Consider the following 72089-nt stretch of genomic DNA (forward strand, 5'->3'; position numbering starts at 1 on the left):
ATTAGGAATCTAAGATAAGGATGGAAAAGATATGATGGAACAGGGGAAGCTGTTTAATTTAATTTAATTCAAACAGCAAATCATCATCAGTAAGGAAGAACCCAAATACATGTCCTTAGTCTTTGAGGCTGTCTGTCCATCATATAGTCCCATACTGAGAAGTTCTACAGCTTACTGCACCAGAGCATGTGTATCGGGGGCTAGACAGTCTGTTCAACGCCTGACTGTGTAGGTCTGCTACAAATCTGTGTCAACTTCAGCTTCCTCATCTGTTCTTTTCCTTTTTAAGATCTATCTCACAAATACCTATTCAATGCCAAGCATCTGTAAATTCTGTACAAACATTGATTTGTTTAATCCCCATAACCACCCAGTGAGGTAGAAGGTATTCCAAACCCTGTTTCGCAGATGGGGAAATGCAGACCCGGGGAGATTAAGGAAGTTGCCCAAAGTCACACATCTGGAAAATGGTAGATTCAGGCTCTGAGCCCAAGTGACCAAGATTCAGGTCTGTGGTTAACTACTACTGCTAGTGTTGTCAACAAATTAATGAAAATGACTTTCAGTTGCCTGGCAAATAACAGATATGCAATAAATGATAAGGTTTGTGTGTTTGGGTGTGTGCAGAGTGGTGGTAGTGATAATTGTGCATTGAAAGTTGTGTATTAGCTCGACTTCCAAGGAGTGATGGGAAGTGGCATCTCAGATCAGTAGGTGGAGCTCTTTCCTCTGACTATAATTTTACCCCCCTCCCCAACCACTTTCCCCACCATTATGTTGTAAGATCAGATGTGTCAGATACTAAACTGAGTCTCCATCCATGCTTCATCATAAGAATTTTCCTCAAAATCTATAATATTAAACATTTCTGTATTTTATCAAACTGCATTTGCAAAAAATCTATACAGCGTCTATTAATGTTCATTTTGGTGCCTCTACTGGGTAGAATAAAGTTAACTTGTTAAAGTGAAAGTGAAGTCGCTCAGTCCATCCGTGCGATTTTCCAGGCGAGAATACTGGAGTGGGTTGCCATTCCCTTCTCCAGGGGATCTTCCCAACCCAGGGATTGAACTCCTGCATTGTAGGCAGACGCTTTACCATCTGAGCCACCAAGGAAGCCCATTGGCAGGTCAGTATAAACCCCTGATAGGGTTTCTGCCACAAGCCGTATGAGGTCACTGCGGAACGGCAGAGCAGGGCTCCTCACTTTCTTCACGCAGGGCATGTCATTCATTCACACAAGCACACGTAGAGTTAGTAAAGTACAGCAGAAAGCATGTTCACTAGGAGAACAAAGAACTAGAGCTCCAAGAACCCTCACCTTGTCCTGAAGGTGGACAGGTGGAAGGATGAGCTTCCAAGGACCTTGGAAGGATGAGCTTTCAAGATGAAAGGTTGCTTGTGAACCACAAAAGATGCTGGGGTTCCTGGCCTCTGGAGGAGAAGAGTCCAATCCAGGGCCAGTGACGAGGCTTGACTGCTTGAAGCTTTTGTGTAATAAAGTTTTATTAAAGTATAAAATAGATAGAGAAAGCTTCTGACACAGACATCAGAAGAGGGCAGAAAGAGTAAGTGAAGAAGATTTTTTGAGATAAACACAGATAAAATATATGCTGTGAATATAAGAGCTATCAAAATATTCAGCTTACATTGTCCTAATACTTTCTACTTCATTCAGTTCAAACTGTGTTCATAAAGATTTACAACAACTCTGAGTAAGGCGATTTTAGAATAATTATACCCATTTAGCAGATTAGAATAGTGAGTCCAGAGACATAAGATGAAGTTAAATGAATCAGGAAAAGTTATTATTGGGACATAGGATTTGGGGATATTTCTCTAGTGCTTTCTCCACTGTGATGTGTTGACTGTCACTGATGCTTCACTAGAAACCATCCTGCCCTTCTTTCCTTCTTTCCTCTCGTGCTATACTGAAACTCTGTGTAGCTAGGATAAAAGACAATATCACTCAGTGATAAAGAACACTAGATTTGAGTCCTGTTTCTACCACTCACCAGCCATGTGAGTTGGACAAATTGCTTACTCTCTCTGTGTTTTGGGTTTGTTCAATGCAGACACTGGTTGGATCCACCTTATTGAATTGTTGAGGGCAGTAAATATGATCCAGGAAAAGCATTTAAAGCAGTTTTCGGCCCTTAGAGAGCACATAACAATCATTAAGTATCCATATAAGCTACTTTCTCTCCCCCTCCCCCTTTACTTCCTCTCTTCACTTCCTCTCTTCATCTGACAAACACTTATGGATTACCTGTGTGGAACCACGGAGCTACTGAGGAAGACACCAGAAATGTGAGAGCCTGAATTGTTAGCAAGGCCTTCAGTTGCTAGCAGTTGCTACTAGCCATGGAAGAAATCCAGCACGGCCATCATCAGGAAGCTCAGAAAGGAGAAATCTACCGTCACTGATGTGTTTTATCTTCCCCAGGGCAAGCAGCCATTCCTTCATTCAACCAATGTTTATCGAGCATATACTACGTTCAGTGCACTGTCTTTAGTGCCATGGATAATAAAAACAAAGGAGAAAAAAAATAAATAAATAAATAAATAAAAATTAAAAAAATAAATAAATAAAATCAAAGGAGAATCGGACATGGATTTCAACCCCAAACAGCAAAACTTAATTCAGAAAACAAGAAAACAAACAAATGATGGAGGGCAGAGAATACATGCCATGGCTGCCAAAATTCTTTTAGGCAGAAGTTCATTCAAGCAGTTAGTACAACAGTCATTCAATATTTATTGAACACAAAGCACTTTGTGTGATACAATCTCATTTTTAAAACTTTATATGAGCATAAAAATTACCTAGAAAGAGAAGCTGAGTGAATGGGATGAGATTTTTTTCCCCTTCTTTTCTTTGTAATGGTATTATTGCAAAGAAAATATTTTAATTAAAGACTACAGTATTTTAATTGGAGAAAGTTCCACTGAAAAAAATTATCAAGTGCCTTGAACTTTTTACTAGAAAACCCAAATTGTCCTTCAGGAGAGGAAGGGTAGTGGAAAGAAAATGAATGGGGCAGTTAGGAGAGTTCCCTTGACCTTGAATAATTCACTTAACTTCTTAACAACTTCAGTTTGTTGTCTGCAGAATGAACATTATAATAATTTGCTTTGTAAAAATCACTTTGCTTTGATCACAGGAAGCTAAAAAGATACAGTTCTACAAATTCCACTGAAAGTGGGAGTCTATATAAACCAAAGTTATCGAGGGGATAATGCAGAAAAATGATGTTAAGACTTTTGCTATTGGTAAAACAGAGAGTATGACTCTGTGGAAGCATATCTAGTCATCAATACTACTCAGAATAAGCCCTTTGGGCTCTTATTTCTGATCCTTTCAGCACCTGGAACCATAGTTTGCATACAATAAAAATTCAGTTATTATCATTGATAGACTGGCTCAGAAATTTTAGTAATTTTCAGGAGCTTTGGCAAATACATTTTTATATTTCTATTTTATATATAAAAATATATTTAAATTTTATCCTAGTTTGAAATAACTGGTTCTTCACTCCATTCCTGTATCTGAGTAGTTATTAGGTATCACATTGGTCTCTACACTTTTCTTTTCCAACTACAGAACATGGTACGTTAAAAAGTACATAATACTAAACAGTCACAATTTTAAAAGCTGAAAGCAATGGCCTGAAAGCTAACTTTAACTTAACTTTGATTCTCTTCTCTCAAGTATATTACAATTTTTAACCAGCTTAGTGCATGAAACATAATTGAGAGCTCCTTACCTTGTTTGTTGGGCTTCCCAGTGGTGCTAGTGGTGAAGAAACTGCCTGCCTGCAGGAGATATAAAAGACACGGGTTTGATCCCTGTGTCAGGAAGATACCCTGAAGGAGGCCATGGGAACCCACTCCGGTATTCTTGCCTGGAGAATCCCATGGACAGAGGAGCCTGGCGGGCTACAGTCCTCAGTAAAGAGTCAGACATGACTGAAGTGACTTAGCATGCACACACGTACCTTGTTTGTTAAACTAACATGAATTTAAGTTCTTAGGGCAAGAACTTGAAGTTATACTTTTAGCAACCACTTAGGTTGCCAATGTTTTGTTGTTGTTCAGTTGCTCATTCATGTCTGACTCTGAGACCCCATGGCCTGCAGCATGTCAGACTTCCCCGTTGTTCACCATCAGTGTTTTGGGGATTCAGATAACACACAGTAACATTCCTATTTCTTTCTCTAACAAATAAAGCTAATAATTCAAATCATCTATTTAACTTGAAGAGATGTTGCGAGGATTCCATTTCAGCTGCTGTTAAACAATTTTGTATTACAAGATGGTGGAAGATTTAAGACCACCAAGTATGATGTGCATGCATGCTCAGTCATGTCTGACTCTTTGTGACCCCATGGACGGTGGCCCACCAGGTTCTTCTGTCCATGGAATTTTTCAGACAAAGAATTCTGGAGTTGGGTTGCATTTCTTACTCCAGAATATCTTCCTGATCCAGAGATCAAACCCTCACCTCCTGTGTGTCCTGCATTGGTAGGAGGATTCTTTACCACTGTGCCACCTGGAAAGCGTAAGTATGATAACCACTGATTAAAACTTCACCTCTGGGTTTCCTTATCAATTAGCTCTAGGGAAGAATTAAGAAAAATGTTCACAATCTCAACTTTCCTATGTCAGTGTTCTCTTTCTAATCTCCATTTACATACAAACCTAGAATATTTTTTATAGACTCCTCGCCCATTTCACATTGAGGTTAAGAGACTAGACAAGGAAAGGAAGGTAAGAGCCTGCTAGAGGGAAAAGTCTATAGAAATAGGCATTTGTTCCTAGACAGTACAGGAATAAAATAGAATATTAATGTGTTCCTTTAAGGAGTTTGAAATGCTTTGCTACATGTGCTAAATGTCATTGCTAACTCTCCTGTACAGTCTGCCTCCATAACCACAGGTGCAGAATAGGCGGATATGGAGGGTTGACTTAACTAGGCCATTGTATATAATATAAGGGTCTTGAGAATCTGTGGATTTTGGTATCCGTGGGGGTCCTAAAACCAGTCTCTCTCTAGGATACCTAGGGAGGACTGTACTTCAAAAAGACGAGCAGCATGTTAAAATTTCAGGACTTTGCTAGTAGAACAAAGCATTTATAAAGCAGAGGATGCTGATTTTACTTGGAAAACCTAAACTGTCTTGAAGTGATCCCTTTAAATTGTTTTGCTGTATTAACGGGGAAGTGGGGGTAGGGGTACTTCCAGACGTATTAATGGGGAACTGGTGGTAGGAGAGCTTCCAGATGTTCAAGCTGGTTTTAGAAAAGGCAGAGGAACCAGAGATCAAATTGCCAATATCTGCTGGATCGTAGAAAAAGCAAGAGAGTTCCAGAAAAACATCTATTTCTGCTTTATTGACTACACCAAAGCCTTCGACTGTGTGGATTGCAATAAACTGTGGAAAATTCTGAAAGAGGTGGGAATACCAGACCACCTGACCTGCCTCTTGAGAAACCTGTATGCAGGTCAGGAAGCAACAGTTAGAACTGGGCATGGAACGATAGACTGGTTCCAAATAGGAAAGGGAGTACATCAAGGCTGTATATTGTCACCCTGCTTATTTAACTTCTATGCAGAGTTCATCATGAGAAACGCTGGGCTGGAGGAAGCACAAGCTGGAATCGAGATTGCCAGGAGAAATATCAATAACCTCAGATATGCAGATGACACCACCCTTAGGGCAGAAAGTGAAGAAAAAGTAAAGAGCCTCTTGATGAAAGTGAAAGAGGAGAGTGAAAAAGTTGGCTTAAAGCTCAACATTCAGAAAGCGAAGATCATGGCATCTGGTCCCATCACTGATGGGGAGACAGTGGAAACAGTGTCAGACTTTATTTTTCTGGGCTCCAAAATCACTGCAGATGGTGACTGCAGCCATGAAATTAAAAGACACTTACTCCTTGGAAGGAAAGTTATGACCAACCTAGATAGCATATTAAAAAGCAGAGACATTACTTTGCCAACAAAGGTCCATCTGGTCAAGGCTATGGTTTTTCCAGTGGTCATGTATGGATGTGAGAGTTGGACTGTGAAGAAAGCTGAGTGCCAAAAAATTGATGCTTTTGAACTTTGGTGTTGGAGAAGACTCTTGAGAGTCCCTTGGACTGCAAGGAAATCCAACCAGTCCATCCTGAAGGAGATCAGTCCTGGGTGTTCATTGGAAGGACTGATGCTGAAGCTGAAACTCCAATACTTTGGTCACCTCATGCAAAGAGTTGACTCATTGGAAAAGACCCTGATGCTGGGAGGGATTGGGGGCAGGAGGAGAAGGGGATGACAAAGGATGAGATGGCTGGATGGCATCACCAACTTGATGGACATGAGTTTGAGTAAACTCCTGGAGTTGGTGATGGACAGGGAGGCCTGGCGTGCTGCGATTCATGGGGTCGCAAAGAGTCGGACACGACTGAGCGACTGAACTGAACTGGGGGTAGGGTTGGGACATATAAGCCTATCCAGCTTGAGCTGATGTTCCTGCTTATTAGGGCCAGTCTGGGGCTCTAAAGGAAAGAAGAAATTTGTTTCTTCTCCTTATCTTGTTAATATTCAACTCATAGTACAAATTCCACTCACAATCTTTCTAAGACTCCAGTATCACAGAGAGATAAACAGAGTAATGGAGAGCTCTGTGGTTAATTTCCTATACAAATAGTAGCAGGGAATCATTTTCATACATGAGCTTACATACGTCAAGGAAACAAGATGTAAATGTGGCAGAGTAAATATCAGTACGTGCATGCTCAATCACTTCAGTCATGTCTGACTCTTTGCCACCCTATGGAATGTAGTCCGCCAGGCTCCTCTGTTCATGGGATTCTCCAGATGAGAATACTGGAGTGGGTTGCTGTTCCTTCTCCAGGGGATCTTCCCAACCCAGGGATGGAACCCAAGTCTCCTGCAGATTCTTTACTGCTGAGCCACTGAGGAAGCTGATAAATATCAGTTACAGCAAGTAAATCTAGAAGTATTTTAGGAATCAGGATCAAAGCTCAGTACAACCTCCCTAAATCTGCAATATCTACCATTAAAGTTGAGTACACAGTAGGAGCACTTGATTTTTGTGAGACACAAGGAAATTCTTTAATGGCTTCCTTTACCATCCTGCCCCCACACCCTAATCCTCACCTTTTCCCTGTCAATAATAGGAGCTATCTATTTTACCAGTTTGCAGTGATCTTAGAGTTGCCCATGTTCATTACCAGCTCCAGTTAAAAACACCCTGCAAATAAAAAGTGTTATTATATTGCAAGATTGATTTACTACAGAGGCTTTCATTTTAGACTTCTTTATTTTTAAAAAATATATTCTAGATGATCCAGAGTGTATAGTTTTATGCCAACTTCTACAGGAAAGAAGGCTATAAAATAAGAGGGAAAAAAAATTGTCCAAAGTCACTCAAGCATTCTTGGTATATTTGGTGATCCCTGTTTAATTAAAGTACTGTGGTTGTGGAAGGAGATGATACAAACTTAAAATCCTTGAAAATGCTAGAAAATCTTAGCTATCAATGATGGTTAAGAATCAATATGTTCTTTTAGTTAGATGTTCACTAAGAGTTATCAGACATTTTTATGTGTGGTTGTCAATTTAAACACAAACATACAATTTTAAATAAAATACACAAAGGTGAAACCTTTATAAAAATAGTTCACTTTCTGAAAATTCAGCACTCTGACATCTTCAGTGTCTCAGAGTGCTCATGTTAAATTGTATTTGTAATTTATCAAATTGTCTGGATTCACATGGCCATTTCCATTTTCTACATTTGTTATATCATGATGATGGTTAGATAGCTCTTTTTGCTATTGTTGTTATTCAGTCTCTAAGTCATGCCTGGCTCTGCGACCTCAAGGACTGCAGCACGCCAGGTTCCTCTGCCCTCCACTGTCACTGAGAATTTGCTCAAATTCATGTCCATTAACCCATGTCTGCTGTGTCTCCTGAATTGCAGGGGAATTCTTTACCACTGGGCCATCAGGGAAGCCCCAGATAGCTCTTTGAAAGAAAGTGAGTGTTAGTCACTCCGTTGTGTCTGACTCTTTGTGACTCCATGGACTATAACCCACCAGGCTCCTCTGTCCATGGGATTCTCCTTAGACTATATTAAATGAATAGATGTGATTTTTTTTTTTTTTTTACAGAAACCCGAGTGAGCATATTGAATGAGTGGAATTTTAACAATACTACTGACCTAATGATGTGCCCTGCATGTTTTTTAATTTTCATTTTGAAATCCTTTACCATTAGCATGTTTATTTTTCCCTTTTTTCAGAAAAATCAACACAAAATTATATTGGTGTTTTTGGTTACTGGCATCCTGATTAATAGATTAAAAAGAATTCATTTGAATCAGTTCTAATGAGATGGATGAAACTGGAGCCCATTATACACAGTGAAGTAAGCCAGAAAGATAAAGACCATTACAGTATACTAACACATATATATGGAATTTAGAAAGATGGTAATGATAACCCTATATGCAAAACAGAAAAAGAGAACACAGATGTACAGAACAGACTTTTGGACTCTGTAGGAGAAGGCGAGGGTGGGATGCTTCCAGAGAACAGCATCGAAACACGTATATTATCTAGGGTGAAACAGATCACCAGCCTAGGTTGGATGCGTGAGACAAGTGCTCGGGCCTGGTGCACTGGGAAGACCCAGAGGGATCGGGTAGAGAGGGACACAGGAGGGGGGATTGGGATGGGGAATACATGTAAATCCATGGCTGATTCATGTCAACGTGTGACAAAAACCACTAGAATATTGTAAAGTAATTAACCTCCAACTAATAAAAATAAATGAAAAAAAAAAAAAAAACACTCCAGATCAGTGATATTTTTGTGTACTCACTTCAGTATTCTGGCCTGGAGAATTCCATGGACTGTATAGTCCATGGGGTCACAGAGTTGGACACAACTGAACAACTTTCATACGTGTACATATAAGCAAGAATACTGGAGTGAGTTGCCATGCCCTCCTCCAGGGGACCTTTCCAATGCAGGGATCAAACCCAGGTCTCCTGCATTGCAGGCAGATTCTTTACTGTCTGAGCCATCGGGGAAGCCCACGATGAGTGGAGTCTGTAGACTATCCCTTCTCCAGGGGATCTTCCCAACCCAGGAATCAAAGGAGGGACAATGAGGATTCTCAACCTCTGTCTGCCAGTAGCTAGTCGTGGAACTTTGAATGATTCTCCTAAACTGCCTGAAATATCAGATTTCTTGCAAATCAAAATAGGAAGATCAACAAAAGTGGCCTCCTTAGAACTTTCACAACCTATGGTTTTGTGACAATTAGGGTGTGAAAAAACACCCCTGCAACTTTCTATTTTAAAGTAGAATTCAGGGAGGAGCCAAGATGGCGGAGGAGTAGGACGGGGAGACCACTTTCTCTCCTACAAATTCATCAAAAGAATAACTGAATGCAGAGCAAACTTCACAAAACAACTTCTGATCGCTAGCTGAGGTCATCAGGCACCCAGAAAAGCAGACCATTGTCTTCGAAAGGAGGTAGGACAAAATATAAAAGATAAAAAGTGAGACAAAAGAGCTAAGGACGGAGACCCGTCCCGGGAAGGGAGTCTTAGGCGGCCTTGCTTGGGCTAGGGTCCGGGCCTGAGTGCCCTGAGGACAATTGGAGGGAGCTTCTGTGAGGTGCCAACTTGAACTGTGGGAGACCAAAAGAGAGAAAATTAACCGGCCGGAACACACTGCCGGCCGTTCGCAGAACAAAGGGACGGAGAAAGTCCCGAGAAGAGCTCGCAGGCTGCGGCCTGGCCCAGCCCCGCCGGAGGCAGGAGGCAGTGGGGAGGGGAAGGTCGCGGCGAGACACAGGGCACAGGCACCCGACCGGCGCGGGCGGGGACTGGGGCTGGGGACGCAGAGGGCGGAAGGCGCGCGCACCCGACTGGCGCCAGCGGAAACTGAGACTGGGTCCGCGGAAGGGAGTGAGTGCGCCACACCTGGGGATAGTGCGCCCATCAAGCCCCTCGCTGCCTGGACCGCTCTGACGGGGAAGGCACAGAGAGCAGGCACAGGTTTTCCTTCCGCGCTTTTGTGTAACACCCGAGGGCTGGAACCTAGCGCAGCGCGGAGCGCGCTCCATATAGAACAGCTGGGAGCCTGAGCAGCGCAGACGGAGAAAGCAGCGTCAGCCCCTCCCGGCAGCGCCAGCCCGTCCCCGCGGCGCAAGCCCGCCCTCACAGCGCCAGCCCCTCCCTGCAGCGCCAGCCCATCCCCGAAGCGTCAGCCCCTCCCCGCAGAGCGACGGAACTAGCTACCTGAATAAGAGTCCACCTCCGCCTGCCTGTGTCAGGGCGGAAATGAGGCTCTGAAGAGACCGGCAAACAGAAGTCAAATCAACAAAGGGAACCGCTTCAGAAGGGACTGGTGCAACAGATTAAAATCCCTGTAGAAAACACCGACTACACCGTAAGGGCCCTGTAGATATCGAGAAGTGTAAGCTGGAAGGAGGAGCTATCTGAAACTGAGCCGAACCCACACTGACTGCAACAGCTCCAGAGAAACTCCTAGATATATTTTTACTTTTTTTTTTCTAAGTAAGGAAAAAAAAAAAATTTTTTTTTTTCTTTTTATATTTTTTCTTTTTTATTTTTTCTCTTTTATTTTCCTTTAAAATTCCCTATTACTCCCCCATTACTCCTTAACTTTCATTTACATAGATTTTTATGATTTTTTTAATTAGGGGGAAAAAAAAATTTTTTTTTTCTTTCTTTCTTTTTTTTTGTTTTTTTTTCTTTTTTCTTCTTTTTTTTCTTTTTTCTTTCCGTTTTCTCTTTTATTTTCTATTTTTCTTTTTCTCTTATTTCTTTTAAAGTCCTCTAGTACTCCTCTACTACTCTTCATTTTCATTTTCACTACACTATAACCTTAAAGTAGAATTCAGTGAGAAGATGGATCGATTATGGTCAGGAGTCTGGTTTGTCATTAATAATGGCCTTAACCATCTGAGAGACTGAGCCAAATTAAACCCTTCCTGAAACAGGAGGAAGTATAAAGAAATAAAAGTTAGGTTTTAAAAAGCTGACTAATTTCTTGCAAGCCATTTATTAACCTTTCTGGGTCTGTGAAATATGAAAGTGGCTGACAAAATAACCTCTGGAATCTTCCTGCTCTAAATTTCAATGTTTCTGTATCATGTTACAAAATGTTTGGCCATTTCCATTTTCTAGATTTGCTATATCATTATGATAGTTAAATAGCTATTTTCTGCACTGAGCATTGAGAAGATTGATTATCTAGCAGTAGATAATTTCTGATCTATTTATCTGTAGCTTATCAGCATAATTAATATGGTGCAGGTGTTCATGGCCAGGATCACCAAAGCCAGGATCATTTCATTCATTTTTATTCATTGAGTTTCATTCAATAAATATTCACTGAGTTTTTCTGCCTTTGTAAATGATGACCAAATCTCTTGACTAAAACATATCCCACTTAAACACTTACCTTGTCTGTGCTTCTTTAACTGTAAAGTTGTGGCCTTGAATACTTCCCTCCATTCTAGAAGGACTTTGATGACTCATAGCATTTGTAAGGTGCATTGAGGTCCTTGGTGGAAGGTGCTCCGTCTGATGTACAGTGTAATTAACATTATGAGTTTACTAAAGAAACATAAGAGCCATTGTTAAAGAGCATGGCGGGGGTGGTAGGGGGGACTGCTGTCTTATTCTTTAGTCATAAGGCACCTCTGATGTGGAGGAAAGTAACAATTTATAATGGTTACTAAAAGTAACCTGGACATGAAAAGAGTTTGTTGTTTTTAAATTCAACATAGTCTTTTTACTAACTAGAAGAGCAGCCATGGCAGTGTACTCAACATGTTTTATTTTTGAACTGATAGGAAAAGCAATTAAGGACCATGCTCTAGAGGATGGGTTGGATTCTATGAATGCTAAAGAAGATAATAGTTATATGAACTAGGCAAGCTATTCTTTAAGGAGTTCAAGAGCTACAGAGCTGGGAAATTCCTGTTCCTTTGGTCAAGAATGGAGTGATGCTGCCTCTGCCATCTTTTTACATGCTTTGATTCTATAACACACACCAGCCATGTCAGAAGAAAGAATATCCATCCCAGGGATCTAAATCTGATTGTTTGGTAATGCCAAATGAAAGGTTTCCATTATTCCAACACCCTGTCTGGAGGACTGGGAAAGTCTGAGGGATCCAGAGAATGACCTTATGATAGGTCAAGACTGGCAGGATTATGTCCATGTAGGTACTTAGTAAAAATTCTTTAGGATGTTTTGGTGGTGCTAAAAATGGTGTTACTGCTGGAGATATGTGATGATTTAGGCAACCTGGGGGTGAGAGGCAATTGTTCTCACAAATGAACCACAGTTGATAATTCAGTCTCTCACCTTCAGTGAAAAAGGGAGGGAAGGAAGAACATTTCTGTTCTTATTTCAGACATTTTCCTTTTTGGAAGGTATTGGGAGGTGTCCAGCGTTTGACAGAAAAATAGATGAAAAGAATTAATTGAAAAGCCTCGGAAATTCATTAAATTCATACTTGTCAATGGACTGTTCAAAAGCAGGGTTTGGAGTAATAAGAAGATGAAAAAAATAATATCAAACTAGAACAAGTATAAAATATTAAATGTATTCCTTTCGTTTTTGTCATGTTTCTGGCATCATTTTATATTGGAATTAGAATAATATGATTCTACTTTTTATAAAATTAAATCATTGAGGGGTTTAAGGGAAGGAAGGATGGGTGAATCAGTAGAGCACAAAAGTTTTACGGTAGTAAAATGGTTCCCTCTGTTACTGTAATTGTTGTATACTGACATGACGCTTTTGTCATAATCCATGGAACAGGACAACACAAAAAGTGAAACCTAATGTAAATTATGGATTTTAGTTAGTAATCATATACCAAAACTGGTTCATGAATTGCAAAAATGTACCACACTAATGCAAGATGTTCATAATAGGGGAAACTGTGGGGGTAGAAGAGAGAGGAGGTAATGGAAACTCTCTGTAATTTTTGTCCAACTTTTCTGGAAACTTAAAATTGCTTTTAAAAATAAAGTCTATCCCTTTTTAAAAAAAGTGAATCATTGTCTATTCCAAAAAAGAAGGGAAAGCTTTCAAGTTGCTATACACACATTTAATTTCAATAAAAAGAGGCCAAGGAGGTGGTATTTTGAAAATACTAATGGTGTGCCCTTATTACATAACCAATACATCAAAGTCAGACCTGATTATAACTACTTCTTTAGCCTGTAAGTGCACATGACATGTTCAAAAGAAGCAATATTAGTGTGACATTCTGAGTTTATTCTGAACCAGGAAATGAATTGATGTATCAGTTTTCAAAGTGAAGATAGTGATGATCACCATGAAATCTACACCTCTGTTCCTCAACCCAGAACCGAAGATAAAATATTATACAACATATAAGACTTTAATATTTTTGACCAATATAAGGTAAATAGAGGGATAACTAACTCACATAGGCAATTCCATTCTATGTTCTTCTGCATTTTTCTATATTTCCTATGCTGGAAAACTCATAAACCAAGATTTAAATGTCATGGGAAAGTATGACATGAATACACTGTTCTTTAAGGTAAGTCATCTGAAATCAAATGGTTATGGTATAGTAATAATATTTCATACTTAGGCAATGTCTTCTTGTCCTGGGTCATCTTATGAACAGGTAGTTCAATTAAGTCATGAAAGACAATGCCAGTTACAACGAAGCATTGTGTAAAGATCTTTTGAGGATTACTGAAGCCCCAAACATGCAAATTTCATAATGACTAAAGCTATATTTAAAGAGACAATTTCATGGTCCTCCTGGAGATTTCATTCTCTTTTGAGGTTGTCGGGCAGCATTTCAATAACCCCTCAGAGCAACTCAGTTGTGTTCGACCCAAGAAAAATTAAGAACTAGGTCAAATTTGAACTTCCTTGGTGGTCCAGTGGTTAAAAATCTGCTTGCCAAAGGAGACATAGGTTCAATCCCTGGTCTGAGAAGATTTCACACGCCTCTGAGCATCCTTATGCCACAACTACTGACCTCATGTCCAAGAGCCCATGTTCCACAGCAAGTGAAGCCACTGGAGTGAGAAGCCTACACACTGCAACCAGAGGGTGGCCCCCGATCACCACAGCCGGAGAAAGACTGTATGCAGCAGTGAAGACCCAACACAGCCATAAACCAACAAGTAAATAAAACTTGAAAAGAATAAAATATAGAGAAGAAATAGGTCAAATTTGACTTTGCAGTACTTCCAGAGAGAAGTAATTTCCTTTATTCTCAGAAACAGATTCTTGGTACTACCATGACCCAGAGATTTTCCCCTTCCTGCCCTTAAAACATTTGCTGTTCCTTGCCCCACCTCAAGTTGATTGATCAAATATACAGCCACATCTCATTAGTATTCCTGCTGCCCCATCAGCACCATCCACTGATTAACTCACCCTTCATTCATTCACTCTTCTTTTATTCTTGCACTCATTCACTCATTCAATCACTTATACATTCAACAAGTATGAGTTGAGTGCTTACGGTAAACCACACACCAGGCTGATGCTCTAGGATTTTGCAAACAAGAGAGATGTGGTCCTTGTACTCATGGAGTCTATAGTGAACACATATTACTCAAATAAGTATTTAATTAAAATATTTATATGTGCTACAAAGGAAAAGAAATGCAAAAAGGCCAAATGGTTGTCTGAAGAAGTCTTACAAATAGCTGTGAAAAGAGAAGCAAAAAGCAAAGGATAAAAGGAAAGATATACCCATTAGAATGCAGAGTTTCAAAGAATAGCAAGGAGAGATAAGAAAGCCTTCCTTGGTGATCAATGCAAAGAAACAGAGGAAAACAATAGAATGGGAAAGACTAGAGATCTATCTCTCCAAGAAAATTAGAGATACCAAGGGAACATTTCATGCAAAGATGGGCACAATAAAGGACAGAAATGGTATGGACCTAACAGAAGCAGAAGATATTAAGAAGAGGTGGCAAGAATACAAAGAAGAACTATACTAAAAAGATCTTCATGATCCAGATAATCACAATGGTATAATCACTCACCTAGAGCCAGACATCCTGGAATGTGAAGTCAAGAGGGCCTTAGGAAGCATCACTAAGAACAAAGCTAGTGGAGGTGATGGAATTCCAGTTGAGTTAATTCAAATCCTAAAAGATGATGCTGTGAAAGTGCTGCACTCAATATGCCAGCAAATTTGGAAAACTCGGCAGTTGCCACAGAACTGGAAAAGGTCAGTTTTCACTCCAATCCAAAGAAAGGCAATGCCAAAGAACGCCTACTGTACAATTGCACTCATCTCACATTCTAGTAAAGTAATGCTCAATATTCTCCAAGTCAGACTTCAACCGTGAACTTCCAGATGTTCAAGCTGGTTTTAGAAAAGGCAGAGGAACCAGAGATCAAATTGCCAACATCTGCTGGATCATCGAAAAAGCAAGAGGGTTCCAGAAAAACCTCTATTTCTGCTGTATTGACTACACCAAAGCCTTCGACTGTGTGGATCACATCAAACTGTGGAAAAGTCTTTGAGAGATGGGAATACCAGACCACCTAACCTGCCTCTTGAGAAATCTGTATGCGGGTCAGGAAGCAACAGTTAGAACTGGACATGGAACAACAGACTGGTTACAAATAGGAAAATGGGTATGTCAAGGCTGTATATTGTCACCCTGCTTATTTAACCTCTATGCAGAGTACATCATGAGAAATGCTGGGCTGGAAGAAGCACAAGCTGGAATCAAGATTGCCAGGAGAAATATCAATAACCTCAGATATGCAGATGACACCACCCTTAGGGCAGAAAGTGAAGAAAAACTTAAAGAGCCTCTTGATAAAAGTGAAAGAAGAGAGTGAAAAAGTTGACTTAAAGCTCAACATTCAGAAAACTAAGATCATGGCACCCGGTCACATCAATTTATGGAAAATAGATGGGGAAACAGTGGAAACAGTGACAGAATTTATATTTTTGGGGCTCCAAAATCACTGCAGATGGTGACTACAGCCATGAAATTAAAAAATGCTTACTCCTTGGAAGAAAAGTTATGACCAACCTAGATAGCATATTAAAAATCAGAGACATTACTTTGCCAACAAAGGCCCATCTAGTCAATGCTATGTTTTTCCAGTAGTCATGTATGGATATGAGAGTTGGACTATAAAGAAGCTGAGTGCCAAAAAACATGCTTTTGAACTGTGGTGTTGGAGAAGACTCTTGAGAGTCCCTTGGACTGCAAAGAGATCCAAGGGAAGCAGCCCTGAATATTCATTGGAATGACTGATGCTGAAGCTGAACTCGGCCACCTGATGCAAAGAAATGACTCATTGGAAAAGACCCTGATGCTGGGAAAGATTAAGGGCAGGAGGAGAAGGGGATGACAGAGGATGAGACAGTTGGATTGCATCACCAACTCAATGGACATGAGTTTGAGTAAACTCTGGGAGTTGGTGTTGGACAGGGAAGCCTGGCATGCTGCAGTCCATGGGGTCACAAAGGGTTGGACATGACTGAGCAACTGAACTGAACTGAACTGAACTGAAGGAAAATGCAGAGTTCCGAAAACGTATAAAACAGAGGGAGCTAACCTGAAGATGTCCGAATAAGATTTGCCCAAGAGAATTTTAAAGTTGTGATGTATTTTATTTGGTCTTGCCTGTCATCAGCATGTTGAAACCTGCCAGTCTTGCATCCCATCCCTTTAAGACAAAGCTCCCTAGTCCTTTTAAAATGCAATTAACTTACGTGATTCATCGTAGTGTTGGTCATAGTATTGATATACTGTGGAAAAGCTCCTGGAGGTATCTTCGGAAGAACGTCTTCTCGGATTAGCCCCATGTGTTCATTCCAAAGGAGACATTAAGCCCCTTAGGTGTCCACATACCAGCATCTCTAACTGGGAGAATGTGAGTCCAGTTATGATAGGAGAGCTGATGGATGAGCTAATTTGGACAGAGTAACTCATGCTGTCTCCTTTTATCTTCCTCTGGGGTTGGACCTGACAGTGAGCCTCGGGTAGATGGCTCACTGGTCAGAGATGGATATCACTGGTGCTTCTGAAGGCTTTACAGCCTGCTCATATCTGAAAAAATTTCCTAAGAAAAATTCCAGTAACCCATCTCAATGGTGATGACCCCTTAGTCACCTTTTGTAGGCTGTCTTCACAGAAGGCCTCCTTCACAATTATCTCTTGGCTTCGGGCTATCTAAAGAGTTGGTCTTTACTGGAGCCATAAAAGCCTATTAATAGATAGATCCAGGTTGATATTGATCAGCCAGCAAACAGAATGCATCCAGACACAATTGTGAGGTCATTTAACTCTAGTGTGCCTTTCTCTACAAGGTTCTATGTCTCTTCCTTCTAAAAAATCTATATCACAGGTACCTGGCCATTTGGTTTTAGCTGACTGATGCTCAAAAGTCTATCTTGTTATGTTCTACTTGTCAAAACATTATCCATACCTCCTAATCAAAACTGATGTAACCTTTGTTCCACTCTCTCAAAAAACCTACTATCTCTGCAGTACAATTAGTTATCACATCAATTAAGAAGTCAGACAATGCTCTCCTGCAAATAGGAAGAAACCAACACAGTACTGCAAAACAAATATCTTCCAAAAAAGAATATATAGGTAGATATATATATAAGAAAGAGAGAGAGAGAAGTCGCTCAGTCATGTCTGACTCTTTGCGACCCCATGGACTGTAGCCCACCAGGCTCCTCAGTCCATGGGATTTTCCAGGCATGAATATTGGATATATATATCAGGTATACTTGTATATATCAAGTATATATCAAGTGGGTTGCCATTTCTTTCTCCAGGGGATCTTCCCGACCCAGGGATCAAACCCAGGTTTCCCGCACTGTAGACAGACACTTTACCATCCAAGCTACCGAGGAAGATATACATGTACATATATATAATTATTGAGAAAATTTAAAGTCCTAACCAAAAAAAACAAAAGTGAAATAAAAGCTTTTTTAGATTTTAAAAGGTCAGCCAGTATAAATAGACTGAATTACTGAATTAGATGTATCCCAATATTCTTATATAATATCCCCTCTCTTTTCTTTACAATTTTACTTTTCTGAACCTCTTTTTTCTGGGAATAAAACAGGATAAGGGTATTCAACTGGATCTGCAAATCTTTTCTTCTTAAGATTTGTGGAAAATACAGAAAAATGAATATTTATTGATTCAGAATTATGGGAAAAAATGAAAGTGAGGCATTGAACCAGATGATCTGTGAGTTCCTTTTCAGCTTCTAAAGTATATTCGTATAAATGGATTCTAATGGTTTAGTTAAATATTATTATTCTCAGGATGTGTTTGTCCTTCTAGGAATCACAGTGCTCACAGGCCTATAGCTCTTGTAACTCTGCATCAGCTAGCAAAGTATTTCATGATCTGCCTTTCTCCCACCACCTCCTTCACTAGATCTTTTCCCATCACTAGAACCCTTCACGTCTTCTATAAGTTCCTCAAATGCATCTTGTTTCTCCAGGCCTCAAAAATGTGTATATTCCATCACTTCTGCCAAGAAGAAGATTCTAACATACCTTGTTGCCATTTTTTCTTTAATTGGGAGATATTTCAGGCATGCATAAGCAATACAGAGAACAATGTAACAGAATCCATCTAGCCACAACTAGAATCAACACATATTAATTTTGCTGTATTTTCCACAAATCTTTTTTAAGAAGTAAAGGGTTGGAGACTCAGTTGAATACCCTTATCCTATTTTCTTTCCTAGGGAAAAAACACTATTCTGCATTATGTCTTGCTTTACTTTATAAATGTTGTTGTTGCTTAGTCACTCAGTCGTGTCCAACTATTTTGCGACCCCTTGGACTATAGTCTGCCAGGCTCCTCTGTCCATAGGATTTCCTAGGCAAGCATACTGGAGTGGGTTGCCATTTCCTTCTCCAGGGGATCTTCCTGATTCAGGGATTGAACATGTGTCTCTTGCATCTCCTATATTGGTAGGACGATTCTTTACCACTGAGCCACTGGGAAGCCCTTATGTGAATATAACCTCATTAAATGATTCCTTCTCTTACTGAATGCATATTTGCTATTTCCAATTCTCTGCCTTTACAAATAGCACCACAACAACAATGCTCTTGAATGTTTCTTGGCCCTGTATGGGTTTCTTTTAAGGGTACATGCCTAAAGATTACTAGGTCACAGATTATATCGGATTATGTGTACTAGATTTTACTAGATATGTGCAAATCATTTTAAATGACTAAGGATTAGTATGCAGAATATATAAGAAATTCCTGAAAATGTGCAAGAAAGAAACAACCCAATAAAAAAAATGAAGGAAGGATATAAATAGGCAACTGAATAAAGAGAAACCCCAATTGGTCAATACATATTAAAAATATGTTCAAGTCAGTAGTAGACAAGGATACGCACACTAAAACAAACGAACAAAACCAAAATGTGGGCTACTATTTCATATATATCAAAGTAGCAAAAATGAAAAAGCCCAAGAAAAGAGGATGCTAGAGCAGGAGTTACAGGAGTCAGCCTATGGGATGATAATGAAGTAACTTACCTTCTCTGTATTTTTATTATTTCATCTATAAAAGAAAGACCATCTTTAGGAATCCTACTAGTCCTGACATTTCCTTAACCTCATCCCCCTGTTCAATTGCATATGATTCTACCAGGACTGAATTCAGAAACGAAGGAAATATACTATTTGTAGGACAGACTCTGCTAGTATCATGGCCCTGTTCTGATGCATTCATTTGTCCTTTTCTTCCCCCCAAATATTTATTAATTACCCACTACCTATTAGCCATTTGACAACTTACTGCTCTCGTAGTGGAAAAGAAAAAAAGTAAAATTGTTAGTCCCTCAGTCATGTCTGACTCTTTGAGAGCCCATGAATTATAGCCCACTAGTCTCTTCTGTCCATGGGATTCTCCAGGCAAGGATACTGGAGTGGCTTGCCATTCCCTTCTCCAGGGTATCTGCCCAACTCAGGAATCAAACCCGGGTCTCCTGCATTGCAGGCAGATTCTTTACCGTCTGAGCCACCAGGAAAGCCTATTAAAAACATTTGACAAGTCACTACCCTCACAGTGGAGGGAGAATGAAAAAGAAACGCCTAAAGAGACAATCCTACACGTACACAGGGATTGTTATGATGTGCAGGTGCGTAGGGAGGCAACAGAGGATGCTGTAAACCACAGTTGAAGTATCAGAAAAGGATTCGAAACTCAGCTATGTCTAATTAAAATCTGAAGGTTGAGGGCATCATCCACGTACAAGGAAGGGCAAACATACTCAGGCAAAAGGCAGCAAACAGCACAAGGGAAGGTCAAGAGGTAAAAGAGAATATCTGAAGGATCCCATTCAAGAGGTAAAGGGTAAAGAGATAAGGACATAGGAGTATACAGAATCCCAAAGTGCAGACTTGGGAAGCGATGTTAAACAGTTTAGGTTTGGGAGGACAATTGATGTCTTCATGGCAGGAGCATGGTAGGTCTGAGTTATAGTTTAGAAAGGTCAGTCTCCAAGGATGAAGGCAAGGAGCCCAGCCAATAATCCAGGCAGGAGATGGTGCACAGTGTAAATGCCCCCAAAGATGGAGCAAGATGGTAGATCAAGAGATTTGGGGAGGTAGAGTCAAAGGTAACTGGTTTGACTGTTGTGTTAGTCACTCAGTCATGTCTGACTCTTTGGGACCCCATGAACTGTAGCCGGCCAGGCTCCTCTGCCCGTGGGATTCTCCAGGCAAGAATACTGGAGTGGATTGTCATTCCTTTCTCCAGGGGATCTTCCTAGCCTGGGACTGAAGCCATGTCTCCTGCACTGCAGGCAGTTTCCTTACCATCTGAACCACCTGGTTTGATTAGATGGGTGAAATAAGGAAAGGTCTCCCAGGTTTATGTCTTGAACAAGTGTCGTTAAAGATGATGCTGTCTTCTGACATGAAAGTCACAAGTCACAGGATGAAAGGGAGTCTATATCTGATAACTGTTTGGGACAGGTTGAGCTTGCAGTATATGTGGGACATTCAAAAGCAGCTATCTAGTAATTAGTTGGCTATGCGACTCTGAAACCTTAATGAGTAGTGTTGTCTTAAGATGCAGATTTGAGAATCCTCGCTATATAGTAGGCAATTGAAACTCCACTCATAGATAACATTATCTAGCTAGCATATCTAGAATGAGGGGGAAAAAAGCAAAGAAGACAGAATTTGTCAGAGTGGTACAAAAAAAAGGAAAATGCAGTTTTATACACCCCCACGCACTTATACACACACACACACTTATACACACACATGCTTGCGTGTGCACGCATGTGTGCACACACACACACACACATGGGCTTCCCTGGTGTCATTCATGGTAAAGAATCTGCCTGCCAATACAGGAAACTAGAGAGATGCTGATTTGATCCCTGGGTGGGGAAGATTCCCTGGAGCAGAAACTGGCACCCCATTCCAGTAATCTTGCCTGCAAAATCCCATGGGCAGAGGAGACTGGTGGACTACAGCCTATTTTTGCCACTCCCTAGGAGCCCCAGCCCTGGTAGAAAGTATCATTTCTGGCTTCACCATATGTGTTGCTCATCCCTGCCTGGTCCCAGTGTGAGAGGCAACCCTCAATCAACCTGTTCTGCAGTGACAAAGAACTAAACAAAAAAACCCTGGTGGTCCAGTGGTCACGACTCCGAGCTCCCAATACGGGGGGCGGGGTGTCAATCCCTGGTAGGAGAATTAGATCCCACATGCCCAACTGAGGCCTAGTGCCACCAAATAAATAGATAATTTTTTTAAAAAGCTAACTAAGAGCTGCCGATGCTGCTATAGAGAGAGGTAAAAAAAGTATCCTGAGACACAGAATGTGATGGCACATTTAGGAATTTAGTAAAAATGATAGGGCTATCTCTGTAATTGTAGAAGAAAAAATAGTCAACCAAGAATTGTTCTAGGACCTAGCTCAGGAGGTAGCAAGAACTGTGGCCTCTAAAAGGGAGCTTTCTCTAAGGACCTAGCCAGCAATTCAAGCTCTGAATTCCCCTAAAGGGAAAATGGGGCCTGAGAAAGTGTTCCTCTGCTTCCTTAACCCCTTTTAGGCCACCATATGTTCTCAAACATGGACCATTCATACTCTGCTAGCCCAGGCAGCTTTCCACCAACCACACATACATGTCACTGCTCACCTGAAGACCTGACATCGCTGCTTCAGTTATTCAAGCACAAACAAATTTTTGAAGTGCAAATTTCTGTTTGTTGCCCCCTTACTACAAATTGTACAAATTTCAAAGGTCAACACACACACACACACACACACACACGGCAACTTCAGAGAATTCTGCCAAAGTCCAGCCAATAGGATGGCGGCATCAATGAAGCAAAAAAATGGATGACAAGGCGATGAATTCTCAGCTTCCCAGTCGTCCCCAACTTTTTTGGCACTAGGGACTGGTTTCATGAAAGACAATTTTTCCGTGGACAGGGTGGTGAGGGAGGGTTTCAGGATGATTCAAGAGCATTACATTTGTTGTGCACTTTATTATTTTTATATCAGCTCCACCTCAGATCATCAGACATTAGATCCCAGAGGTTGGGGACCCCTATTCTAGGGGACAGGATGTAGAGATCTGGATCTCCTACAAATATTTCCAAAATCATAAAAGAGAGGGAGAGAAAATACACAGTGACAATGTATGTCAAAACAATGTCACTTATGCTTTAAAAGTTAAGAGGAAGCAGAGGGCAGACGCTCTGTGTATAGAAATTTTCAGTCCTGTTTTCAAATCACTCATGGGATGGAGGTGCTGAAAGGCCTGTAGGCAGAGAATTTATGCATAATCGGATCACTCAAAAAACATAGAAATGGCTGCCAGAGCAAAGTACAATGTTCACTTTTGAAATCACAAAAAAAAAAAGCTTTGTTTCAAGTAGGCTGAAATGACTAAAGTTGAGTTTCAGTGCAGCGTGTTTTTGCTTTGGGTGTCATTATTTAGTTTGGCATCCTTGCCAAGGAAACCTTTTTCTTACTTCAACTGTTGTTTTTCTTCTGCTGCTACAACGGTGAATGTCGAGGCAAGATCTTGATGCTACTTATTTAAATGAGAACTGGCTCCCTGTTTACCTTTGATTCCAATGAAGGGAGTGGGGGAACATGGGGTCTTGATGGCTTGCCAGGGCCTGTAAAGCTGATAGATGTGTGCCTTGTCTCTCGAATCATCTGGAAAATCAGGTCTAGCTGGTTTGATCAAAGGGTTTGCAAGTCAGTTGAGAACACTCACAGGCAATAACGAGAGATGCTATATACATCAACCAGCCAAAGGCCAAAAAGCTAATGGCCTCGCCAGAGATAAAGGATTATGTATGTTATGCTTGTGAATACCAAAGGGAAGAATTCTCCATTTGGATATTGATGGCTAAGGTTTATACTGGTTAGACATTCAGACCAACAAAATGCTCCAAATCTCAGGGACTTAAGTCAGGATAAAGCACTTAAAACTCTGCTAGTATCTGCCCATTTAAACTTGGTGTGGAGTGAGGGAATGAACTAAACACTCTTTACTGACAATTCCTCAGGAGAGAGGGGAGTCGTTCTAAATAATTGTGAGTTGAGGTTGCCTCATTTTTTTCGGAGTCCTTTTTCATTCCAAGCGTCTAGCTGCAGCACCTGTAGAGAGAAGATGACTCTGATGGAGACTGATGGAGAAGGGACCTGGCATGCATCCTTTTTTTGAACCTCTTCTTTTTGGGTAAGTTGGTCATGTGGGAAAAGCTCAGTTTCTCAGCCAAGAAATGATTCCCTGGATCAGAAAACTGCATATCATGATGTGGGAAATTAGAAGTTAAATCCAAAGAAGATTTGTCAGATCATTCGCATCTGATGTTTCCTGTGACTGAATCATCTCACTGGATCTCATATGTTTATTTCAAGTCCTTTGTTTTTATTTTGATTTAACTCACTTAAAAGGCGGCACTTCTCTTGGCAAAATTACCAACAACAAACCAACTACATCTTCGGCCAGTATTTTCCATTTTTTTTTTTTTTACAATGGTATTAAATCATTTCCTAAAAAGTTACCCATTCAATGCCCTAGTATGAGGGAAGAATATTAGTGTGAGGGAAGAATATTACAGCTACCTGCAAGGGACAGTCACTAAATTTCCTAATATAGACATGGTTTAGTTACTACTGTGAAGCCCCATGAAACAACTGCTGGCGAAAGCTTTAAAACACAGACACACACTTGGCACACTGTCCTGGCATTAAACTAAATTACAGGTACCGCGGTGACATATGTAAACGAATCTGCCAGTACAAGTTTCTGAATGCTATGTGCCGTGTGAGATAATAGACGATGCATTATTCAAGTTTTGTACTAATTAAAGAACTACTTTGTTGCTAAGAATCCGTGTATTAAAAACATAAGTTCTTATTAACTGCGTTCCCAAGAGTTAGAAAGATGAGAGGTGGATCTCGGGTTTCAGGGACCTATTATTAGGTTCTCAAAGTATTTTCTTAATCGCGTGCATTTTTTAAGAGAAAGCTCTGAGTCCATATCACATAAACAAGGTCTGATTGTGGGGTTGGAAATGGCTATCTTGGGGTTTTCTTCTTTTCCACGGCGTTTTTTTTTTTTTTTTTTCTTCTCACGCCACCAAATTTCACTTCTCGGAATCAGGACCTGAACCAAAGTTAAACATCATAAAGAAATTTGCTCAGTGAAACAGGCCTTTTATTGACTGAAGAGCATGTTTACTGTGTAATCTGCATTTTTGTAAGTCCTTGTGGAAAATCCCCTATGATTGAGTGGTACTTAAAGATTAAAAAATACACGTTGCCCCGGAGGATTTCATAAATGGAAGAAAGGGGGCAGAGAGGGAAAGAACTAATATATCAGACATACCAGCCTCTTATCACCAGAAGGACAAAAGGACATCCCTGCAAGGTGGCCTCATCAGCCAGCGTGGACCCTAGACCTCGGGGCGACTCCTGGTCTCTGCCCAACTGTGAAACCCTGTCCCATCTCCGCTCCGAGGACCCTTCCCAGGCTCTCTTCTGCCGCCATCGCGTTCATCTCCTCCCCTTCTTCTCAGCCCTCCTCAGGTTTCGCCCCTCACCCACAGTTTTCCTCTTTAACAAATTTTGTACTCTCAAGACTCGTTATGATTTGAACAACTTCATCAGAGGTTCTCATGAGCCAGAGCCAGAAGTCCGCAGGCTCCCCCCTCCTCTTCTCTTAAGGTGAAATGGCTGAGGCGCAAAAGCCCCCCTGACCATTTCTCTGATGGCACATTAGCTTCTTAATCCTCAGCCCTGGACCCGCCCTTTCTCTTGTTTTCTGGCTCATGCATGTGAGGGATTTGAATAAATGGGAGGGGATTCAATGTCTCTCTTTCAATCCCGCACCTTGGAAGGCTTTCTTGACTGGGTGAGAATTAGGTGAAATTACAGTTAATTTGCCAGAAATTATATACTCCCATGAGACCGTGGAACACACAAATGTTCTCAATCATGCCTACAACAGTGGAAAATTTTTGCGAGTCACTGCTGACGCTGTACTGTGCTGGTCTATTTTTACTGAATTTGCTCTATATTTTAGATTCTGTGCTCCTATTTAAAGCACTTTTCCTGGTCTATTGTTGTGAGTTCTCTCGGATTCCTCTGAGGCTGCCTGGTGGCTTTCAGACAGTCTCTGATCACCTCCATGCTAAAACAAAAGAGCACTGCACACGCCCACTGGTCAGCCCCATCACTGTTTCAGGTTAACCCCTTTCTTCTCTTGATCATGCTGATTCCTTCTTTTCCTTTAAAATCCCCAAACTTCTTTCTGTTCTATCATTTTTGAAACTATGTAAAGATCTCTGCTGCGGCTGCTGCTGCTTCTCCAGTAGAGATCTCTAATCATCTCAAAATCAATTCTCTCTTTGTCTCTATGCCTTTTTTTTTTCTTTTTTGCCATCTTAATCATCATCCCAAGAGGAGTGCATTCCATACATATGAATTGGCACTAGCTAATATCTACTTTTAGTTGGTGATGGACAGGGAGGCCTGGAGTGCTGCGATTCATGGGGTCGCAAAGAGTTGGACACAACTGAGCGACTGAACTGAACTGAACTGAATATCTACTTTTGATATTGTTGTCTGCTTTCTCCCTAGCATCAGCTTGTGGTCAATTTCCACAAGAAATTGGAAGAATTTCCTTCCTAAATTGTGCCTCTATGCTCGTCCCTTTACAATCTTCCTTTCTGCATGCCCCACACCACCCACCCGGTTCCTGATCCTGTTCCCACCTTCTTTAACTTTGTCAAGAATTTTTCATCCCCAGTCACTTATTCCACATGCTCTCATCTTCCTCTCCTCACTTGTAGGATCAGTTTTACATATCCCTTTACCCTCCAAATCTTCCTCCTCTCTCCTCTTAAGTAGAATTCAACATGGAAAAAGACATCCTAACTCCAAAACTATCAACACTTGGAATAGCAAATGATAAAACAACAATATAACTCCTTTTTATCCTTTAGAAAATGTCAACAGTTTCCCCAGTGTTCAGTTCAGTTCAGTTCAGTCGCTCAGCCATGTCCAACTCTTTGCGACCCCATGAATCGCAGCACGCCAGGCCTCCCTGTCCATCACCAACTCCCGGAGCTTACTCAGTCTCATGTCCATCGAGTCAGTGATGCCATCCAGCCATCTCATCCTCTGTTGTCCCTTTCTCCTCCTGCCCCCAATCCCTCCCAGCCTCAGGGTCTTTTCCAATGAGTCAACTCTACGCATGAGGTGGCCAAAGTATTGGAGTTTCAGCTTCAGCATCAGTCCTTCCAATGAACACCCAGGATGGACTGGTTGGATCTCCTTGCGGTCCAAGGGACTCTCAAGAGTCTTCCCCAACACCACAGTTCAAAAGCATCAATTTTTCAGCACTCAGCTTTCTTCACAGTCCAACTCTCCCCAGTGTAGCTGGCAGCAAAATAAATTCTGTATTTCTTCTTGAGATTATAACTTTAAGCAAATTCTGAAGCTTCAAGTTTTTTTCTCATAAACTCACCAGTTATGTCTTGCAGAGCATCACTTTACAGATCTGTCTACCCTTTTGCTGACCTGATTGAGTGATTTGGCATTGAGTGTAGGAACCATGACTACCTTCAACACACACCTAAGTTTATTCTTGAAAAAGGATTTATTCAGTCATGAATTGGCTTACATTTGAAAGCTAATTGTTGATTTTCACATCAGTAGCATTCTTCTGCTAGTAATTGTGACCTATAGCTCCCTAAGTAGTATATACCCTGATCAGACATTCAGTTGTCTTATTAAAATATTTATACCTAGAATTTTTTAGAAAGCTCCCTAAGTAGTATATACCCTGATCAGACATTCAGTTGTCTTATTAAAATATTTATACCTAGAATTTTTTAGAAATGTGTTTCTTTATCTTATATTAATAATACTTACTCTCAGGTTTAAAATTTCCACAGTAAAAACCTTGAGCCTTCAACTAAGTGACATATTTTATTTTTGCTCATAGATATCTAGATTGTAAGTTTATAAAAGTCTACAGCTAGTACTGAATTAAAAAAAAATAAACTATGAGCATGTTATAGACTTAACATGTACCAAACTTAACATGTACCAAAGGAAGTTATTATTTTTTTCCATAAATCTTATCTAATTCTATGGCCATTTCTATACAAATTCCTACCAAATTTTTACCTTAAACCCTATGTTCTTCCTCAACCACAGATAGGGGTTCCAGCTGTCTGCTGCCCACCTCCACCTACGACTGCCCTGGCCAACATGGTATCTGAAGTGAAGTCCTCCTCCCTGCCGGCTGCTCATATGGACACAGCCTTTCAGAACTCCAAGCACGGTTTGGTCCAAATGTTAAAGTGGCTCCAGGTATGGATGAACATATGCCATCGGAGATGGAGGAGGAAGGCCTCACCTGGACATGTTTATTGGTGCTGAGTTTTGAAGGAAAGTCCCCAGGAGGCAATTTCAGGTACACACAGAAGAAAGAATATGATCGAGGCAGAATCACAAGTCACACTGTCAATGCTCTTGGGTGAGTCTCCAAGGCATCTCTGGCTTTCAGAGTAGGCTTCTCAGTCCTGCCGTGTACCGAATCCAACCCATCCCCACATGGATTCCTCTCTAACCACTCTCTATCAAGACTCTATCTTCCAGCCAAATCTAAATCCTCTCCATCACATTACTCTTCTACTTGGGAAATCCTTCTCTGCTTATAGTTCTACTCGCCATTCACCCCCATGATGCCTTCCTGAATCCTCCTGACAAAATGAATAGCTCTTTCTTTTACATTACTGTTTCCTATAGCATTTTTCACAGCCAGACCTGTCTTAGACTTAACTGTCTACCCGTCCGTCTATCCCATCTGACTGTGAGCTCTTTGAAAACAGGGGCCATCTCTTATGTATCTGTGCCTCGGCATAATTCTGCCTAACACAGTGCTTTGTATGCATCAGGGTATCCATTGTTATCTATTGAACTGAATTGAATAAATGGTTCCTGAATGAAAAATATACACATAATTTTATCTGCATAATTATAACTAAGCTGATACAGGTGGGTACAATGCAACTTTTTGTTTCCAAGCCCCAACTTGCTGTTGAATCATTTGTAGATTTCCTGACTGATTACTTTTTTATATTGCTAGGATTTAGTGGTATAAAAATATGATCTAACAATTTGACTTACTGTAAAAGTAGTTCTTTAGTTTATAATCTGTGTATATTAAGGGTTGTAACTGCACTATTCTCCCATCTTAAGTAAGGCAATTTCAGGGTGAGGTTTTGCCTTTTGATGTCAAGCCTTTAAACACAAAAGGAACAATTTTATTCCTACAGAAGCTGATAAAAATTATACTACAAATGAATCCTGTGCTGCACTTAGTTTATGGCCCATACTAAAATAAATTTTCAGTAGTCTCTGCATATAAATTGAATGATTTGGTACAGATGGTCATATTTTGCACTAAAGCTTCAACAACGTTAACTCTTCTGCAATGAATAAAGTCATCATAATAATGTCATTTCTAGGTGGCAGTAGCTGGCTGAAGAGAAATGAAATATTAGGGAAGTTTCATTTGCTTTGGCCCATTTCTCTGGTGGAGGTGGTCTCGAACTAGACTTTCTCAGCTCTTCTATTTTGGGGCATCTTAGTGGCTTGGGGCCATTTGAGCTAACGGAACAGTTTCGGTCACTGATGCTCTGCCTTCAGCCTTACAGGCCAATCCTATTTTGCTCTTGAGCCACTTAGATTGCAATTTCACTAGTATCAACCCTACATCTAAAATTGATATTTATCTTTACATTTTATAGTAAATGCTTTTTATATTTCAAAACCATTCTAAGTAATTAATTCAAAAGCAGAATCTAGAAAAATTAACTATGAATTGATTAAAATAGGTCTTTAATTTGAAACTCTGTTCCAAAGATTTAAAAGGGTTATTTTGCTCATTGAATTATGCCCCAAAATAATTCCAAATATATGGCAAAATAATCTGAAAACTTAATAGGCTTTTAAAATATAATTTAGGGACTTCCCTGGCAGTCCAGTGGTTAAGACTCCTCACTTTCAACACAGGGGCACAGGTTCAATCCCTGGTCAGGGAACTAAGATCCTGCATGATGTGTGGTATGGCCAAAAAATAAATAAAATAAAATTCATAAGTTTCAATCACAAGTCTTAGTGATTTTAATAAAATGTATCAGCCTCTAGTAATCCAATCCTACATACTTAATTTTTAATTCATTCTACTTGGTATACTGAATTTTTTCATTTATGAATAAAAGTTTGTCATTAAAAACAAGTCTCTTCCATTGTAGTTAAAAGGCAAGTTTCTAGTTTTTCAAAAAACGAATGTTATCAAATTTTAAAAGCCTATCTTTTTGGTAAAAGTAAATGTTCCTGGTGTCTTACGCAGTGTTGCTTTTAACACATACAATATTTTCCAGTGATTCCAGACTGACTATCACCAGAAATTCTGAAATCTTGTCCACTGCGATTGTTTCACTGACCCTTGTCAGAATACATAAGGGAGAAATTCTAGAGCTCCAAAGGAAAACAACTTTTCGCCTTTGAGACACTTTGTCTCATTTATCTAAAGAGTATTTTATTCCCTGTTCTGTGCATAATAAGATCAATCCGAAGTAGGAGACGAGGCCCTTGGCTTCAAACAAGTCATAATCATATAACATGAAAGGCAACAGACAACAACAGCTAGAGGAATTTCAGATGAGAAGAACTGAAGAAGCTGGGAGCAGAAAGAAGGTTAATTGACCTTCTGGGTGGATATTGAGGAGAAGCCACGTGAGAATGCTTGGGGTTAACCCTGACATGCTCAGGATCATAGGAATTCTGCTGAGGAGCATCAGGGATTGGGACAGAGTCAAATGTGAAGGGAATGGACAAGCAGGTGAGAATGGTGGGAAAAGTCACTGCCTTTGCAGATGGTAGAACTGGGTTTGAGTCCATAAGCTGCACTGAGCTGGGAGCCCGGGTCTGTGCTAAGAACTTAAGCAAAGGGTTTGAACTCTGTGAGCCTCCATTTATGGGATTCAGTGCTTAGAAACCATAAATCACTTAAAAAGTCAAGATAATAAAAAATGATATTAACATGTCATTAATGATCATATAAAAAAGATGGTAATGATAACCCTATGTGCAAAACAGAAAAAGAGACACAGATGTACAGAACAGACTTTTGGACTCTGTGGGAAGGCAAGGGTGGGATGTTTCGAGAGAACAGCCTCGAAACATGTATATTATCTAGGGTGAAACAGATCACCAGTCCAGGCTGGATGCATGAGACAAGTGCTCGGGCCTGGTGCACTGGGAAGACCCAGGGGAATCGGGTGGAGAGGGAGGTGGGAGGGGGGATCGGGATGGGGAATACATGTAAACCCATGGCTGATTCATGTCAATGTATGACAAAAACCACTACAATATTGTAAAGTAATTAGCCTCCAACTAATAAAAATAAATGGGAAAAAAAAAAAAAACCAAAAACATTCAACTGCTTCACACCCTAGGGACTTCCCTTGGCGCTTACCGTAAAAATCTCAGCTTGTTGTGACTTCAGACAATGACAGCATTGGGGGCCTTACTCTTTGGTTTTCATTTATCTCTGTTACTCACTTACTCCAGACATACTGGCCTCATTTCCTACACCCCAAATGTTCCAAAGCAAACCATGTCAACTGAACCTCCTATTTCCTTTGCTCATTGCTCCTTCTCCCTGCCCTCTACTGGAAAAATCCATATCTCAAGAATATCAGAAAGACTTTCTTTAGCCACTGTATTTATTTTTGGCTGTGCTGGATCTTCACTGTTATGTGGGCTTTTCCCTAGTTGTGGCGAGCAGGGGCTGCTCTCTAGTTGCGGTGAGCGAGAGCTACTCTCTAATTGCAGTATGTAGGCTTGTCATTGTGGTGGCTTCTCTTGTTGCAGAGCACAGGCTCTAGGGTCCAAGGGCTGCATTAGTTGTGGTTCCCAGGCTCTAGAGCACAGTCTCACTAGTTGGGGCACATGGCTTAGTTGCTGGGCAGCATGTGGGATCTTACCAGATCGGGGTTTGAAACCATGTCTCCTGCAGTGACAGGTGGATTCTTTACCACTGAGCCACCAGGGAAGCCCTCTTGAGCCACTTTAAAGTAATATCCCAGTGTTTCTCTGGATTCCCCATCCTATGTGATGTCTTCATGGCATTTACTGTCATCTTGCTATTGCTTTGTTCATCATTGGCTCCTGCATCATCAAATGTTTTTGCTCTATTGCCTTATTCTCATCCCCATCCAGCAATGAAACAAAACTTCTTGAGTCTGCATATCTCTTCAGTCGTTGCTTCCCTTTACTGCTTGCAAAACTCACTGAAAGGAGTTCTGAACTTTCTTCTGCATATTCTGCTCTCCCATCAAACCTAAACTTACTCCAGTTAGGCCCTCATCTAGCTGTTTCAAGGAGTCAGGAGATGAGGGCACAACTGGATTAAGTTTAAGTTTGGCATGGCAACCCCCTCCAGTATTCTTGCTTGGAGAATCCATGAAAAGAGGAGCCTGGCAGGCTGCAATCCATAGGGTTGCAAAGAGTTGTACATGACTGAATGGACTTAGCACGCACCCAGTGACCTGGCACTGCCAAATTCAATGGCCAATTCTCAGCCCCATCTTCCTTTGATCAATAGTGTTTGACAACATTGATCATTGCCTCCTCCTTAACATGTTTTCTTCCCTTCGCCTCCCAGACCCCACTTCCTCTTGGATCTCCTACAGTCTCATAGGCTGTTCTCCATCTCCTTCGTTGGGTCCTCACTGTCTTGGAGGTCAAGAAGTCCGTCTCATTTTTGGGCCTCGCCTCTATCTACCCTCCGTCCCTAACTTGCCCTATCCAGTTCTATGGCTTTAATATCATCTATATTTTATGGTGTTGGGTATGGGGTTATTCTCCCCTCCCCTCATTTTGCAGAAGGACTCTGTCAACCACCACCTAGTTGTCATTCCTGTATCTAAAGTTATTTGACAAAAAGCAACCTGATTGTTTAGGCAGTCAATAATGTGGTGCCCCACTCTTGTAGAAACATTGCTTTTTTCCCTTGGCATTGCTTTATATGATATGAAGAATGACCCTAATCATTGTAACAGATGGACCTCTACATCTCAGTGCCTTAACACAGAAGTTTATATCTCACTCATTATCACAGTCCCATACGGACCAAAGATCCAAGGACTCAGGTCTCCATCTGTGGCTGAATCTTCCTCTGAGTCCCTGAAGGACTTCCAATTTATCGATCTTGTTGTGATTCCTTCTTTATGTCTTGCGCAGTAGAAGATCCTTTCTGGTAGTTTCTATTCTTTTTCAAAAGTGGTTGTTCCGTAGACAGTTGTGATTTTGGTGTGCTCATGAGAGGAAGTAAGCTTAGGATGCTTCTACTCTGCCATCTTCCTGCTCACATCAATGAAACATCGATTTTTCAAACAGAATAAAGACCTTAGTGGGCACTTAGCCTTTCTCTGTCATTTTACATAAGAAACTTGGTAACAGAGGAGTCAAATGATGTGTCATAAGTCACACAGAGCCAAGGCTACAGTCCAGGCTTTTTTAATTCTCCTGATTCTTTAAAGCAGGTTCTTTCTCATAGCCAACAGTGTCTGAATTCTTGCATGAACATATGTGCCTAAACATCAAGTATCACAGAACTGCAAAACTGGCAGTACCTTCATCATTTTAGCTCTGTCCCTTTGTGATGGGGAAACTGTTGCCTAGGACCCCACTGCCATTTAAGGCAGTGGAAATATATTCTACAATCAGTTATGAATTTGGACCTTCAGGCACAAAGATCCATGAGATGCCAGGTTTCTTAACATGTGATCCATGCTCTTAAACCTTTATTGGTCTGAATTCTGCTTCTCCTTTATTTTTCTTCCTTCATCATCCTGAGATATTTCTCTCTTCTCATTCATTACTCGTACGGGCTATTTCATGTGCTATTCTTTTGAAGCCTCACCATTCTGAAATGTCACGTGGAAAAGTATTTATTTTGGCTTGAGAGCCGTTTCCCCTTCACAATGGCCTGTCCTGCTCTGCAACATTTTGTACATCTGGTCAGGTTGTCAACTGAGGACGTCTGGTGATAGAATGCTGACACATTGCCTGTTTATATTCTGTCATGTCACTTTCTAATTGAGTGGCCTAAAAATAGAAGTTTATTATTCTCTGGATCCTTTCCACTGTTTGTTTCAATGTTCTTTCTGGGCAATCCCATTGGTTGTTGACTGACATCAAAACATTCTAAGTTGTAGTATCCTGCTGGGTGTTGCTTCTTCTTAATTTCTTATAGTTCCACCTGCTCAGGCAGTGACAGACTTCCTGCCTTCACAGTATAGGCCAGTTCATCCCTCACAACAACCTTATTCCTTACACCACTTAACCTTGAATTCACCCTTACCTCATTTATTCAGAAATTCTAGGATGAGATGCCAACGTCTTTATGAATCATGACGCATTAGGCTTTAGTTGGCCAGGCTTTGCTTACCCCACAAAATTGGTTGTGACATTTGTCATTCTTTTACTATCCTAAAGACGGAAGAAATATTATACCACAGTTTTTTTTTTCTTAGAATAACTTTCCTCATTGTCATTTGCAATTTCTAATTTTATTATCAAACTTCATTTCTCCAAAGCCAATACAATTCCAGTTTAAAATACCTGTGTTTATAGCATCATTTTTTCCCCTTCCTTCTGATCTAATAAGCAGATACATCCCAGTTCCCTGCCTTCTTGCCATTCTATGATCTTCCTGCTCTAAGAACTTACTTCTGTTGATCCCTGCCCCTCCAGCACATTCAATGCCCCTATTAAACTGCTCTTTCTCTTCTCCCTTGCAGGAGGCATCTTAAAAACCACCTTCCTGCCGCCTGCATGTCGTTTCTTCTGGTTGTCAAATTTCTCACCCGCTGCCTTCTCCCCATTCTGCTTCCATCTCTTCTTACCCCGGTCTTTCTCCAGCCATCACATTTCTGAAACTCTCTTTCAGGATTAACCATGATCTCCTTATTGATAAATCCAGAGTCCGTGGCACATGTCTTAGGGACCTTTTTAGTATCTATCTATAGATTAGATCCTGCCCCCGGGGTTGGAAGCTCACCTGTCTGTCGTCTATTTTCACTTTATCCTTTGGTTTCTCCTTCACCCCCTGCAGTTCTTGACCTGCCTTCTTTGTCGCCTCCTCAATCCTTTCCCAGTCACTTAAGTATGAGACTTTCCCAGGTGTCGCGTCTACCCATTGTATCTCTCTAACTGTAGCTTGGCGTTTTCATGTCACATCCTGATTAGAAAACAATATATCTACAACTAAGACTCACCCTGCCCCTCTAAAAACTGCCTGCCCCTTCACATTTCTGTTTTTTTTTTTTTTTTTAAGATTAAAAAAAAAATATATAGCAATCTAATTTTATTTTGTCTGCTTTGTTTTTTTATTCTTTGGCCATACAAAGCATGTAGCATGTGATATTTTAGTTCCCTGATGACGGATGAAGCCCACACATCCTGAATTAGAAGTGTGGAGTCCTAACCAGTGGACTTCCAGAGAAGTCCCATATGGTTCTTTTAATAAGATCACTATTTCCTAAGTCAGGGGATCTCAAAATTTCAGAATTACTTGTGTAGTCTTCCTCTTACCTTTACTCCCTTACCGGTGTTCAGTCAGTCACGAAGTCTTACTTTACTTCTCCACAAAATCTCTTAAATCTAGCCCACTATTGTTACTGGTTTTTATCCCTAATATCATCATTATAATTTAGGCATTCAATTGCTCATGTTAGATTTAATGCAATGGTTCTTAAAGCATTGTCCTTGCTATAACTCCACACCTCTCCCCAGTTCATTTTTTTTTTTTTAAGATTTTGTTGATCTAGATCAGTTTTAAAGTCTTTATTGAATTTGTTACGATATTGCTTCTGCTTTATGTTTTGGTTTTTTGGCCTTGAAGCATGTGGGATCTTAATTCTCTGACCGGGGATCAACCTGGCACTCCTTGCACTAGAAGGGGGATTCTTAATCACTGAACCACTAGGGAAGTCCCCCCAGTCCATTTCTACTTTGTTATCCAATCATGCTTTCCTATGGAAGTTTTTCATTATGTAACTGTCCATATCAAAAACAAATATAGCTTATTAACACATATATATGGAATCTAGAAAGACAGTACTGACGACCTTACTTGCAGGGCAGCAAAGGTGACACAGACATAAAGAACAGACTTTTGGACACAGTGAGGGAAGGAGTGGGTGGGATGGCTTGAGAGAATAGCACTGAAACACGTACATTACCATATGTAAAATAGAGGACTTCCCAGGTGGCACTAGTGGCAAAGAACCCACCTGCCAACGCAGGAGACATAAGAGATACAGGTTCGATTCCTGGGTCGGGAAGATACCCAGGAGGAGAGCATGGCAACCCATTCCAGTATTCTTGCCTCAAGAATCTCATGGACAGAGGAGCTTGGCAGACCATAGGGTCACAAAGAGTTGGAGACAACTGAACTTAGCACACATGCATGTAAAATAGATGAGCCAATGGCAGTCTGCTGTATGGTGCAGGGAACCCAAAGCCATTGTTCTGTGACTACCCAGAGAGGTGGGATAGGGAGGGAGGTGGAAGGTAAGTTCAAGAGGGAGGAGATATATGTATACCTATGGTCTATTCATGTTGATATATGGCAGAAACCATCATAACATTGTAAAGTAATTGTAGTCTAATTAAAAATAAATAAATGAAAATAAAATTCCTGATTACCTACGGACACACACAACTCACATTCCTTAATGTGCCATTTATTGAACAACCCTGAGGGCTTCCTCAGTGGCTCAGTGGGTAAAGAATCTGCTTGTGATGCAGATATGGGTTCTATCCATGGGTCAGGAAGATCCCCTGGAATAGGAAATGGCAACTCTAGTATTCTCGCCTAGGAAACCCCATGGACAGAGGGGCTTGGTGGGCTGAAGTCCATGGGATCGCAAGAAGTCAGACACGACTGACGGACTAACACTTTCACTTTTCATATATATTTAATGTACACAATAAGAGGCTTTAATATGTGTAAATTATGAAGTGATCATCATACTTGACACCTCGAATGGGTACTTTTTCTATGTGTGTGGTGAGAACCTTTATGATCAACTCTCTTGGCAAATTTTGAGTCTACAGCACAAATTTTTAGTCTACAGTCTACATTAACTGTAGCCACCATGCTGCATATTAGATCTCAGAACTTACTCATCTCCCACAACTGAACCTTTGTAACCTTTGACCAACATTTTGCTAGTTCCCCCAGCATCTTCATAGATGATGTGGCTACTGCATTTGTGATCTAGTGGCTCCACTCAAGAAGTTGTAAATTAGGAATGGTAAGTATGTCCTAAAAATGATACAAGTTTGAAAACATCCAAGTAATATGTAATTCCACACCAAGCATACCAGATCCAATACAGTTTATGATTTTTAAAGTGTACTACTACTATTGTATCTTTCAACTGAAATCTCCTCCTTTATTTCCCAATAAGATGAGCTCTCTTGCTCATCTTAAACATTAAAAACTTACCAAGCCTAAAAGAAATCACAGTAGACATTTGTAGAATCAAGCAGATGAAGTAAAATAAATATATAATATTTTTATCCTCTTAATTTTCCTTTGGTTGATTTTAATAAAATTTAGTATTTCAGTGAGAAAAATCTCCTAAAAAGCAATTCTGATTGATGATAAACCAGTGTCGTGAAGGTGAATGGAAAAGCACCTCTGTCCAGGACCTAGAGAATCCACACAACCCAAGTGAACACCCTTGATAAAAATTACATGAAAATATTTCATTTTTTTCCAGCTTTATTGGTATTTTGTATTTATTTAAAGTATACAGCATGGTGATTTGACACACATACATATTGTAAAACCACAATCAAGTTAATTAACACATCCATCACCTCACATAGTTACCTTTTATTGAATAGAAAGAATGCTGAAGATCTAGTTTCTCAGCAAATTTCATATGTACAACATAGTATTATTAACTGTAGACTCCATGCTGTAATTAGATCCTCAGAACTTGTTCATCTGACATCTGAAAGATTGTACCCTTGTACCCTGTTTTCCCTATGCCTCAGTCATTTACAACAACTATTCTAATTTCTGTTGCTATGACATAGACTTTTGTTTCTTTCCAGATTCCACATAATAAGTGACACTATACAGTATTTGCATGGCACATGGGGGTACAAATATTTCTTCAAGATAATGATTTTATTTTCTTCAGATATATACCCATATACTAGGTCATATGATAGTTCTATTTTTAATTTGTTAAGGAAACTTACCGCTCTTTTCCATAGTAGTTATACCAATTTACATTCCCACCAACAGTGCACAAGGGTTCCCTTTTCTCATAATCCTCACCAACATTTATCTCTTGTATTTCTGATAATACCCATTCTAACAGGTGTGTGGTGATATCTCATTGAGGCTTTGATTTGCATTTAAAAGATTATTGATGTTGAACATATTTTCATGTACCAGTTGGCCATTCTCTATGCCTTCTTCGGAAAAGTATCTATTTAGGTCTTCTGTGAATTTTTAAATCAGTTTGCTATTGGCTCCAGGCTTCACCCTGGACAACCACATAACTCCAAGAGAAGAGATCTTCTTAAAATATATATCTGAAAGTCTCATTTCCTGGCTTAGAAGCCTCCCATGATTTCTCCTGATCTTCCTGAAGTTTCCTGAGAATAAAGTCAAAACACTTGAATTAGTACACAATGCACTTTTCCATTTGACTCTTGCTTTTTCCTCTCTAGCCCACTCCAGTATTCTTGCCTGGAAAATCCCATGGACGGCGGAGCCTGGTAGGCTACCATCCATGGGGTCGCAAAGAGTCGGACACAACTGAGAGACTTCACTTTCACTTTCACTTTCCCTCTCTAGTCTCATCTCTCCACACTTAAATTCGTCTTCCTCATGCTTTGGCTTTTAATGTTTGTTGTTGTTCAGTTACTAAGTCGTGTCTGACTCTTTGTGATCCCAAGGGCTGCAGCATGCAAGGCTTCCCTGTCCTTCACTGTATCCCAGAGTTTCTCCAAACTCATATCCATTGAGTCAGTGATGCCATCTAACCATCTCATCCTCTGTCACCCACTTCTCCTTCTGCCCTCAGTCTTTCCCAGCATCAGGGTCTTTTCCAAAGAGTCAGCTCTTGGCATCAGGTAGCCAAAGTTCTGGAGCTTCAGCTTCAGCATCAGTTCTTCCAGTGAATATTCAGGGTTGATTTCCTTTAGGATTGACTGGTTTGATCTCCTTGCTATCCAAGGAACTCTCAAGAGTCATCTCCAGCATCACAGTTCAAAGGCATCATTCTTCAGAGCTCAGCCTTCTTTATGGTCCAACTCTCACGTCTGTACATGACTACTGGAAAAACTATAGCTTTGACTAGACGAACTTTTGTCGGCAAAGTGATGGCTCTGCTTTTTAATATGCTATCTATATTTGTCATAGCTTTCCTTCCAAGGAGTAAGCATCTTTTAATCTCATTTTAATGTTTAGGTCATTTTATGCTATTACCCTTTGTGATAATACAACCAGACTAGAAATACAATACTAGAGGCAAACCGTAAATCTCGGGTGAAGGTTAGAGCATATGAGAGTTTTCATGTTGGTAACCTCTAAGATGTTTGTTGCTTGCTAGAGCTGCAGTTACCTGAGTCTGCTATTTCCCACGAACCTTACTCCTCTCTATAAACCTTTTCCTTAGGAAAGAAAGACGCCTGCCTCCCAGCAAAGTGGTTAGCATGAAATCAACAAGCTCTTTAGGGATTCGCCCCATCTCTACAGGACAGAGAACAAATTCCTACTGTTTTTCAGATTTCTGTGAATTTAGAAAAACAAGCTTCCCAGACATGAAGGTACAAAACTCAGATGTGGTGGCAGAAAAACATCGTAGTACAAAAAGGCATTCAATTCTCTTGGAAACACTGTGCTCATTAAAGGCATAAACACTAGGTACAGAAAGTTCAGTAATCCTTTTCCTAAGGGCAATAATAGTTTTTATATTACAAAATCAAATGGTTGCTCTTTATTTGAAGGATGAAAATAAAGTGCCAGTTTGGAGAGGAAATAAAGTGTAACCAAGTCAAACACTTGCATCTGAATGGAGGGTCAGACATTTTCCATCCTCACAAGCTTTCATCCAAGCGTATTTATAACACAGCCAGGTTTTACTTTTATTTCTTCCAGGTTGTATATCTTTACTGCTGCTTGAGAGTCTGGCATAATCACAGAAACCCATCAGCTCACTTAATTCTTGGCTCCTTGGGCTCTCCCTGCATGTCCAACAAGATGCCAGGACATGGGCAGAAGGCAGTTTAGTCCCGTCGGGAGATTTCATCACAAGGCTGTTGTCTTTCTCTGTGCTTAACAACAGTTACAATATTGATGTGTGCATGTGTGTGCTAAGTCACTTCAGTCGTGTCTGACTCTTTGCGACCCCATGGACTGCAGCCCGCCAAAACTCCTCTGTCCAAGGGATCCTCCAGGCCAGAATACTGGAGTGGATTGCCATGTCCTCCTCCAGGAGATCTTCCCTACCCAGGAATTGAAACAGAGTCTTTTATGTCTTCTGCATTAGCAGGAGGGTTGTTTACCACCAGTGCTACCTGGGAAGCCCTACAATATTGATAAGCCATAAAATTATCAGTGACAGCTACTTCCTTAGAAAAGGGAAAGGAAATAAAGAGACTAGGCTTTGAGTTACTCTGTAGCAGCGACCTCCCATATAAAACAGACTCAAAAGTAGGTCTTTTTGAAAGAGATGGATTCCTGCCACCACACAGCAGCTCAGCTCGCCAAGCCCAGAAGTGGAATATTGTGCCCAAGCTCTTGCAGTCAGTAAGTGGCAGAATGGGGATATAAACCAATATTCAAAGATCTGTTCTCTCCCCTCCGGGGCCAGCTGCTTCCTGGAGAAGAAGCATAGCCCTATTGTGATGCAACTACTTTCTAGCAAACCAGAATTCTAAATCTGGAAACAGATTCTCAGCAATTCCTATGGATTCCTTGTATCTTGAATAATGAGAGGCATCATGCAGAAATTAGGTTCCACATCCATGGTTTCCATTTCCGTTCTGTTGTAATGAACATTATAACAATGTGGCTGACTCACTAAATTCTGGGTTTCAACTTCTTTGAAAAGTGTTTATAACTGAACAAATGTCGCCAGGACAAGTGAAGACAGTGATAAAAGATATCAAGGTACAGAATGGGATGATTTTAAATGTAAAACCACCCCTGCTTCCCCAGTGCACATCTTTAAGATCAAATGAAATTCTCTCTTTGAACGTTGCATTGAGATGAACAGTGAAATACAGAGGAATTACCCTTGCATTATCTCTGTGGATATTACAAGTTTGGACCACAACACATAGTAGCGTCCTTCATGAACTCAACCACTGCTAATTCAAAAGTCAGTATTGCATGGCCCCAAAAGTCAATGTATCATGGGCTTTTTGTTGATGCTTAGATATCTCTTCCTAAATAGCCCTCTGAAAACATTCATTCACTCAGCAAAGTGTGGTATAGGCCACATTATGCTAGGAAATATAAAAGACGCACACAATGGGCTATAGTTCCAAAACCAGCCACTTCTTACATCTCCACTATGTTCACCGTAATCTAAACGAAACATCATCTCCAACCTAGAACATGGCATCATCATTCAGACTGGTCTCTGAAGTCTTTTGAAAATAAAAGTCTAACTATGGCACACCTCTATTAAGATCCTCCAATGACTTTTTATTGCAATTACAACAAAAATCAAGGACTCTTCTGTGACCTACAAAACACACATGATGTGATCCCTACTATGCCCCAGCCACACCAGAACCATATGCTACATGCGCCCATTGCCTGGAGTGCCTCTGCCCCAAACCTACACATGGCTGGAATTCTCTCCCATCATTCAGTTCACTGGAAGTGTTACCTTCTCAGACACACCTCTCCTGAAGATTCCATCTTAAATAAAAATAAACTCTGTACAATATTTTCCTCTTTAAATATTCTTTGGAGCATGCATCGCTGTAGGCACTGATTTTTAATTGTTTTAATACTTATCATTATCACTAGAATGTCAATTCCTTGAGGATAGGGAACGTAATAGTTTTATTTACCACTGATTCCAGGACTTAAGTAGAACCTGGTTCACTAAGGAGCTCAAGAAATTAATACACTTAGAGTATACAATTCATTCATTTTTTTGTGTATTCAGTCATGTAGCCATCACCTTAATCAATTTTAGAACATTTTGATCATCATGAAAAAAAATCCCATATTCATTAACTGTCACTCCCCATTCCTCTTCCATCCTGACCACAAACTTTAAAACAAAGTTTAAAAACAAAAACAGCAGTATGTAGAAACTAAGAAAGTAATGTGGGAGAACAAAAGATAGAAGCTAACAGCAACTGCCAGGGAGGTGTAGGAAAACACAAGTGAAGCCATATGTGGGTGGAGATAAATAAAATATCACGTTGTTCACTCCAGATTCACATTTCAGCAAGCATCCTGGTAACCCTAGAACAAAATGGACTTCCTTCCCTAATCAACAGTCCTCCTCTTGTAAGAAGGAGAATCAGGTATAGTAAAGAATACAATATCATGACCTGTTTAAGCACAATTTGCCCAAATAAAATAAAAGCAAAACTAAATTACCAGACTGTTGAACACAATTCTGTTAAAATGAAAGCCACAGAATATTTCATAACTTAAGAAGTTACTGAGATGACAAAATTTACAAGTTGATCATTTTTCTTCTACAACTCAAAAGGCATCTCCTTCCTGACACCTCTGTGATGTTACAATGAATTATCAACATTTTCCATCATATAGGCAGGAGTCATGTCTTGGACAATTCAAACATCTGAGAAGTCTTCTTATTTTTACACTATCTTCTCCCACATCTGATTCAATAATTTAATAGAAGGTCATTCTTGGACAAAGGGTCACAAAATATTGTTCCAGCATCTTGGCCTTCCACCCTCACATGTTCAAGAAACAAATGGAAATTAATGTTAGCCCGCCCAAGTTGAAGCTATGACTCAAATTTTGCCAACTGCAATCAAACTCTCCTTCATCCAAACTTTTGCACCTTTCAAGACCACAGTAGTCTAACTCAGTGATAAGACAAGTGAAAAACACCTAGGAGCAAATTTTCCAGGAGTCAGACTTTCTTAAATTTTGAAGTGATTGTCATGGGACTGAAAGGAAGAGAAGTCTATACGTAGCTGGAAAAATCTACATAGTACTGGAGAAATAAATGTATGTAGGATACCAGTTGTTAAGAAGGGCTCCCAGACCGACTGTGTTGCTAGGTCATTGATAAATAAAAACAAGGTTAACTACAGAGGTACTGAGTCTGAACATGACTTCTTGGACAGGGAAATCAATAAAATGCCAGTTCGTGAGGTAAGAAGAATGAGATCAAACATGCAAAGTTTACTTGCCTTTTTTTTCAAGAAGTAATTATGCAAAGACAGGTGCACTGAGAAATCACTGATGTAGAAAATGGGAGACTAGGAAGATGAGAGGAAGTTTGTTTTGAAGGTGGGGTTAAAAGGAAAGGTTTGAACCAGTAACACAGCCATCCATATGTTTCTTCCTCTGCAGTTTGTTCTGTGGAATGGCCTGAGGCTGTAGGTACACAAACCAGCTATTTGTCGAAAACCTGTACTTTGGAGACCTAACCAGATTTCTCACAGCTTCCTACAAGGTGTTAGGACAACAGATCTGTAAACAAACGAAAGGTTGCTTGGGTCACTACTTGTAAACTTCAAGATTCACAGCAATATGCAGTGATGTTTCCTTAGAGTTCCCCGTTGGCCACCAGGAAGAAACCAATTCCCAAGTCCATCTTTATTCAAGACTTTTCTTAATTACATCCCAACCACTTTCCCAAAGACAACTGCAGCTCCTCCCTGATAGAAGCAAATTGCTTCCTGTGTCCAGACTGCAGGGGTCACCATCATCTCCCCCAATCTCAAGACACACATTGCCTTTGCCCATCCACCATGCCTTCCTTGTACCTCTGCATCTTTCCAAATCTGATCTGACCTCCTTCACGAGACTTTCTAGCTCCCTATAGCCTAAAGGAACCTCTTTTTTCCTGTAACCTCTAGTGTGTGTTGTCTGTGAGCTGAGTGATGACATACTTGTACAGGCATTTTTTTTTATTATGTGTTTTATCTGTCCAAATGAACTGTAAATGCCTTAAAGACAAGGACTAAGAATCATCCACTTTGGGTTTTACAGAGTGAGGGTCTAAAACACAGTCAATGTTCAATAAATGTTTGTTGAAAGCTTTATACAGGTGGAAAAAGGGAAGAACCTGTATTAGGGAAGACAAAGCTACTATAAAAAATGCAAGACAGTGGTTGAAAGTTTCCAGTTTTAGCAGGAGGCTCATCTTCACACAGGCTTTCAAGGAGCCTGGCCGATATGCCTCCACCATCTTGAACAAATGACTTCCATCCTCAGATTCACGGTCCATCCACCACCCCACCACCCAGAAGGCAGAGAGGGAAAAATAGAGATCTAGGGCCAGACACCCTCTCTTGAAATGAGTGATGAATTGCACACATCAATTTTGAGCATGTTTCTTTGCCTCAAACCTGGCTTTAGAGGGAGCTGGGCGCTGCTAAGCCAGGCAGCCCCCATCCCAGCTACAACTCTGCTATCAGGAAGGAAGGGGAGAAGACATTTCTGTGGGTGAGTAGCGTCCTGCACACAGGCGCTCTGGGCAGCCTTCCCATCTGCAGAGTGGGTGAGCATTTTTGTCTAACTACATGGTGCCCTTCTTGATGCTGGAATCAGGCTTTCTATGAAATGTCAACTTCTTCTTGTCATAAATGGATGAATCTCATCTTGCTCTGCTCAGATCTCACCACGGAGTGCCCCAGAATCATATTTGGGGATGATGCACTAGGCAGAAGTAGCCTTCTCTCTCTGCAGAGAAGGAAACTCTTGCCCCCTAACCTCCCTATGGTGAGCCCAAGTGAAAGATGCCTCCTGGCCAGCAGCTCACCTCCCATCTGCTTTCTCACCAGCGGGACCAGTGAGGACTCCCGCTTCCTCTGACTGTCAAAGAGATTAGAGTGTCCTGTGCTTGTTAATTTCCTGTAGTCTCATGTCTCAACAGTCACACTTACCTATTAAGTTTTGTAATAAATGTGCCCAGACCAGCAGCTCCAGCCCACTTTTACATATATTGACAGGTTATCCATGTAATATCTAATTTTAATTCAATTCTAAACCATTTATCCATCTTATGAGCAAAGCACTATGTAGATATTGGGATTTTTAAAAATTCCTGCCCTGAAGTTGTTTAGAATCCCCTGCAGGGGACAGCTATCTGCAGGTCACCTTATTAGAAAGCTCACTTGGGCAAGTCTAACTAGAGATACAAGCAAAGTGCTACGAGACTGTAGCCAACAGAGCAATCAGTTCTAACTTGATGGCCAGGGAAGACTTCAAAACATATTTAGATAAAAAGATTGCCCAGGGGAGGCAACACTTGAACAGGGCCCGGAGGGATGAGTCGAATTTTAACAAGTGGCAGAGAAAGAAAGTGATATTCTTGGCAGAGCATAAGCCAAGGTGCAAAGAAGTGAGAGCAATCTGGAAGAGGCCAGATGCCTGTGGGGCTGGGGTAAAAGAGCCTTGGGCATGAAGTAGGAATGGCAGAATGGCTTTGCTGCTGCTGCTGCTGCTAAGTCACTTCAGTCGTGTCCGACTCTGTGCGACCCCAAAGACGGCAGCCCACCAGGCTCCCCCGTCCCTGGGATTCTCCAGGCAAGAACACTGGAGTAGGCTGCCATTTCCTTCTCCAATGCATGAAAGTGAAAAGTGAAAGTGAAGTTGCTCAGTCGTGTCCAACTCATAGCGACCCCATGGACTGCAGCCTACCAGGCTCCTCTGTCCATGGGATTTTCCAGGCAAGAGTACTGGAGTGGGGTGCCATTGCCTTCTCCAAGAATGGCTTTGGGTGCAGGCAAACTGGAACCATCAGAACCAGCAATGAGCATCGATCCTTGAGCAGGGCAGCAACTGGATCTATTGCAGGTGGAAGGAAGACAACTGTGCTGATGGTCGGAAGGTGAGGTAAAGAGTCACGAAGACACTCATTATATATATATTTATGTATGTGTGTTTTGCGGTCACACTGTGTGACTTGCAGGATCTTAGTTCTCCAACCAGGGATCGAACCCAGGCCACTGGCAGTGCAAGTCCTGAGTTCTCACCACTGGACCACCAGGAAACTCCCCATAATAATTCTTACTGAACCCTAACTAACCATTAGAAGAAGATTTTCACCTCAGTTATGTCCAGCTCTTTGCGAAACTATGGACTGTAGCCCAACACTGAACTGATGCACCAGATAGGAACCAAAAGAAAACTCATGAGTTTCTTGGAAATCTATGAGCCTGGAACAGAGTAATTATGGAGTTCTGAGGGCTAGAAAGGAAAAATACCAGGACCACAAACCATCCCTGAGAGCTGGGGTCTGAGGATTAAGGTGAAACAGGCACGCAGAGTGGCAAGTTATGGCATTCATATACTGTGCTCAAGAAAATCAAGCAGCATGTGAACAAATACAGCAGAAGGCAAGTGGCTGCCTGGGTGAACTCTAATGAAGTGATTTGGAAGAAAAAAATCAACTTGATTGACCAGCCTACATTATGTGTACTGATTGCAGTAAATCCCTCTGGCCAAACAGAACTTGGTTCAGTCTTACAGGTATGCTTCTGTGTATTATTGCTCTGCATACCAAAATATTCATAGATCTTGGGAAAGTCTAAAAAACTTGTGTTTTTCCTTTCAAAGAGTGGAATGTAAAATACCCACCAATCCTCCTGGATGGCGCCTGGGTGAACGTATTCCTTGTTATTTCATTTAAGCTGCTAAATATCTATTAGAGTAAAATTATGGGCTCTTGGCATGTGCAGTTCCACTTGTAGCTTCCTGAGCATCGAAGTAATAAATGTGACGTGGAACCCTTTATTTTGGAAGGCAGATCCTCTTCATGCCTGGGATTACCTAGCAAATGGGCAGTGGATCCTATAAGAAACCGTTTCCTCTATGACCTAAGTCAAAGGGATGCATAGACTCTAGGTAGCCCAGATCCTGGATAGACATAAGGACCAACCAACAGCATCTGCTGATGTTAGACTTTTGGAGGAAAACCTCAAGATACTGGCAGTTAAAATCATCTCAGCATGCCATTCTGTGACCTTCACTCTAAGAAGGGAGTCTTTGCAGGAATGACCAACCTATTTTGCAAAGTCAGGGTGACTCCTTTCTTCATAAGCTCTTTCCACTCAATCTACCGTGTGTATTTCAAGTTTTCCTGGTGAATACCTATGTCTTTCACTAAGCCATGAATGGAAGGGGAAGGTGAGGGGCATCACTCAGGTGCTTAAGAAACACACACCCAACCGTTCCCTTTATTTGGCTGTGCTAAATTTCTCAGCACATAGGAGAACAAATCCAAGCAAGACGTTAAGATCAGCAGCATTATCAAAGCACAGAGCTGTCAGGTTTGGGGGGAGGCTGTTTGCCAAATCAGAACACATAAACTTTCAGGATAGAAACTAGAATATGAATTAAGCTCATATCACTCAAAAAAGAGCTGAATGCATCTGAAACCAAAGTACGTTGTCAGCCTCCTCCACTCGCTCCAGGCGCCGATGCCTCGATTAGCTATGCAAGAAGCTACCTGCTATTTTAGAATTATATGAAGTCACCTCAGGGTATCTACAAGCTTCTCACGCACAAGATACTGACTTTTTTTTCCTCCTTCTTCTTGGCTTAAAGCACAGTTGTTGCTCCATCCTGGTAAGTACTATATCATGGATTGTTATTGCATAAGCTGTCATTAAGGAAGCTTGTCTTCTCAGAGAAGAATCAGTCTGCAAACAATAATAGTTTGTTGTTAAACCCCCCGAGACCTAACATTTTTCCCCCTCAGTTAGTAAGTATTCCCCTAAAAGATTAGGGAGCTGAAAGCTTAATTTCCAAAGAGGAGTTTTTTTTTTTTTTAATAATAGGGAACATTCCCTCCACTCCATTAAAAAAAAAAAAATTACCTTCTCTCCTGAAATAGTAACTAAATTTATAGGAACAGAAGAATAGCTCACATGATAGGTATCTAAGCCACGAAGCTGCCAGTGTACATGGGATTACAGGGACCGTGCCGTTCAACATGTTTCTACCTGAGGTACAGAGATTCTGTTTTGATACTGGACTGCTTCAGAACATTTTCAGATGAAACTGTGATCATGAAAATGAGGACCTGTCAACTCCATCCTCAAAAGCCAAGGTTAGTAAGGGCTTTTGTAGACTTCCCAAATAAATACATGAACACAGTTAACCTTTGACCTCTGGTGTCCTTACTCTTTCAACTCCAAGCTTCTCTCCTGGGATGGGTGTAACAATGTTGCCAAAACGAGCTTTGCCAAAAAGAGTGCTGAGCACTCACTCTGGTTTAGACCGAAACCACCTTAATCACTCACCTTTCATCTTGCCAGATTTCTAGTGTATAACTATTCCAACCACTCTCAGATTTCTCAGACTTAATCTGCCCCACAAAGCTTGAGTATTTCCTATTTAAAAAAAAAAAAAAACAGGCGCACTAGATTTCTGCTTCTGTTCACCTAGCTCTGAGGCATTTCCCAGCTCTAACTCCTAATACCACCCTAAAAAAGAACTGCTCTGAATCTGAGTGTCCACCTGCTCCAAACTCAGATTGGAATCTCCTTCAGCATGCCCTAGTCTTGTTCCACACTCGTGTAAGCATGTATGACCTGTAAGTCCACTCTTCCCTGAGGCCTTAATAAAACTTCCTTTACCATATTTGAAATTACTAAGCATGCAATTTTTATTTCCAGGTGCAAAAATGTCTCATGCAAATCTCTTTGACCTGAAGTAACTGAAGGCGCCTTCAAAACAGGAGCCTATTGCTTACTCAGCAGATCCGCAATGAACACCACTCACCACATCTTGTTCTCCCGGACTCCAAATCACCAGGGTTTAATTAGACACTTCTGAAACTAAGTCTGGCTTCTGCGAACCCATCATGGATGAACTGAGCCACAGTGATGCAACGGGATTAGCGTTTGTCTTTGTGGTTTACACAGGTAAAGAAGGTAACTAAAGTCCGAGCGTTCCACTCTTGTGACGTGAAGACTATGGCTGCTGCGTGGTTCTGACCTAGGCTGTTTTGACCAAATAAACTGTAAAGAAAAAATGGATATGAAATGTCTCTTTCACATGGGTAAATACCCTCTGAGCATGGCCCATGGCCATGGACCAGCATACATGTTGAGTGTTCCAGAAAGATTACATGGGTTACAACCCTTGACCTTTGATTCCCAGCTAGACAGGGATTGAAAGTGAAAGTTGCTCAGTCGTGTCTGACTGTTTATGACCCCATGGACTATACAGTCCATGGAATTCTCTAGGCCAGAATACTGGAGTGAGTAGCCTTTCCCTTCTCCAGGAGATCTTCCCAACCCAGGGATTGAACCGGGATCTCCTGCATTGCAGGCAGATTCTTTACCAACTGAGCTATCAGGGAAGCCTAGACAGGGATTAATTCTCAACATTCAGGGAAATGTGAAGGCACTTTTCTAGCGCTAGTGCCTAGGTAGAGAAGCCACCCGTGTAAGGACCATGAGTACGTCCTGTGTGAATATTGCCTCAACTCCAAGGAACAGTAGGAGAATGCACTTGAAAAGTTACCCTTGTCCCCCAGAATCAAGGAGCACACTTTGCCATTGGCTAATTACTTTCTTATTCATTCAACAAATATTTGTTCACAGAATAACTAAGTTCTTGCATGCCTGCGTCATTACACTGGAAACACATCACAGCAGGAAACCCTAACTAAATAAATGCAGGTTTGTTCCTTTCTTCTCCCTGGTTATGTGCCTTCTAATCAAATATAATGAGTTGACAAGCAATCCTTTGAGGGTGGCCTTTAACCAAATTCAAGGGATAACAGGAGGGCTAGCAGGAGGCTCCAAAGTGCTCATTCCTTTTTCACATTACCTTATTTCCGGATGGATACTGCTAACCAGAGTTAAGGTAGACCAGTCTGCCGTATGTCAAAAACAAATCTCATTGTCCTACCTGAAGTGTCCTTAACCGTATTTCTTGATGCCAAGTATTATTAGTCATAATACTTGCAAGTCGTAAAATACAAGTCATAAAAACATATTATGACAGATATCTTTTCTCCTCAGTCTTCAGATGTAATTTGACGCATGGAAATCATTTTCCTTCATAATGTAAAGAGTGACATGATAGATTTGATCAGCAGCATTTTATTACAAAATCAACAGGGAACCATGACCTGGGTGACTCATGCTGGAGTGTACAGCTGTTCTTAGCCTATCTAAAAAGGAAGAAGAGTTCATTAAAGTTCAAGTGTTGAGAATACACATCTGAAAGCCTAGGTTTTTTTAAATTGCCTGATTTCATGAAGTATGCATGCACAAAGTCACTTCAGTCATGTCTGACTCTTTGCGACCCTAGGGACTGTAGCTTTCCAGGCTTTTCTGTCTATGGGATTGTCTAAGCAGGAATACTGGAGTGGGTTGCCATTTCCTCCTCCAGGAGATTTTCCCCACCAGGGATGGAACCCAGCCCTCTTAAAATTTAAATCTCCTGCATTGGCAGGTGGGTTCTTTACCACTGCCACTTGGGAAGCCCATGAAGCATAGGCTCCCTTGAAATCTGATTCTCATCCAGACTTTGTGATTGCACTTCAGTGACTTAAATTCATCATATGAAGGAGAGCAGGTTAGTTATAAGATGGGAATCCTGCCACTCTCTTCTGTTTAACACAGACCAACAGGGCTTGAGTTACAAGTGTTTATTATTGCTGAAACTGTACTGTCACATAAACACCAATGTGAAATTCTCAAAGTGGACACTGCCTAGGAAGAAGGACTCACAAGGGTGTTGGGGGTGTAAGCCTTACGCCAGTCTCCACGGAGTCTCCTCTTTCCCCAAGGCAGCCTCTGACGTGAGATGTCCCTTGCCCAGCTCAAACCATTAGGTAAACATATGCAAGCAAAAGTCCTTTCTGAAACGGATCAAGTATCTTTAATCCTGCATTCTGGCCTCCAGATGATTTATGGCTCTTATTTTCTTTTCTCTCTTTCCTCGTAAGGCTTGCCAAAGTAGACTTTCACTCTGCCTTGAAGCATGCAAACACAGAGTTCTGTCTTCCTTGATGAATCGGATTCTTGCCAAACGAAAGCTTTAATGACAAAATTATGCTCCGAAGAAAGGACAAGGTGATAGCCTGAGAGACTTGAGAGAAACACCACAGAGTGTTCCTTGGGCTGTTAGAATTTAGAAAATTAAGAACCAGGCTGTGAACTTCCCTCCACACCCAACTTGTGTCCCTCATCCTGCCCCAACTGCAGCTATAATAGAAAAAGTTGCAGGTATGTTTAGTCTGATTTGCTTCATTTTGGGTAGGACATGAAGGGCTCTGCCCCATTACATTTTGGTTCTGCTTTACTTGAATGATAAGAAACTGCTGTGTGCATTCTCTAATCCTTCCCCATCCTCAACCATGAATGGTTCAGCTTTACGCCAAATTGTGAAGTAAGTAAGGTGTGTCTCGGTCACCCAGTCACGTTCATTTGTGACCTCCTCCATCCCCACCCCCAGCCTTCCAGGGCTTCATAGCACTCAGACTTCCTCCTATGTGGACATGGACATTATAAACAAGAATATTCAAAACTGCAAGAGACCTTCCTTCTTGGACTTCCCTGGCGGTCCACACTACCAATGCAGGGAGTGTGGGTTTAATCCGTGGTTGGGGAACTAAGACACTGCATGCTGTGTGGCACAGCCAAAATAAACAAACAAACGAATAAGAATATATTTTTTAAAAAAAGAGAGACTTTCTTTTCTTGTTCTTCTCATGCCTACGATTATAAGAGGAGACTTATAAATTTCTTTCTCTACCCCAGATCTTTACCTTGAGTTGCAGTGAAGTGAAGAAGTGAAGTCGCTCAGTCGTGTCCGATTCTTTGCAACCCCATGGACTGTAGCCTACCAAGTTCCTCCATCCATGGGATTTTCCAGGCAAGAATACTGGAATGGGGTGCACACATTAAACAATTCATTGGACATTTACACAGCAGTAGCCAAGCTTCCCAGTCAGTTTGTGACTAGGGGAGCAGGCTTCCTTCCCGGGTCTTTGTGGGTGCTCATCACTCAGTGCTGTCTGACTTTTTATGACGCCATGGACTATAGCCCACCAGGCTCCTCTGTCCATGGGATTATCCAGGCAAGAATACTGGAGATGGTTGCCATTTTCTTCTCCAGGGGATCGTCTGTATTCAGGGATCAACCCCAGGTTTCCTGCAGCTCCTGCATTGGCAGGTGGATTCTTGACCAATGAGCCACCTGGCCTCACATATCCAAAAGCCATAGAATTGCAATACACCCTATCCTTTCTTTTACCACCAAAGTGATTTTTAATTTCTCTCTGGTCTACCTTCTATTCAATTTATCAACAAGTATCTGTGGAGTGTCTACTCCAGGCTAGGGGTGTTTTTAGGCTCTTGGGATATATCAGCAAGCAAAATGGAAAAGGATCCCTGCCGTCCTAAAATTTACATTCAAGTTTTGAGAGACTGGACTATTAATAATAATGATAATGACAATTATGATGATAAATGAGTAACTTAGTCTCTTAGAGAATGAGAAATGCAATAGGAAAAAACTTTTAAGTAGAATTAAGAGGACTGGGATGACAGTGTGGATGAGCAGTGGGCAGTGGGGGGTTGAAATTTTTAATGAAGAGGACAGACAAGCCTTACTAGGACATACTTTTCAAGAATGGGGGAATAGCTGTAATGATATCTGGAGCAAGAGTGTTCCCTGCAGAAGGAACAGCCAGTGCATAGGTTCTCCAGTGGGAATGTTCCTGGTCTGTTCAGGGAACAGAAAAGTGATCAGTGTGGCTGGAGCAAGCAAAGGGGTGGGAGTGTGGTACCAGAGGAGACCATAGCGAGAACTGAGGGCCAGAGAGTACAACGTTTTGTGCTCCTAGGTAAGAACGTTGGCCTTTGCCAAAGTCGGATGGGGAAAAACTATAGGGTTCCGTCTTTTTTTTAACTCATAAAAGAGTTATTATGGCTACTGCATTGAAAACCAATTTTGTAGAAGCAAGGATAGAAGCAAGAAGACCAATTAGATGGTTATTACAATAACCCAAGTTAGAGATAATGATATCTTGAATCAAAATGGTTTCAACAGTGGTTCTAAGAAGTGACCAGCACATAAATTCTGAAGGGAGGTCCAATAAGACTTCTTTTTCTTTGTAGTGTCAGTCATCTTTTTCTTTTGAAATGATTTTAGACTTACGGAAACACTGCAAAAAATAGAATTTCTATATATCCATCACTTGTGTTATGTTGGTAGCTCAGTCATGTTCAACTCTTTGTGGCCCCATGGACTGTAGCCCACCAGGCTTCTCTGTTCATGGAATTCTCCAGACAAGAATACTGGAGTGGGTTGTTAATTCCTTCTCCAGGGGATCTTCCCAACCCAGGGATTGAACTTGGATCTCCTGCATTGCAGGAAGATTCTTTACCATCTGAGCCACCAGGGAAGCCTTATCCATCACTTAGCTTCCTCAGATATTTTATTTACAACTTATTTAACTACCGTGTCATGTTTAAAACCAAGAAGTTGACAATAATACAATATTATTAACTAATTACAAACTTTATTAGACTTTCTCTGGTTTTCTCTCAATGTCCTTTTTCTGTGCCAGAATCCCACACTGCATTTAGTAATTCTGTCTCCATAATTTCTTCCAGTCTGTGACACACAGTTCCTCAGTATTTCCTTGTGTTTCATGACCTTGGCATTTTCAGTGACTCATGGTCAGTTATTTTGAAGAATGTCCCACAATTTAGCTTTCTCTGATATTTCCTCATGATTAGATTCCTTTTTTGCAAAAAAATATATATATATATATCACAGACATGTGTTTCTTTATGCATCATATCAAAAATACATGGCAACAATGTATCTTATTAACTGGTGGTGTTACTCTTCAATGAGATTTCTTGACAGATTGTTATATGGGGAGTAAGAATGACTCCAAGGCTTTTGTCCTGAGTAACTAGAGGGATAGAGTTATCAACCAGGGTAGATGGAGCAGGTCTTAGGGGAAGCTGAGCTCAGCTTTGAACATGTTAAGTTTGAGGTGTCTACTAGATATCCAAGTGTAGGTTTCCTGCAGGCAGTTGCATATATAGGTTTGGAGCATGAGAAAGAGGATGGACTAGGGAAATTAATTTTGGAATAGTCAGCATATGGATGATTTTTATAGCTATAGGATTAAATTAAGTTCACTAAGAGAGAATGCAAGAATAGACAAGCATAAAATAAGGACTGAGCCCTGGGACATTTCAATATCAGAAAGTTGGTGAGAAAAGGAGAAACTTGCAAATGTATTACAAAATAGCAACTAGTAAAGGATTAGTTAAGGAACTGTCTTGATTGAGTCTTTATCCTTTCCTCTCCATCTTTATTCCCACGGCCTTAACCTAGGTCAATTTCCTTAAAATATCATCTACCCCTTTAGAATTCAGTTTTCCTATGGAAAATGCAGTTTTAAATAGCTATTAATTCTTAGGCTGATAGCTAGGTGAGACAATGAGTGTGTATGTGCTCAGACCCTTCAGTCACGTCTGATTCTTTGCAACCCTACGGACTGTAGCCCGCCTGGCTCCTTTGTCCATGGGATTCTCCAGGCAATAATACTGGAGTGGGTTGCTCTGCTCTCCTCCAAAGGATCTTCCCAACCCAGGGATTGAACCCAGGTCTCCTGCGTCTCCCTCTTTACAGGTGGATTCTTTACCCACTGAGCCACTTGGGAAGCCCTATACCGATACTTGTAGATTATTTTGCAGTGTCTGGCACATGGAAAATATTAGCTATTATTGGCATTATTATCTTTTTCTGTCTCATTAGACTGTGAGCATCTTAATAGCTGATGGTTTTATTTTCTCTTGTTTCATTTCCTAATACTGCATTAGTACATCATTAATGCTCAATAGATAATTTTTGAATGAATAGAAAAAAAAGCTTAGGGTACAGCTTAATCCAAAAGATTGAATTCTTATGAAATTTCAGACAATGGCACTTGGCATAAAAGACCCTTTTTTCTAGATGGTCTTCCCTGACACCTCTCAAAGCACACTCCCTGGGTGACAATCTTGATGTCAGTTTCCCCATTCTGAGTCCCTGGGTGACAATCTTGATGTCAGTTTCCCCATTCTGAGTCTCAAGCGGAGAAGAGCTACAGCAGAGCTCGGGCTGGCCTTTGTCTGAAACTTCCTCTCACTCCATTTAGCTTCTCAGGATTTATGAGCCAAATCAATCTCTCCCAATGACAACCCTCTCAAGAAGGCACTTAACTACTGATAATCTAGAATAGAAGGTATGCTTGACCTTGGACAAGTTAATTCATTCTTTTTTACATCTTGGTTGTATTTGTAAAACAGTTTGTATTTGTAAAACTGGAGATGATATCTCTTCTAGTAGAATCAATGGCTGAACTAGACCATCTCTTGAGACCCTTGTTCTTTTTTTTTTTTTTTTAATTTTATTTTATTTATTTTTAATTGGAGGATAATTGCTTTACAATATTGTGCTGGTTTCTGCCATACATCAACATGAATCAGCCATAAATATATACATGTCCCCTCCCTCTAGAACCTCCCTCCCACCTCCCATTCTTAATAGACAGAAAAATAATGAGAAATAGAAATCAATATTATGTTTATTGTTCTATATTAGATGGTTAGATGGCCCAGTAGAGGGACCACATACCTACCAAGCATTCCATGTATGAGACTACCCAATGTTTTAGTATATTAAATGTCACTGCAATTTTGTGAAATAAATATTAATAGTAGCATATATTTAAGAATGTATAGAAAGAGATTGGGACTCAAGTCCTTTTTCTGATCCAAATGAGTGCTTTCATACTGCACTAGGCTGGAAAATAAGATAATCTACCTGAATAGAAGAAAGTGCTCAGCTGACCTTTGAGAGGAGAAAAAACTCACAAAGGTCTGTATTTCTTCCCTCTGGAGGAATTCCTAGACTGTTCAAGTATATTGCTCTAAGTTTCCATTTTCTTAGTCTAAAGGGAAACTTCAACTGCGTAAGTAAAACCATGCCTATATGCTGTAGAGACCTTCAGTCTCTCTCTTTTTTCCCCCCTTAGGTCAGTGTTACAGACTTGCTTTTCAGTGTTCTCTTTAACTAATATTGCACTTTTAACTCTCTCGTGTGAGGGAATAAGAAGCAAGACAAAAGAAATCAATGACACCAATGTTCAGAGTTCCCTATATAGGAAGCAGTATAAAATTGGCACTCAACATTAAGAACCTTTCAGTAATTAGTTTTGTTTTGGTTTTTCTTCCTATGTCCCACTTGATTGAAAAAGGAGATTGCTAGAGAACAAGTATACAACCCAGATTTATTCTCAGCATCAAAAAAGGCAATTTCTAGAGTAAATCCCAGTCCACATATTAATACATTCGGGGTTCAATTAGTCATACTTTCTATATCTACATTTGCTTGACTGCACAATGAGAATTCTTATCTTTAATCATGACCTGGGGGCACTGCAAGACAATCATTAAATATATGCACTAAACTGTACTTACTAGGGCAGAAAATTGGAATAATATATCAGAAAGATTTTTCAAACATGGAAATTTAGAACTGATTTTCTAGTAGATTTTCAGTTAATTAAAAAAATATTATTCTATCACACTTCTGTAGTTTCTGATGGAAGATAACATAAAATGAAAACCATTTCTCTCCATATGATTCATTTTAGCAAACATTAATTCAGTGCCAGGTATTTTGTTCATTGACAGCAGAGTATGAAAATAAGTATAAGATAGACTACCATTTAGAACAGGGTTAGAAAACTATGGCACACATTCCAAGCTTACTTTTGTATGGTCCATGAGCTAAGGGGAGTTTTCACATTTTTTATGGTTGGGGGAAATAATCAGAAGAAAAAAAATAATTCTGTGATGTGAAAATTACATGAAATTCTAATTTCCGTCCATGAAGTCTTACAGGGTCACAGCCACACTCACTTTTTAGATTTTTCCCTATAGATTTTTCACACGAAGATGGTTGAATTGAGTAGTTGACACAGAGATGATTGGCTTGCAAAGCCCTCTCCAGAAAGTTTGCTAACCCCTTCTTGAGAAGCTCACAATCTATCATGGGAGAGAGGTACACATATATGCACTTCGTTTTTCTAACATGATTCGTGCTGTAACAGTGGGAAAAATACCTAGACAGAGTATTAAAAAGCAGAGACATCACTTTGCAACAGAAGTCCATATACTCAAAGCTATGGCTTTCCCAGTAGTCAAGTGTGGATGTGAGAGTTGGACCGTAAGGAAGGCTAAGTGTCAAAGGATTGATGCCTTCAAACTGTGGTGCTGGAGAAGACTCTAGAGAGTCCCTTGGACAGAAAGAAGGTCAAACCAGTCAATCGTAAAGGAAATCAACTCTGTATATTCATTATAAGGACTGATACTGAAGCTGCAGCTCCAAGACTTTGGCCACTCAATGCGAAGAACTGACTAATTAGAAAAGATCCTGATGCTGGGAAAGATTGAGGGCAGGAGAAGGGGGTGACAGAGGATGAGATGGTTGGATGGCCTCACTGATGCAATGGACAGGAGTTTGAGCAAACTCCAGGAGGTATTGAAGGACAGAGAAGCCTAGCATGCTGCAGTTCATGGGGTCACAAAGAGTTGGACATGACTTAGCGACTGAACAATAGCAAGTAGGAAAAGTTATTCCTTCGGTCTGTAGAAGTCTGAATTTAATGAGCATGTTTAATGAGGATGAAGGTAATGAAAGAGATTCTAAGCAAAAACATAGATAAAAAATGGGAGCATAATATAGAGACAGAGAAAACAAGGTTATGTTGTATCTGAGAGAAATTCTGGGAGGGGTGTAGAGAGAAGTGAGAGAGAAAATTAAGAAAGTACGTGAAATCTGTGCAAATGTAAATTAACACAGCCACTGTAGAGACACAATATGGAGGTTCCTCAAAATATAAAAAAGATAAAATTACCATATGATCTAGCAACTCCACTTATGGGGATATAGCCAAAGAAAATGAAGATATTAATTTGAAAAGGTGTGTGCAACCCCATGTTTATTATAGCATTATTTACAATAGCCACAGTGTGAAAGCAACCTAAATGCTCATGAATAGATGAATGGATAAAGAAAACGTCACACACATGCGCACAGGAATATTAGTCATAAAAAAGAATGAAATCTTGCCATTTATGACAACATGGATGATATTATGCTAAGCAAAACAAGTCAAAGAAAGGTAAATACCATGTAATTTCACTTACATGTGGAATCTAAAATAACAAATGAATAAACATAAGTAAAGAAAAATAGATGATAGATACAGAGAACAAACAGGCAGTTGCCAGTGGCAAGGCAAGTTGGGGGAGTAGAGAAATAGGTGAGAAATTAAGAGGTATAATTTTCACTTACAGATTTCATGGGTAAGAAATGTATAGTGTGAGAATGTAGTCAATAATTATGTAATATCTTTTTGCATGGCGACAGAGGGAAGCTAGACTTATCATAGTGATCGTTTTGAAATGTTTGGAAATACTGAATCACTGTATTGTGTACCAGGGAATAACATAGTATTGTAGATCAGTTATACTTCAGAAACAATCTCAAAGTAAAAGAGATCAGATATGGTTACAAGAGATGGGGGTTTGGGAGAAGGACAAGTTGGATGAAGATGTTCAAAAGGTACAAAATTATAGCTATAAGGTAAATAAGTTTCCTTGGTGGCATTAGTGGTAAAGAACCCTCCTGCCAGTGCAGGAGATGTAAGAGATTCGGGTTTGATCCCTGGGTCTGGAAGATCCCCTAGAGGAAGGTATGGCAACTCGTTCTAGTATTTTTGCCTGGAGAATCCCATGGACAGAGGAGCATGGTGGGCTGCAGTCCATAGGGTCACACAGAGTCAGACACAACTGAAGCGACTTAGCATGCGTCCATAGCACGCAAAGCACGGGAATGTAATGTACAACATGATTGATGTGATTAACACTGCTTTACATAAAAACCAAATCCTAAAAATTCTCATCACAAAGAAAAAATATCTTTTTTCTATTTCTTTAATTTTGTCTCTTTATGAGACAATGGGTGCTCACTCAACTTATTGTGGTAATTATTTCATGATGTATAAAAGTCAAATTATTGTTCAGTACATCTTAAATTTACAGTGCTGCTGTATGTTAATTGTATCCCAATAATGCAAAAGTGGGGTTGATTCATGTTGATGTTTGGCTGAATCATGTTGATGTCTGGTAGAAACCAACACAATACTATAAAGCATTTAGTCTTCAATTAAAAACAAATAAATTTTTCCAAAAAGTGGGAAATGAGATTAAGAATGCACATGAAATCAGATTAGGATTTCTAATCTATTTAAAGATTAGGTGTTTCCCTAGCCAGTCATTTAAGATTCTAAAGCAGAAGTGTTTGATCAGATCTCTATTTGAGAAAGTGAATTCCAGCAGAAAGGTGGATGCAAGAGAGAATGAAAGGAGAGAACAAAGGTAGAGGAACTAGTCTTGCAATAGCCCAGGTTAAAGATGGGCTTCCCTGGTGGCAGAGGTTAAAGCATCTGCCTCCAATGTGGGAGACCCGGGTTCGATCCCTGGAGATCTCGGGAAGATCCCCTGGAGAAGGAAATGGCAACCCACTCCAGTATTCTTGCCTGGAGAATCCCATGGACGGAGGAGCCTGGTGGGCTACAGTCCATGGGGTCACAAAGAGTCGGACACGACTGAGCGACTTCACTTCACTTCACTTCAGGTTAAAGATGATGATCTGACTCCAGACGAGCTGTCTTTATGTGGTGGGGTGGAGTCGAGAGATGCAAAAGCATTTCAGAACAACTGAATTGCTTACCCGGCGGTTGCCTGATACTTGGCTGAATTTCTGAACTGACACCAATATTATCTAAATATGAGTTCTTTAGAGAAAATGTCCTGGTCAGTTTCTTTCATTGCTCTGCTCTAGGAAGTAAAATAATGACTGGGAAAAAAAAATGACTGACTCTTCATACACATGTAGCATTTGCTGAGTGAATAAATCAATGAATGACATGAAGCAAGATAGAAACCAAGGGGGAAAGTAGCTTCGATAGAAATGATTGAAATTTACATATATCTCCTTTCAGTGAGGATAAATAACAAACTCTACTTTGGATAAATCAGGCTTGATTTATCCTGTGGAAATCCAGGTAGAATAGCCTAGTAAGGAATTTTGGAATACAGACCCAATTCTTAGCTGGGAAATCTTAATGACCTTGAAGGTCAGCAACTTACGGGTACCTGATAAACCCATGAAGTGGGTAAGAGTATTCCAGTTAATTTCATTTTAAAATACCCTACCTAGATGCCTATTCACCTATTCAACTATAAAATAATCCTGTTTAATTGAACAGGCCCTGATTTTCACAATGTGGTTTAATTGTCACATTGGAAAGATTTGGCAATCACTGGGCTGTTATAGCCCTCCCTTTTCAAAGTTATAAATATATTGTAAAAAGGAAAGAAAAAAGGAGATTAACTATATTCAAAAACATCTTTAAATGATTTAACATATTCCATTGTAAAGTATTACATAACAAAGCAAAATCAGAGTTATCTTTGTATTTAAACAATAACACCAACATCAAATTTTAAACTGAGTTTAGAAAATAAAATGCGTAGATATATCAACCATGACATCCAGAATTTGCTTTAAATATGATGTTAATTATCTAGCAGACAGAAACACACAAAAATACTTGATTGTATTGCAACTCTGGACATAAAGACTTGTGCATTCTACTCTTATTGGAAAGTGAACTCCAATTGCTAGAGCCAAGTTGGTTGGGTGGGGGTCATCCACAAGGTGAAACCACAAGGGAGAAGACTGGTAGGATTTGGTTTCCTTCTCCTGTTGTATGACAGTTGGAGGTGTTTGTGAAACACTGCATTGTGAAAGTCAATTCAGTTCAGTCACTCAGTTGTGTCCGACTCTTTGCAACCCCATGGACTGCAGCATGCCAGGCCTCCCTATCCATCACCATCTCCCGGAGCTTGCTAAAACTCATGTTCATCGAGTTGGTGATGTCATCCAACCATCTCATCCAAAATATTTTGATACTGTTGGACTTCCTGGTCTTGAATCCAATAGTGTATCTCATACATTTTCAAGAGAAGGATACTATGGGGTGCATTTTCTAAACTTATTTGACCACAAAGTAATTTTAGTCAAAGTATCTAGTAGAACTAGTCTACCATGGAACTCACTTTGGGAGACAATATTCTAATTATCTTCAAAAGCTGCACACCTTTTTGTAGGCAATTTTATCCACTGCTGTCTTTCAATAACCATTTATTTGCACATTTATATCTTCATTCGAGTATTTTCTCTCTTGAGCTCCAGACGTGTGTCTTGTGGACATCACCATTTGAAAGTCCTGTAAACACCAAAAAAATCCATATGTCAAAAATTGTTAGCATTCCAATCTCTGCTTCTTCCCACCATGCATGCACACACATACACATGCACAGACACAAACACACACACACATTCATTTTCAGCCTTCTAAGTACTCACAATCTCAGCAAATGGTACTACCATGTGGCAAGTGGCTTCAATAAGAAATCTTGGAGACATCTTTGAGTTCTTTTCCTTCCCCACCACTAGTACCCATTCACCTGCCTGATATGATTACCTCTGAAATACCTCTTAATTCAAGTCCCTTTTCATAAGCCCTACCTCCCTGATTCAAGCAACGGACTTTGATATATCTCTCATCTTGCTTCCTTCCAGTCAATTCTCTATAATGTAGACAAAGGTTGCATGAGTTTATATGATTGTCAAAAGTCACTGGAACACCCAGGATGTGTGCATTCTATTTTATGTAAATTATATTCCAATAAATATAGGCGTTACAGTGTCTCGATAACAAGTAATCCAGGGGCCTTTAAATAAGAAAAGATAAGTTAGTTACTTATTCTCTAATGTAATCATTGCTGAACTAATCATTTTGATTAATGAATGAATCATCTAAAATTCTGCTGTCATGAATCAGTGATCTTCTCATGGCTGTAAGTGCCAATAAAACTCAAACAAGTCAGATTGGTACATGTCTAATAAAAAGTAAACACACATGTAAGCCTCAACACCGTGGAGCAAAATTACTCAGAACAAATATTTCGACTCCCAGGCAGAGCCAGTAGTGGCTAAAGGAACATGGTGCTTCTTTAGCTAACTTTTCACCAGTTTTAGAAAGAAAGATCTAGGAATTAGAAACAGAATTTTGCCCCTGCATCATTCTATTTTATATTTGGCAAAATACCTTTATAAACTGTCTTAAAGGCCATAAAAAAAATAGGTCTTTTTTTCCCTCAAATCTCTTTTTTAAATCCACATCTTCAGCTCTCATACTGTTATACATGTCAGGAATAAAATGCAACATTCCCAAAAGAGTTTAATACTTTTCTTACTCTGAATTACTTTAAACAAAGCCCATGTATTTAAAAATCAAAAAGGAAGAAATGTAATTGTGATATTACTTAAAAAGCTATAACAAAAAAGAAATCAAGAATGGATTTGAAAAGCTATTGTGTGCATGCTCAGTCACTCACTGTGTCTGACTCTGATCTCATGGACTATGGGAATATCCCGGCAAGAATACTGGACTGGGTTGCCATTTCCTCCTCCAAGGGATCCTCCCAACACAGGGATCAAAACTGCATCACTGCAGCTTCTACATTGGCAGGTGGATTCTTTACCACTGAACGACAGTGTAAATCAACTCTGCTTGAACAAAGTACATTAAAAAAAATAAAAATAAAAAAAGCTGTAGGTTTAGCTTTGTCTTGCAAGAGTCTCCGTGGAAACTCCCAAGCTGTCATGGCTGCTGCAGATTACTAAGAATTCAGGATTTTTCATCTTCTCAGTATGCCAACTTCCACTGGCAGCTTTCATCTTTTGGTCTAATGGCAATTTTACCATCTGTGATGGCTAATTTTTAAGTGTCAATCTGACTGGGTCACAGGGTGCCTAGATATTTGATCAAACATCCTTCTGTGTGTGTCATGAGGGTGTTTTTGGATGAGATGAGCATTTGAGTCAGGAGACTGAACAAAGTAGATTGCTCTCTCTGATGTGGGTGGGCCTCATCCGATCAGTTGAAGGACTGAATAGACCAAAAAGACTGACCCTTCTATAAAGAAGAAAGAATTCCTCTCTGACAGTTTTCTAATGGAACCTCAGTCTTCTCCTGCCTTTGGACTCAGAGTCAGTCAGTCTGAGTCTGTCCGACTCCAGTCAGACTAGAACTTACAGCCTTTGTGGTCCTGGTTCTCAGACCTTCAGATTCATACTGGAATTATACCATTGGCTCCTCTGGGTTCCAGCCTGCCTTCATAACTGTTTAAGCCAATAATTTGTAATCAATCTCCATCTGTCTATATCTCACTTTCTCTACACACACACACACACACACACACACACACCCTTTTGGTTCTATATCTCTGGAGAACCCATTCTAACATAAATTTTTGTATCAAGAGTGGTTCTAGAGTAACAGAAGTTTAGGGATGAGTTTTCTAGTTGTTTCAGGCATTCCTGGAATAGACTGTCTAATATGATTAGATTTAAAGATGATAATTACTATATTTCTAGTGATAAAGTAAAAGGGGGCTTCCCTGGTGGCTCAGTGGTGAAGAATCCACCTGCCGATGCAAGAGACACGGGTTTGAACCCTGGATTGGAAAGACCCCTGTAGAGAAGGAAATGGCAACCCACTCCACCAACCCACTCCAGTATTTCTGCCTAGGAAATCCCATGGACAGAGAAGCCTGGCAAGGTACAGTCTATGGAGATTCAGAGAGTTGGACATGACTTAGCTACTGTATAACAACAGTAAGTGGTATATAAAGAACTGGTGGTTTGTGACTGAGCTGGCAATAGAGATATGCAAAAATTTCCATTGGATACTCCTCATCAACCCCTCCTAAGAAGCAAGGAGCTGGGTGACTGTGTATGTAACAATTTCAAACAGTCTGGGGAAACTAACAAAAAGAACAAGATTGCCTGGTTGCCCCTAATGACATTGGACAAAGTGGTGAAAGAAAAGGATGAGCTCAGACATTTGGATACCCAGCTCAAGTACTCCCTCAAAGACTTCAACGTGTCCACTGGTGTCCTTTTGTTGTTAAGTCACTAAGTCACGTCCAACTCTCTGCAATGAGCACGCCAGTCTTCTCTATCCTTCACTATCTCCCAGAGTTTGCTCAAACTCATGCCCATTGAGTCAGTGATGCCATCCAACCATCTCATCCTCTGTCATCCCCTTCTCCTGCCTTCAATCTTCCCAGCATCAGGGTATTTTACAATGAGTTGGCTCTTCACATTAGGTGGCCAAAATATTGGAGTTTCAGCTTAAGCATCAGTCCTTCCAATGAGTATTCAGGGTTGATTTCCTTCTGGATTGACTGGTTTGATCTCCTTTCTGCCCAAGGGGACTTTCAAGAGTCCTCTCCAGTGCCACATTTCAAACACATCAATTCTTCGGGGCTCAGCCTTCTTTATGGCCCAACTCTCACATCTGTAAATAACTACTCCTAAGGAGAGCTTTATCTACTGTAGCCACAGGGCAAGGATTGCTGAAAATCAGACACAGAATCTTATCTTGTGACTGGCTGAATTACAAGTTGTACTCCCATCCTCACAGGATGTTAACTGTAAAAGTAAGGATATGGATTGGGAAAGAATGGGACCTGTTAAGTTGGGATGGGAACATGTGGCTAGACCCTGATGAAATGAGGGACACTGAGCCCCATATTCTAATGAGTCTTCTCTACCAGTGGAAGAAGCCTCTTCACCCCTGTCTAAGGGGATTAACCCTGCATCACCTGAGGAAACCATAATCAACTCCCCTGAGGCAGTTACCACTCAAACCATAAAAGACAATCCTGGGACTTCCCTGGCGGCTCAGTGGTGAAAAATCTGCCAAGGCAGGAGACCTGGGTTCAATCCCTGGTCCGGGAGGATCCCAACTGCTGCAAAGCAACTAAGCCCAAGGTCCACAACTATCAAGCCTGTGCTCTAGAGTCTGGAAGCCACAACTATGGAGCCCATGTGTCACAACTACTGAAGCCTGTGTGCCCTAGAGTCTGTGCTCTGCGGCAAGAGAAGCCACCACAATGCCACCCATGCACCCCAACTAAAAGTAGCTCCCTCTCACCACAAATGGAGGAAAGCAAGAATAGCAACAAACACACAGTACAACCAAAAATAAATAAAATTTTTTAAAAAAATCCTTATTCTTCTAAGAACTCCCTAACTACTCTTTGCTTCTAGACTTACGAGTGTGTGTGTGCTATGTCGCTTCAGTCACATCAGACTATTCGCAACCCTTTGGATTATAACCCTCCAGGCTTCTCCAGGAAGGGAGAATAATCCTCAAAGGGATTCTCCAGGCAAGAATACTGAAGTAGGTTGCCATGCCCTCTTCCAGGGGTTTTTCCCAACTCAGGGCTCGAACCCATGTCTCTTTCATCTCCTGCGTTTAGCAGGCAAGTTCTTTTCCACTAGCCCTACCTGGGAAGCCTTGTAGACCTATAGCTAGATTCACATTACAGTGGACCCCTAAAGTTATGATGAAGTGTGACCCATGAGGAGGTGTGCTACAATATACCCCAGAAGAACTGCATTGGTTTTCTAATCTAGACAGAAATCTGAGGGACATATGCAGGAATGAACACTGAGGCTGTTCAAGGAGCATAAAGTTGGATCCAGTCAAAGGTATTGATACGGACTCAATAAGACTTAGATTCTGCAGTCAGTGTTATGATCTGAGTTGGAAGGGTTGCAGTGATGTGCTTCATTGTCCAAAACATGGACCAAAAGGTGATCCACCATGAGTGATTTAGAAATGCTACCTCTGCCTTGGTTTAATGTAGAGGAAGGGATTCAGGGATTCAGAGAGACTGGAATGTTAGAGCAGATTTGTTATTAATAAGGCTTACTCTCACCCAATGGGAGGGTCTAGAAAACACACCACTATCACAACTATGAGAAGGAAATTTGTGACAGCAGTTTCAGCATCTTTGAAGAGCTCCATGATCACTTTCATCTGTAGGCCAAACCTTAGTAGAGACTGAAGTGACTGAAATGGGAAACCTAAATGCAATGGGAATAATTGGATCCCAGAGGGGCAGGGGCCAATGGGCACACTCAACCTCTAGAGGTAGGGTGGGTGTGATAATGTAATGGACAGTAGAGTTAAAGCAGCAACCAAGAGAGGGTACATCGTACACATCTATGACATTTCACTAGCTGATCATGGTGCTTCTAGAAGTAAAATAGGAAACCTACTAAGTGCTTCCTCAGTCTATCTACACAGAAAATTTCCAGGTCAGATGAACGAAAGTCTAATCTGAACCATAAAAATGTTATCATTTCTCAGTTATTAACATTTCCAAGACTTAAGCCAGTTTATAGACTCAGAATCCTAAAAGAAAAGCCCAGGAACACTACCAAAAATATATACTGTTCACTTTTCTCCCAGCCTTCCCCAAAGGGACCTATGGCCTTCTCCCAGGGTAACTGTGCCTTTGAGAGTTTTGGACATTGGCTCTGAACTGATGCAATTCCAGGAGACCCAAAACATCACTGTGGCTCACCGTCAAGAAGCCTATTGTTGTTCAGTCGCTAAGTCATGTCCAACTCTCTGTGACCCCATGGACTGCAGCACGCCAGGCTTCTCTGTCCTTCACTATCTCCAGGAGTTTACTTAAACTCAAGGGGCCTATGGAGGTCAGGAAATCAGTGGTAGTTAGCTCAGATCCACCTCGCAGTAGACCCATCCTGTAGTTATTTCCCCAGTTCTAGAACACATAATTAGAGGAGATGTATTTAGCTGCTGGTAGAATGCTTGCATTGATTCACTGGCATAAGAGTGAGGGTTACTAAGGTAGTAAAGGTCAAGTCGGAGCCAATACAATTGCCTCTATCTATTAAATACTAGATATACAGCAGATATCTTATGCCTTAAGATTTTTGACAAGAAATAGTTTATTATTTTAATGCCATTCCATTTTTAGTAATCCAGATCTTAAATTGCATGAGGCTAGGATTTGTGTTTTCCTTATTCAACCGTGTATATTCAGCACCTTGAGAGGGAGCAGCACAGTATTATACAATTAGTGTTCAATAATAATATTGAATAAATGAATGAGCAACAGTAAGTCAACAAATATTTTTATAGCAAAATGGTACAGCAACTTTCACTTTTTAGACAATATGAACAAAATGGGATGGAAATTAGAAAACATCTAGAGCTAAATGATCAAAAATTATAAATGTGAAAGCTCATTAGATGCAGCTAAAATAATACTACAGGAAAAGCTATAACCTTAGATGCTTATATCAGAAAAGTTAAAAATCAAAGGGTTAAATCTTTATAACACAAGGAATTATTAAAATAGTGATAAAATAAACCCAAAGAAAGTAAAATTCAGAACTTATTTTAAGTTAATAATAATAAATAATAAACTTAAAATAATCTAAAACTTAATAGAAAAAATCAACGAATTCAAAACTGAACAAAATAAAAATAATCTTAGAGACTGATCTTGAGAAAAAGAGCAGTGTAAGAAGCAATTCAATAAATGAAAGAGCAGAAGCAGGAAGTTTTAGAAGAGATTCTGAGAAAATACTATCATCATTTTAATTCTAAAGGATCCCAAATGGGGTTGAGGAGCAGAGGGGGTTGAGATTCTATCTCCCCTTTCAAATGTCTTGTGAGATGACATAGCTTATGCTCATTGCTGGTGTAATCAGATAACTTCGGATCAGATCAGGTTTCCCTGCAAGCAAATTTCAGTGGAATTTCTACAGATCGCAGCTATGGTCTCTGGGCACCTTCCCACAGTTAGTAACTTTGTTCTCAAAAGCAAACTCAGCCTTTCCCTAGCATATCAATGTCACGACTGCCAAAATGAAAACCAAAGGAAAACATGCCCTTCTCTTAAGAGTTATCAGATTAATGAGGTGGCAACATTAGAATGGTAGCCATTATTCCACTTATAGAAGTGTGATAGAGATGGAGTTGGAGATACAGAGATAATGAGTAAGATTTATTTTCACTCTTCCCTCAAATTTTTTTCTGGTTTTCTTTTGTTGGTTTGTTTTTTTCTGGGTAACAACTATATTCCAGCTAAAATGAATTTATAGTCAATATGATTCTCTTGTAATGGAAATAGCTAAAATTAGAGCTCAGGTCACATCTACTCTTTGCTGGCCACTGTTTAAACTGTATTTCCTTCCAAAGAAAATATTGTAAAGTTGCTTGGTTAACTTTTTATTTGGTTGAAAATACATGGCTCATTTAGAAAAATCTGTGATTAAAGTCTTTTATAAAAATTCTAATAAATTTTAAATATTGAAAATTTAAGAAAAAAGACAAAGAATTTACACAGAGACTTTCACTTAATAAACTTATGTTTATGCACATTTAATCTTTGTAAAAAATTAATAAAACAGAAATTTCAATTAGAATCAGGTGACCAGAAAGGGGATATACCCTACTAGACAGCACAGCCCAATAGGAAGAAGAAAGGTTTTCTCGTCTTTCCCAGCAAGTGTTAAGACTGTCAGGACTCAGACAATGAAAAGCCAATTGAACACTCAATTCCTCCAATAGATACCTTGTTTACTACAGCCCTCCTTTTACATTTTTTAAAAGAATTGTTCTCTCCCTGATGGGACTTGCATGAGGCTTGCCATGATTTCAGACCAAGAATTACAATTCTTTGTAATTGAAGTAACCCATTTGTCCTGGAGAAATAACTGCAAGTCTGCTTGCTTTAGGTCAGCACTTCCTTCCTTTCAGATGAAAACTTGCTACTTGTAGCCATGGGGGTATCGTGTGCAGGAGTTTCCAGAATGTCTGTTATGAACAATATAGGATTAAGCTCCATTACAGAGTAAAGTAAACACAGCATGGAGGCAAGTAGGATAAGGAGAGGTAGAGGTCATAGCATAGGTTCACCTTGGGACACAGGATCATATAAGGACATGTTCTAGAATCAGGGCTCATTGCCCAGCTCTGCTTCTCTCTAGATGCTTGATCATGGGCAAGCTCCTTAATCTTACCATGCCTCCTCTTCCTCTTCTGCAAAATAGAGATAATAATAGTACTTATCAAGTATTGGAAGGACAAAATGACACAGATATGTAAATCTTTTAGCATAGTGTATAGTACAGTGAACATTTTAATAAATAGTTGCCATTATTATTATCATCATCATCGTCATCAGAATCATCTTGTAAAGCAGTCTGGACCTAGGAGGTGGTCACATGAAGAGAACCACAGAAGTGGGCATAACTGAATCATTATTATCTCTCATATTCTAGACAAAATATTGCTAGTACTGTATCATTGACCATATTTGATTAAAATGGTCACCTACATACACCAGAAGCACTCTGCATTTAAGCAGCATCATATTTTCATGATATTCTTTCCATAAAGACTTTTTATTGTAAAGAAATAAAAGTCTTCTTAGTATAACCCAGTTTGGAGTATGGCGACTTGAGGGGGAGGCTGTTATTTGACACTTGCTATTCCCAACTCAGCATCCTTCTGCTGAGCCTGTCTCCTGGGTCACCGGTTCAGTGAGCTGGTTACACACATATGAGAGTATGAGAAATAAGACACATCTCATCTGAAAACCCTGATAGATACAGTACAGAACTGCAAAGAATTCCAAAATAAATGTCAACAAGAACAAAATATATATGAAGTGGAGATAACAAATCTGTTAATAAGCTGTGGGGCTCAGCCGCTCAGTCATATCTGACTCTTTGAGAGCCCACAGACTGTAGCCTGCCAGGCTCCTCTGTCCATGAGATCCTCCAGACAAGAATACTAGAATGGGTTGCCATGCCCTCCCTCAGCTGATCTTCGCGACCCAGGGATCAAACCTGCGGCTCTTGCCTCACCTGCATTGACAGGTGAATTCTTTACCACTGGGCCCCTGCGAAGCCCCCAAAAGCTGTAGAGACAACAGTAATTCAAGAATTATTTCTTTCCTACATTAGGGATAATATCTTGATGCTGGGGCAACTTCTTTCCCACCCTCATCACCACTGCACACATCTCTCCAGAAGAATGAGGGTCCAGCTGTGGTAGAAAACTCCTGAAAACTAAACAGTCTAAAACCAGTCTTGACTCCGGGGAGTAAGAAATGGGGAGGAGAGAGAGGAGAGTGATTGTAAATATATATATACATTTAAATATGTATATATATATTTAAATTTTATGTATAAAATACTTCTATATAAAGTGTGTATATATATATATACACGTGTATATACATGTATATATATATATACCTGTATATACGTGTATGTATATATATATATACACGTATATATAAAACAGGTGAAGAAAAATCAAAATGCCTGTGAGCTTTCAAAGATTCTCAAGAATCAGACTTTCCTTCCATCAATAGACCATATTACCAAAGTAAATCCCTAAGTGGCAATTTGAAACATATACATTCTCACACAGGGCACCCTAAAGTTCCATCTGTCCATCTTACATCACTTTAAAGATGAAGTTTTAAAAACATATTTCACACCATCCAAAGGAAATCAGTAAGCACTTGGGGTACTTGGGCTGTGCTGAAATACTTATGACTAGTCACAGTCTCTCCAATACCTCAGGTGCAGAGTGACTGACTTATTCTCAGATGTATTTAATATATCCACCCACTTCAGAATCCATCACTTTAGCCTCTGAGCAGTGATGGTTGAGAAATGGTGTCATGAAATGTTCTGAAAGAGTGACCTCACTACTCCAAGAGGTTATCTTTGTCCTGCCAGAATTCTTAACTAGAGGACAGAAGCTGAGTATAGTGATAGAGAGGGTGGGGTAAGACAGAGGAGCTAAGAGGGGGAACACATAAATCTGGTGAAAGTTTGGGTAGGAGGAATGGGTGAAAAAAATTTGATGAGGAAAAAGTGTTACTAAAGCTGTCAGCTTCAATCCTGACCTCACAAGTAGCTCCTATTCACTCCTCCCCTTCTACCCAGACTTTTAAGAATTACTCCCCAATCCCAGAAGCTCCCATATATTGCCCTCTACCTATCAGTACAGCCTGAAAAACACTGCTTTTTTCTTCCCTAAACCTCTAGGCCTAAATTAAGACTGTTTCTTAATTTTCTCACTTTCACATATGCTCTTACCAAACACCAGGTTCTGTGTTAGATGAGATTCTGATAAAATCTCAGCAAAGACTTTTTAAAAAATTTCTTTTATCCTAGTATGGTTGATTTGCAAGTTGTGTTAATTTCTATCCTACGGGAAAGGGATTTAGCTTTACATACATACATATTCTTTTTCATATTCTTTTCCATGATGGTTTATCACAGGATATTAAATATAGTTCCTTGTGCTATACAGTAAGACCTTGTTGTTTATTCATTCTAAGTATCTATATATAATGCTGAGAAAAATCAATACTTAAATTTCAATTATTGGAGAAAACAAATGATATGTCTTATAACTTAAAGTCCTGTCCCTATTGTAGATTTCTCTCTAAGGTGGAGAAAACCATATTTCAGAAATTTCAAAACCATTATGTGTCATAAACAGATTAGAAATTCTCTAATATAAACAACCTTGGCCTAACATCTCTTAACAGGTGGCTGTCCACTGAAGAATTTAAGCAAATCCCAAGTCTTAGTTTTTAATATCTTCTTACAGGTAAATCAAACAAGAACTTCTTTTCACTACAACTTTTTATGCTTTTAAAGAAGCATTTTTCAATGCCATTTAGATGAGTAAGATAAAACCAGCAAACATTTTTTGCTAAAAACCCTATTTTCTCAAAACATATAGTACAATGAAAACAACATCATTGTAGTTAGACCCTATAATATTTTTATTAGCACAACTTCCTAAAACCTAGCTGTAATTAGAAAGGCATCATTATCGAGTCTGGTTCTCTTTGGCCATTTTACCAAAATCCTTGTTTCCTTTCCGTCATTTGAAAATTTCATGGGAGGAAGGTGAGGGAGCAGGGAGGCAGGGGAGCAATTCCTCCAGCGTTTATCTGATTCCATGCCTGCCCCTGGGTGAAGATGGATGACATTCTTTGCATTACATTTGTACATAACTATAAAGGCTGTTCCTAATTGTTTTTATGATCTTCTATATCTGGTTTGTATTTTAAGCAGATGACCTGGAAGATTTGAGTCACCTGAAAAAAGTAATAGTTTGTAT

At 40.3% G+C, this 72089-nt stretch overlaps 1 long non-coding RNA gene across 1 annotated transcript; it reads left to right on the forward strand.

The window, feature by feature from the left end:
- Positions 1-23609: 23609 nt before the first annotated feature.
- On the forward strand, positions 23610-48873 carry LOC122447405. Its single transcript, XR_006271215.1, has 3 exons — positions 23610-23803; positions 27796-28117; positions 48547-48873. It is a non-coding gene; the product is annotated as an uncharacterized LOC122447405 (long non-coding RNA).
- The last annotated feature ends 23216 nt before the right edge of the window (positions 48874-72089 follow it).

The sequence above is a fragment of the Cervus canadensis genome, chromosome 9 (genome assembly GCF_019320065.1).
Source record: "Cervus canadensis isolate Bull #8, Minnesota chromosome 9, ASM1932006v1, whole genome shotgun sequence".
Classification (NCBI taxonomy): domain Eukaryota; kingdom Metazoa; phylum Chordata; class Mammalia; order Artiodactyla; family Cervidae; genus Cervus; species Cervus canadensis.